This window comes from Pteropus medius, unplaced genomic scaffold, assembly GCF_902729225.1.
Source record: "Pteropus medius unplaced genomic scaffold, Ma_sr-lr_union100, whole genome shotgun sequence".
Taxonomy (NCBI): domain Eukaryota; kingdom Metazoa; phylum Chordata; class Mammalia; order Chiroptera; family Pteropodidae; genus Pteropus; species Pteropus medius.
Genome location: NW_024342473.1, coordinates 277,935 through 338,882, shown reverse-complemented (window position 1 = coordinate 338,882; position 60,948 = coordinate 277,935). Strand labels below are relative to the sequence as shown.

General features: G+C 37.3%; 2 protein-coding genes, 1 non-coding gene and 1 pseudogene across 4 annotated transcripts; 1 reads left to right on the top strand and 3 right to left on the bottom strand.

The window, feature by feature from the left end:
- Positions 1-829: 829 nt before the first annotated feature.
- MYNN (myoneurin) lies at positions 830-16,065 on the bottom strand. Of its 2 annotated transcripts, XM_039864999.1 has the most exons (8): positions 15,897-16,064; positions 14,772-15,068; positions 9,660-10,453; positions 8,753-8,912; positions 6,820-6,998; positions 5,890-5,973; positions 4,752-4,838; positions 830-3,163 (listed from the first exon to the last, which is right to left on the bottom strand). In XM_039864999.1, exons 2-8 carry the CDS (start codon positions 15,035-15,037, stop codon positions 2,901-2,903), a joined length of 1,833 nt encoding a protein of 610 aa, XP_039720933.1. In that variant the 5' UTR covers positions 15,038-15,068; positions 15,897-16,064; the 3' UTR covers positions 830-2,900. The 2 variants fall into 2 exon arrangements, with proteins under 2 accessions (XP_039720933.1, XP_039720934.1); XM_039865000.1 differs by lacking the exon at positions 5,890-5,973 and having other exon boundaries at positions 15,897-16,065.
- LOC120604794 (uncharacterized) lies at positions 12,498-12,616 on the bottom strand (annotated as a pseudogene).
- Positions 16,066-17,221: 1,156 nt separating the features above from the next.
- TRNAV-AAC (transfer RNA valine (anticodon AAC)) lies at positions 17,222-17,294 on the bottom strand. The gene has a single exon. It is a non-coding gene; the product is annotated as a tRNA-Val (tRNA).
- Positions 17,295-18,569: 1,275 nt separating this feature from the next.
- Positions 18,570-20,844, top strand: ACTRT3 (actin related protein T3). Its single transcript, XM_039864998.1, has 2 exons — positions 18,570-18,995; positions 19,713-20,844. The coding sequence occupies exons 1-2, from the start codon at positions 18,796-18,798 to the stop codon at positions 20,629-20,631; spliced, it is 1,119 nt and encodes a 372-aa protein (XP_039720932.1). The 5' UTR covers positions 18,570-18,795; the 3' UTR covers positions 20,632-20,844.
- The last annotated feature ends 40,104 nt before the right edge of the window (positions 20,845-60,948 follow it).

Here is a 60,948-nt window from a genome sequence, read left to right as displayed (position 1 = left end):
AATCTTTTTACTTGATGGTATTTCTAGCTAAAGATGTAAAATCTCTGAGTAAAAGATGTAAAGTTGTATTGACAGCTTCGTTTATAAATGCTTCCCAAAAGAACAACATTAAGAAATGTTTAGGATAATAGTTCTTATGTGTGGTATACATTAAAATCATCCATGGGGCTTTGCCAGTATATATATGTCCCAAAGATTGTCTGATTCAGAAGGCCTAAGGTGGGGGTGGAGCTTGGATGACATTATTCTAGAAATATGTTTCTGATATGCATCAAATGTTAGAACTATTCTCCTTGGATATTTTTTAAAATGAGTACATGTACATTGTCTTTATATAAGTATGTTTCAACTACTCCTTTGCACAATTTCTGTAAGACTGAAACATACAGACAAAAGTGATAAACTACTGTTGCAATAGAACTGATAGAACCTTTTCTTTTGAAAAAATAAAACAATTTTCTAAATTTGTCTATCAAAATCATCCTATGAAATCAAACATAAATACCATTTAAAAACAGCAAAAATTATTTATATATAATCTAAGGTTTCTTTTTAAAAAGTCTAATCTCCACCAATACAGTAGGAAAACTCTAATACAAATATAAAACAAAATTTAGAAAATAATTTGTTTTTCAGTAAGATCTTCGGCATCCTAAACACTTTAAAAAAACTCAGTAATATAAATAAGAATAGACCTGTCTCAAAACACTGCATCGTAACAAATATATTTAGAATTAACTACAATGATAATCATCTGTTAGAATAATACCAGGTACAACTAAAATATATGCATATTATGATAAAGAACAGGATGGCTTTATAAGAAGAATCACAAGACAAGATATTCACTCTTTAATCTTTCTTTACCTGTCATTCTGGAAGAGCACCAAGCCATGCAAATTTAAAATAAAATTATTTTACTTAAGAAGCAGGAAATGTGATGAAGAAAACCACAGTAAATCAACCTTAGGCACACCAAATATACTAAAAATAATAAATTTGAAGGCTAATCTATGCAAAGGCAAGATGTTAATTACCATCATATTAGAGAAAATTTGATAACTACTACCCTCAGAATTAAGACATTACTATAGTGTTTTTAAAAAGAAATTTTGTTCATTAGACGCTTGGATTAATGAAAATGTGAATTAAATTTAACCTCTCCATTTCAGCAGACCTCTTATAGAGGCTAAGTCTTAATTTTCTTTAATTTTTTCATATTCCAATAAATTCCTATTGAATTTAAGCCAGAATAGATTAGTTGAACATTTTATAACTCTATAAATTGTATTTAACCCAGCATATTAATACACATGCATAATTAGATTTCTTAAACATTATAACTGATGGAAATATATTATAAGGCAATATTTCAAACCCTATTCAATTAAGTCAATTCCACTGGTGGCAATTTATTGTGAAAATGCTGAGTGTGCTGTGAAATGGTGACGATTTCTACAATTTACAAGAATTAAGTAGTTTTATTATGTCCTCTAGTTGGTTCCTATGACTAGAGCCCTAGAGAAAATACAATTAAAGAAATCAATACCAATAGAAAATACATTAACTTTATTACAGGTGTAGTTTAAAACTAAAAATAAGCCACAACTAATGCATGGCAGATATAAGATATAATATCACCATGGTATTTGATCAGCAGTATAGGAACTGACTTTGTGGAAATGATAATTTAATATCCAAAGATCAGGCAGTAAAATATATGTGGGAATAGTGCGATGGGGAAGAATTGGTAAATATCAGAATACTGAATTTTTTATGTTCATAAGGAAGGAAGAGGACTATTGTGAAACTATGACAACCAAATGTGGTTTAATTAAAAAAAATTTTAAACTCAAAACTTATAGAAAACACAAATATAAAGTGTTTAATAAACTGGCTTTCTGATAACTCAAATGTTTACTTGTAATTGAAGTTAATTTCTTAAATCTATGTAATGTATCAAATTCAGAAGTCAAGTGATTTATGGTATGCATTTTTATTTTTAGAAAATTTTTTAGAATTTAATATTTAAAAAGTGCATAACAGTATGAGAGGCTTACCAAATTTTCAGAAACTCAGTATATTTTCCTCCTCTTCAGTAAGCTATTTAATAGGTTCAGAAACCTATTAAAACATAACCTGAATCAAATTTTGAAACTGTCTTTTAACAAAATAAAAACACCAACTATTTAAATTCATTTAAATGAATCTGTAGTCATGAAAATGTAGTCTTAGATCAATTGAATCAAAAGTATTGACCACTGGGTTTCTCCAGAATCTGAGTGAACAAAAATTTATAGTTTTTTAGCTTTTAAGAGAAATACTTCTTTTTATTTCATAGAAAAGTTACCTCCAATGGAATATACTAATAGAGAAATAACACAATTCTTATTCAGTACCTGAATTTTCTTAGGCAGATATATGAAATTTTATTTTTTCCCTCACAGTATTAGTCTATGAAACCTAGTAACAGCAACACTCCTGAGCTGATACCATCATGGATTTTGCTTAAATTTTGAGGGGAAGCAAAATTTTAAATCTCACATGTCAAAACTGAATCATATAAACTGACAGACTCCACTTCAATAAATGAAAGGCAATTCTAAAATGCAAAATAAAAATGGAATTAAGGCAGCTCTAAAAGAAAATGAAACTTAACCACCCAAAATAGTGCTAGTATCGTATAATCCATTCCATAAAAAGCTGTATCATCTATATAAAAGCCAAAAATCAAAACAGGCATTGCACAGTTATAATGCACCATCAAGTGCTTTTACTTCAGTGAACGAAAAATAACAGTCACGACTCGAATGGTAATTTAAGATGAACATATGCACCTTACCAGAGATGTTTATGTTTACTACCAGAGAAGTCTTAGCAATTCCATATTCCTCACAAAGTCAGTATAATTGTTGTAAAAAAATCAACTGTGGTTCTGAATACCCATTTACAGTTGACCTCAACAATGTATCTGATGTAGGAGATTGATTATCTGTGACAGGCAGAAGCATGTGCTGGTCCTCAGTCCCAAGTGGAAGAGCTAGTGGTAAAGTCATATCAGAAGGCTTCACATCCAAAGTTTCTGATAAAGGGCTTTTTTGTATAGAATCTTGTTCACTCAAGGGATGATCCTCTATACTAGAATCTAGAATTTTATCTGCCCCTGAAATAAAAGTGGAAAAAATGTATACTATCCTTAAAAACAAAACAAGAATGTTGAGGTAGAATCTTACCATTCCCAGAACTTGCATTCCAACCACCATATCTTTATCCACGCTGTTTCTCTTTTGATGATTTGCCCTCATTATCTATACAAATCCAACATGGGCCTCAAGACTAGGTTCAAGCACCAAATCCAGTAAAAAAAAAGGGACTTATTGATTCTAGACCAGACTGAGCTGTTTCTTATGTATTTTATCACTCATTTGTCAATCTCATATACTGCCTTGTGACATCTCTCTTATTGTTCTTTAACACTTAATTCAGGTATGCCTTGAATGCTCTGTAAATTCCTTGAGTAAATATCAAGTTATTCTTCTCTAATTTCTTCAAAGTACTTAATAATGCTATGCTTAATAAATTACCTATTTGTTCATTGACTGTATTAATGAGTTGTTCATACTATTCTGTAAGCTCAAGTTCAGAGGTATGGCCCCTTCATATATTTTTAGAGGTGAGGAATTCTATTCTACTCAAGGGAATAATTACCATACATTTTGCCTTCAGATTTTCCACTAGCTTTACCATGTTCCTGACACTCCAAAGTAGTGAGGTGATTTCACAATCTCACTATCCTCATCAGACAAAACTGCATATTTGCTTTCAAAAAATTCTAGTCTTGCAGACTACTCTTCAGTTCAACCAGCCAAGAAAATAAACTGTGCTTTCTAGTCCCAGTGACTCTCTTCAGCTATGTTCTTTCTGCCTGGAATGAACACTTCCTTTCTCATCTCCACGCTCTGAACTCTTCTCTGTCCTGCAAGTTCCCTAGGATTAAGCCTGTGTCTCTATTTAGCCTATATTTTGTCTTGTAATCATAGTTATTTATTTAGATTTCTAGTCTCCCACACCAGATTGTAAATTCTTTGAGAATTAGGACAATGCTTTGTTCAACTTTATTACCCTGCAGTATGTGTACTTTAGAGGTATTAAATGTTTGTCGAATTAATGATTTAATGCAGTTTTCGAACGTTACTAAATCCTTATGTTTGTTTACTATTAAGACTATCATCTCTACACACTGAAGAAGCCTTGTATTTTGTTTCTCATCATGACAGAAGAAAATGATAAGCACAGTGAAACTTTTTCGAGGATTCATTTTAAGCAAAAGACTATTTCTATTTTTATATATTAAAACAACTTGGGGCTACCTGTTTCCCCATTTCCTCTTATATATTTCTGGATTAGTGTTCATGATGCCCCTTTCTTCGTATAACTACAGTTAAACTCTAGGCAACCTAGACTCTAGTATGGGGAATAACGATACATAATTTGCTTATATAGTCCATTTTTGAAATTGTTCATAAATCAGATTTTTAAAGGAGAAAATATTTTCAGTACTATTTATTAGGTCAATTTGAAAAGAAATTCAGAGTGAACTCATGTGAAAATTATACAGCTATCATCCTCATATGTGAATATCTAGTTTTTCAACAAATCTAATTTAAACTGCTATAATGTACAACTCAACATTTTAAGAAATAGCACAACTTAGGAGAGTACTAAATTTTTTAAGAAACATAAGCATTTACCAGAATGGACTTTTGTTTTGTGCTTCTTTAAATTTTTAATATCTGTGTAAGAATTTCCACATAATTCGCAGATAAATGGTCTTTCTCCTGAAAAACAAGTTTAAAAGTTTAAAACCTCAATATTTTAAAAGCCAAGACAAAAATATCAATGTTTACGAACACAATGAAAACATTACTATACTGTTTAAATATTGTTTCAAGTTACCACTGTAATTACTTGGTTCTAATACAGTGAAATGAAAACTATTATACATGCAGGCACTCTTTTATATAAAGCAACCCCATTTCAGGGAAAATTGAGCATTTTTCATTAACATAAATATTTTAAACTAAAAAAAAATAACTTATTCCTTTATTTCTATCAGACATTTAGTGAGTGCCAATTATATGTCAGGCCCTGGCTAAGAGATATAGCTAGGTGGGGAAAAAAAAGGATAATTATGGTTTCTGCTCTCAGGTAGCTTACAAATTAGAAAATTCTTAAAAAATACTGACAATAAAATGCTACGAAATTATAATTCTTTTGAGATAAGAACTGTTTGATGCTTTATCATGCAAACTAAAGAGTATGAGAAAACAGAAGTTGCCAATAAATTTCTTAAGTGTCTCCTAGGTGCTCACACTATTCTAGATAGGAATTACGAGGAATAATTTTTAAAAAGAAAAAGTCACAACAGCACATTTTCAAAGTGGCATTTTCCTTTAAGTTTTTTTTACATTTAATAATTTCTTCATACTACTTACATACTATCCTTTATAATAAACTTGCCAATATTAAAATTTATTCCTAAAATTTGCATATTGAACACTGTTTTAATAAGGAAATGTGATATTCTTATTTTCTATTCCTTTTCATTTCTTCATATATCTGTGCAATTTAATCCAAATCATTTAAGAAACTATTATCTGGAATATTTCGTATAAAATACATATAATTCTTGACCAAATTTAATTCATATTCCAAACAACTAAAAAAATGAAAGCAGCAAATAAAAAGTTGATATTTATACTTTAAAATATTGCTAGATAGAGTATGTATGACTAGATACCATATAGCCCATAATGGTTTAAAAATCAAGGTTTACATAAAAAGAAATTAGAGAGAACAAAAAATAATACATTCTCCCTAAACACAGACCTGTATGGGATCGAAAGTGTTTGTTGAGCTCTCCTGAGGAAATAAAACTTTTCCCACAAATACCACATATGTATGGTTTTTCACCTAGATGGAAAATAAAAGATAGCGAAGTGGTGTACTATACCAATATAATATTTATCAATTACAATAACCTAAAGTAAGCTGTTCTAAAATATTACTTAAATTAAAACCTCTTTACATTATATTTTAGAGGTATTTTCAGTGTGACCAACTTAAATGAATAGTAATCATTTTACACTGTTCATGTAACCTGATGCTTTTCATATAATAAAACTTTATTTCTTCAAATGTCCTTGTAATGAATTCAAGTTGGGCAAGAAATTGATTTTTATGATTAAAAACATATAAATTCATGAATCCATATTTCAATTCTTGATATCCACTATATTATTAAAGAGGAATAAAATCATTTAGAAAAGATCTATTAAAAATGTACCCTACAAAAATGAAAATCTTTATAAACAAGAGAATGTTTCAAAACTGATCATTTGCATTTGAAATCTGTTTAATTTGCAAATCTTAGAATATCTGTATGAAAAGTCCTACAAAGTTATAAAATCAATGTTCTACCCAAATCGCCCCCCACCCCTTAATTTTACTCTACAGTTTTACCGAAGGGAAATGAAACTTCAAGAGGCTAAGTTTTTCTAAGGTGATAAACTATGTCTCAAGTTTATATATTGTCAAAATTATCTGATTTTAGTGTATATATTATATGATTAAAAAAGTCACCATGTATTATTCTACATGTTTTTATATCTAATATTTATCTGAAAATCATAAAAAGCTTCAAAAAGCACAAACACAAAACTACAAAGGCCGTAATCTACTTTTTGTAAATTCTCGACTTCCTTTTTTTTATTTACAGCTTTCCTTATTTTAAGCAGTCTCTCCGTGTCAAATTCTTACCTGTGTGTTTTCGAGAATGAGTGATAAGAGAACTAGAGACAGCAAATGCCTTCCCACAAGTATCACACACATAAGGCTTTTCTCCAGTATGCCTACGAACGTGATAGGTCAGTGTGCTGGCTTGGGCAAATCTCTGTCCACACCTATCACAGACATATGGCTTCTCTCCACTATGCTTCCTATTAGTAAAAAAATATAAGGTTAGATGTTGGTAAGTGAAATAATTTGGAGATCTATATAACATTTTTCATACACTATTTTATTTCATTTCACCTTAACAGACAAAGAATACGTATTTGAAACCAAGTTTCAACATATACTGTGAAAAACAAATGTTTTGGTTGTTATCAAAACATTAGTTCTAAGACCATTTCAAAGAGTTTTGCCATCTTTATATGGTTGTCAAGTGTGCCCCTAATACTGCAGGCAATCATTTTTGCTTGTACATTCACTCACTCTTCAAAACTCTTTCCTCAAAACTCCAGCACCTCCCCACCCATCCTCACTCTTAGCTGATGTCCTTGCTTCCTGTTTCACTGAGAAAAATTTAAGCAATCAGAAAATTCCTACCACCACAACTCTCCATTTAAGGACATCTGTACCTGAACATTTACTTTCCTTGTTATAGACTCTAAAGGTGACAGCTGATCTAAAACCAGTTACTCCCATTTGTATACTTAATTTACTATCCCCCTACCCTACTCTATACCACTCCTACAATAACCTCTATCCTACATCATCCATTTTTCCCACCCCACTGGACTGTAGCATATAAATAATTGATACATCTCCATCTAAAAAAAAAGACCCTTGACCTCACTTGTTCTTCCATTTCATTCTTTCTCTAATCTCTTCTCTACTAGCCTATGCTAAACACTGTTTTTGTCAAGAGCAGTGCTGAACTCTCACTTTGCTAAATACAATTCTCAGTCTTCGTCTCTCTATCATCAGAATTTGACACAGCTGATAGTTCCCTTCTGGAATCATTTCCTTTACGTGGATTCCGGGGCAGCCCACTCTTCTGGTTTTTCTCTTATACTGGCTGCTCCTTCCTAATCACCTCTGCTGGTTCTTGCCCACTTCCCAGAACTCTTAGAGTGCTTCATGACTCAAGTCTTTTGATCTCTTTTCTATCCACATTAGTTCTCTTGGTGACATCATCCAGTGTTCTGGTTTTAAATATCATCTACATGTTGATAACTTCCAAATTAATATCTTCAGTACAAAATAGTCCCCTCAACTCCAGACTAAGATAACCAGCTGTCTATTGTATAGCTTCATTCAGATGTCTAATCTCAAATTTAACGCGTACAGAACTCTATTCCAACAACTCCTGTACTTTTACTTAAACTGCTCTATCCATAATTTTTTCCCATTTCAGTCAACGGTAATTCTAACTTTTCAGGTAGTCAGGCTCAAAACTTCAAAATCCTCTTTGATTCTACTTTCTTTTATACCCCACACTTGTTTGTCCTACATTAAAAAAATATGTCCAGAGTCTGACTATTAATCTTTTCTACTGCTACCACTCTGGCTGAACCAACATCACTCTCACTTGGGTTTTATCTAGAGCTTTCTAACTGGTAACTTTGCTTCCATTCTTGCAATCCTATAATCTTTTCCCAATATAGCAGAGTAATCCTCTTAAAAAGCAAACAAGATCACATCACTTATTTCTTAATCTCAAGCATAAAAGCTTTATAATGGCCTATAAAACCTTATACCATCTGGACGCCTCATCACCGCTCTCATCTTACTTGCCTTACATATTCCTCTCTAGCTGCCACAACTTCTTTGTGGTTCCTTGACTGTGCTAAAATATATATTGTATGGTGGAACCATAATAGAATTCTACTGTCCTAAATTCTAATAGTTTATTCATAAGACTGTGGTCAGCGATAGACTCAAAGATCAAACAACTCGTTTTTTTTACCTTGCATGAATCTTGAGATTGCTAGAAGTTGCAAATTGTAAATTGCATACATCACATTTATAGGGCTTTTCCTCACCATGATGCATGCGACTATGGAAGACTAGCTGGCATTTCTGAGCAAATCCTTTATCACATAATTCACATTTGTATGGCTTCTCACCTAAAAGCAGCAAATAAAATTTATGATTAGAAAGAAATATTCTGTTTTAGTTGCCTGAGCTATATGAGATTTCAAGAGTTCTCACAGTACTGGTTTTGGTATTCAGAAAATGTTAATTCCTAGAAGTAAAAATGCAAATAAGTTCTCTTCTTCCAGAATTACTAATTGAAAACACAGGTAGAGTTTAAAAAAAAAAAAAAAAAAATTAGTGTTTCTCAGTTCATAAGAGGGAAGGTGAGTAATGAGAGAAATACATACTGCATCTTAGGAAGTAATAATCTAAGTGTACCAATAAAGGTAAATGTAGAAGTTGAGGAAAGAATACGTGTAACATATTTAGAGGCTGACAAAGTCTAGGAAGCAGGTGGTGAGATGTGTTGGCAAAATCTGAGAATTGGCCTGAGTTGTAATAACTTTTTCTCTTCATCAGTTTTAATATCTTTGTCTCTGTTAAATACTTAACTGGAAACCAGATTTATGCTTATTTGCACTATGAGGGAAAATGATATAAAGAGCTCAGTATTAGGACTTCAGAGTATCAGTTACAATAAAACAGATAGCCATTAAATACTTGGTCACAGTTACAAAGAAATTTTCAATAGTCTAACATGCTAAATATTTTTATAAATTTTTATATACTTTCTATGTCAAATTTTGGTCACAAATAGTCAGTACTGTTTATTAATGTTCTCCATAAAGTATTTCAGTCACAGCATAAAACTTCTGTCTCCCACAAACAAGTCTTACCTGTATGAGTTCTTACATGTGTTTTCAGCTGGTTACACTGGGTAAATGCTTTTCCACACAAGTGGCAAACATAAGGTTTGACTCCTTTATGTATTCTCATGTGCCTTCTCAAGCTGCTGGCTTCTGAAAACACTTTTCCACATGTGTTACACATTGGCTTGGCCTTGGAATACCTCTGATCCAGCTCTTCCCCAGAGCTTTCTAGCTCGTAAGAGTTCTTGACACTGGCTATATTAGACATAGAGTGTTCTTTCAGAGCACAGTTTGGCTGTGATTTTCCACGTTTCCGTTTCACTGTAACAGTTTGCACAATATCTTGTGCTGGAAAAGTATTTTCCACAACTGATGTCAACTCAAGTTCTGAATTATCATTTCTTTGTGCAACCTGGTCTGTTACAGGTGTAGATAACTTATTTGCATCGAGGAATAATTCAACAGATGCATTCTCTAAAATGTCACTGGGATATTGCACTGTTTTATTCTGCCCTGTTTTCTGGGAGTTGAAGGCCTTCTTCTTTTTTTTAGCTTGAGACGACTTCTTTACTAAAGCCCCTTGTTTAGGATTTGCCTGAACTAAATCTGTAGACACTTCAGATTTCTCCCGACTGTTATAATCTCGTAGAGTAAGAAGACAAGTCTGTTGATTCAACTCAATGTTTCCAGTAATACTAGATATCTCTGTAGAGGAGGGATTAGCAATAAAAGCAAAATCTTCCATCTTTATTTTACATTTAGTGACCACCTCTTCCACTTTGAGATAGTCAGCAGCCTGATGAATTTCTTTAACATTCCAACTGTAAGAAAACAAGGCTAAATGACAATATTCTGATCAAAGAAAAACTTTCTGAAACAGAGCTGCAAATTTATTTCAATGTCTTTTAAAGATCTAATGAAGGAGAATGATGAAAAAAGCATAACTAAGAAATTATTCACTCAGAGTAATGTTTAGGCAAATACGTCTAGTTTTACAGAACTTAAAAATATGAAAATTACTGGACAGTTACCTACACAGTACAGAAAAATGAAATGTTAAAACTTCAACCTGTTTTAGGGGACAAAGAATACAGCATAGGGAATACAATCAATAGTACTGTAATGGCTATATGTAAAGCAAGATGGGTTTGATAAGAGTTCTTGGGGGGATTATGTCATAAACTACATAAATGTATAAACAATGTATTGTATACCCGAAACTAATATAAAAAAATAGTATCTAATTTTATCAAAAAAAATTGTTTTAAAAAACACCTGGAACACAAAGTACCTGTTGGCAACTTATTGCCTCCTCTCATTCATCCTGAGGCCTCTTCAGATAACATAGCAATCAGCTTTTCTGGACTGGCAACAAGAATCTAAAAAAATTGTTTCCTATTATCTCCCTCTACGAGGAACTTAAACGGTGCTTCTCAAACCTTCCTATGCATGTGAATCATCAAGGGATCTTGTTAAATGTAGATTCAGTAGGTCTGTGGTGGGGCCTCGGTGTCTGCATTTCTAACACACTCCTTGGTGATGCCAATATTGCTGGTCCATCACCACACTCGGAGTAACAAGGTTTTAGAATGTGCTAAGCTCTCTCTTGCAACTGTCCCACTTTTTTGTGAGTGTGATATCAACCCAAGTTGGAGAGTTTATCATATTAGGATTATATAGAAAAACTTGTCACCTTGTTCAACATTCCAGACAATATTTACTGAGCATTTACTATATGTGGTACTAAGAGGGATATTAAGAAATATCAAACAGTCCCGGTCCTCCAAAAGTTTACAGTGTAATGAAAAGATGTTTGATTACATCTAGCACTGGCTCTGACATTACTAGCTGAATTAATAAGGGGTAAGTTAGTACCTTTGGGTACTTCATTTATCCCAGCTGTAAAATCAGAGTTGAGTGGTAGTTAACACTAAAAATATGACCCTTTTAATTATTTGAGGACACACACATGCACCTCCCTCAAGTAACCTTCCTACTTACCATTTTCCCCAATTATTATTTGATTCTCTAGGCAAAAAAAAATCTTTTCCCTATTTATAATCTATATGAACCAGAGAAGGGTTTTACTCATAGCTACTAATATAAATGTAATATAAATTTAAAAAAGAGTAAAATCTTGACATGAAATTAAAAATAACTAGTGTCATGAACCTCTCAGGTCATTGAAAGTATATGTACTACAGTACCTACATAACTACCCATTTTCTTATCATCTAATTAAACTGCTTTGCCTCAAGTACCACCTGTATGTTTCCTCTTTTTAAATTTAGCATTACAATGGCTTTTAGAAATTTGTCTTTCATTATACATAATCATTTTTCAGCTGATTATAGATTAGATTTATAGGCTAGTTTGGAAACCTAATGATCAGTTTAAGGAACATTTTATTCTCTGAGAAAAACTGTCCTAAGTTCCTAAACATATTACAAATAAACTTTTGGAACATAATCTGTTCCCCTAGATTAAAGAAAAAATTACTTAAGATATTATTTTCTTATGGCTCTTGGCTATAATTTTGGAATATATACATAATGAATGTAATCAAGTTAATTCTCTATTTGCAAAGATATAGCATAAACATCCAAGGTATAATCTTATTCATCTTTTATATAAAATGTTTTTTCCATGTATACAGAACTGTAGTTCTCTAAAAACATTGTTTTTTCTTAAGCATTTTTATTGCTTTTGCTATGTAATCTATTATTAAATCACAATAAATGAGACCACTAGAATGAGAACCAAATTATCACTTTTTATACTTAGGTCTCAAATTATAATTGTGCTTAGTGCTCCATAAAATGAACCATCAGATAACAAGGTCGAGAAGTCTTTTTTTTTTTTAAATGCCTATGGCACCTGGCATTCCTAGGTGGTCTCCCATCCAAGTACTAACCAGGCCCAGCCCTGCTTAGCTTCCGAGATCAGACAAAACTGGGCACGTTCAGGGTGGCATGGCCATAGACTCAAGGAGTCTTTAAGACCAATATAAACTAGCAGAGTCACACACTAATTGTTCAGTACTAAAACAGTAATTCACATAAATTATTTATCTGTTTCATAGCCTATTATCTGAATTACAGTTAAGAAAACCAATCAGCATGTTTGCCAATAACTGATCTGCATTTGTTTACAAGCATGAAGTTACAGTGCCTGAAAACTTGATTTCACCTTTTAAAGTCATTGAAAGTCATTTAATTACAAACGGCAGGTATATGGCTAGATGCTTTATGAGTAGTTCAATTAATGCTTAGGACATGCCTATAATATCTAATATAATCCCCATTTTATATACAAATGAAAAATCAGAGGTCCAAAGAAATTAAGTAACTTTTCCAAGATCATAGTGTTGGGACTAAAAGTCCACTTAATTCTTTATTACTCTGTCTTTGTAATCACTAAATTACACAGACTTTCTATTTTGGTGTAAGTCTTCTCTTACATTTGCCGCTGGACTCAAACAATTGGCTCCCAGGAAAGATATGTTCAAAAAAGACTGAGCAAAACATCTGGCTCTTCTTCACATTGGTTATTTGCATGAAAGCTCAAAGATGCTCTTCAGTGTGTTCAGATCAACTCAGGGTTTTCCCAACAAAGATAATTGAGAAAGGGAAAACATTAAATTGAAGAGCAACCAAAATTCACTGGTTTTGTGGCTTTTATATTAAATATTCTGAATTTTTAATCAGAACTATTCAATAAATGTCAATAATTTATCATGTGAGATTAATCTATAACACTGCTCTGTTCCTTTTTAATGTTCCTTTTTAATCAACTGATTTAAAGATTCCATTACACCATTTAAAAAATAATTCTAAAACTGCATGTTTTCTTTTCAAAAGTATTAAGGAATGTCATGATTCTAGCTTTTTGAAGTATATTTCCATGACAAGCTGCAATGTAAAACAAAAGGGAAGGATGCTGCTTAATGTCATGTGCATGTATCTATAGAAACAATCTGGAAAAGAATGAAAGAATACTTACTTATCAAAATGTTAATAATGGTTATCAGTGGGTAGCAGAATTTCAAATGTTCCCTTTATGTTTTTTTCTAATTTTTCTCCAAGAAATGTGGAATTAATGGGGAGGACAGTAGAGGAAAAAAAGGAAACTAATGTTCATTGGGAAATGGGCCTTTGAGAAAATTCTAATCTTCACACTAACACAAAAGGAGTTATTACCGTCTCATTTTTTTCAGATGCGGAAAGTGAGGCCCAGAGAGGCTGCATTTCGCTCAAAGAGACACAGAGACAAGATTTAATTCTAAAGTCCATAATCTTTCTATGTCAGAAGATTATAATCTATTCTTATTCACGCTTTCATAAGAGAGGAAAGAAAATAAGAGTAATTTGACTGGATTCGCTTTCCTTTTATGTGCTCCACCTTTTCTCCAAAAAACAATAAATGCATTGGTATTAACTCACTTATATAGTTCATTATGTATGAGAGACACAGTGCCTGCATTATCAAATTCCTCACAAGCTATTTCTTATTCGTGCAGTGACAGCAGTAAGCATCTGAGAAAAAACATTCTAGCACCTTGGAGCTGACTTAAGCATTAATATTGATATCTTTACAGAGATATCAGGAGTCATTGCCATTTACACTCCAATGACATTATTTTCCTGAATCATAATCAGGAAGAAGTCCTGAACATTTCTACTTACAGTTGGAAATGGGAGCACTATTAAATGAACACATAGGTTCTTCTTTTTCCATGAACACTCTCTCACCCCAAACACCTTAAGAAGTGGGTAGAAAGTGAGAGACAGAGAAGACCAGAGGAACATAAAGACCAGAAAGCAAGGGGAAACTGAAATTCACTTCAAATTCATTGTTACATAACTGAAATCACAGGCTTTGTTTCAGTAGGTAAATCAAATGTGTCAGAAAGAAGGCTTTAATATAATCTGTGCTTTTTATACTTAAAAATGTAGTCTGCTTATCCCAAATCAGTGATACTGATTTTTCTTTAAACAAACAAAAAAACCCCAGAAAACAATATTGTGCACTTCAAGACTCCAAGTTCAGAAGGGGCTGAATGCAAAAAATGTAAGTCTACTCTTGCTCCAAAGACTACTGATTAGCTTTTTATAAGTGTAAATAAAATAAGTACTTTACCTGTCAAGATTTAAAGTTCCTGTGTATATAAACTCCAACAGTTTCTTAAATCCATCAGCCTTCACCTGACTCTGATCAAGAAAGACATTGTTCTCAGAAGTGCTTCTGTAGATCGCACCAAAATACTCACTAAACGAAGCAAGCACATTCCTATGAGCTTTAAACTGGAATTCACCAATCACTATGGTGCAGTCACAGAGAAAACCTGCTTCCCGTTGTTTGTTCAGTCTCTCTAAAAGGTGCTCACAGTGATGCGAATACTGCATTTTGATATCGGAATGGAATTTTACCCTTGTTCTAAAAACAAACAAACAAAAATAGGTCAGCAATTCTAAGTTTTCACCCAAGCAATTGGTAAAGGGAGAAAGGACACAGGACATCACATAAACAAGAACAAAGTCGGTTCTTATTTTATCGCCCCTCCTCCCAAATTTTTATCAAAAGGATATGTTTAAAAATTCTGAAGGGAAAAGTGTCTATCTTTGTTTCATTTAGGGCAATTAAGACAATCTTTTGGGAACGTCAAGAAATTGCGATGAGTGAAAGCAGTTCCATAAAATGAAAAAAAGCACCGCAAGAATTCACGCCTTTGCACCAGTTGAACCTTCAGACTTTCAAGCTCGGTAGGCATACATATGTTAAAATATTAGCCATTAAGAAATTATTCTTTAGGACAGATGGGGATAAGACACGGTACGAGCTTTTTAAAACTGCTCCAAAATCACCGAAACCTGTTAGCTTCCGCGGTGCACAGTTGCTTCAAAACGCGAGGCAGGTGTCCAGGAGGCGGCGAATGAACGGGGCCAAAGGTGTCAAAGGTTCCATCCCTCGCCCCGAAGAGGCCACACCCCCTCACATCCCACTTCTCCACTCGAGGTGGCATCAGAAAGTGATGACCAAAGCCGGTCTCTCCTGGCTTCCGCCACCCTTCGCCCAGCTCCCACTGCCCGGAATTCCCACAACAGAGGTTGTGCCCAAGGCCAACGACGGGGGCTGCCGCGCCCAGGCTTTCCATGTTAACACCTTCACCCCGACCTGAGAGCGAATTCCGAGGGGCATGCCTCACAATGGCCCAGGGTCTGGAGAGAGCGGGGATAGCGGGCTGGGGGTGAAGACAGAACTCACCTATAGCAACCCAACAGAGAGCACAATTTCTTCACTCTCTCTCCGCCATCTTCGGAGGACGTCACCACGCCACGCTCCGCCTCTCCCTTCTTCCTCCACGGAGACGTCACATCCGCCTCCGGGCGTCCCGTGGCAATACAGGAAGCTCTAGGACCGTGGAGGTCCAACACCGGCATGGGCTGAACTAACTGGCTCACAGAGACTACACTTGCCAGCATTTCAGGGCCCTCCTAAAAAAGCGAGCGTCAAAGATGCGAGACCTGAGGGCTCGCTCACAGTGTCCTGCATATCTTCCTTATTCTCGGCATTCTGGCCGCCCGACAGTCGGCGTCTCGCGCTCGGCCCGCATTCTGGGGCGAGGCCGGGAAAAGCTGCACGTCTTTGCTAGAGGCCTCTTTGCTAGAGCCAAATTGTGCACCGCATGCTGGGGCTTATAGTTGCTTGTCTTTTCCCACATCCTCCCCTTCCTCGGGGCCCCAAGAGTGGGAATAGCTGCTTTGTGTACTAGGGCACTCGGCCGTGGGGAATTTTTGAGTTGAGACTGATCATGCTTTTCAGTTAACCTGCCCGAAAGCCCTTGGGACTCAGTTTTGTTTGCATCAGCCAACTATAACCCAGTTTCCAGGATACCCTTACCTGGTAACAGAAGTCTGATGCACCAAAGCGCGGCAAAGTTGTAGGACACACTGGGCATGCGCAACATTGGAGAAAAGTGGGCGTTATACCAGAAAAGGTTCAGAGTCAGCTAAAAATACAATTATTTATATCGAATTCAGATTTTGTACGTTGAAGGAAAGGGATGCCAGTTTGCGTAATATACAAAAGGCTCAGGAACAGTAAGTTAAGTCATATTATGTTAGGGTGGATTCTTCCCTACTGCGCGCGGACACATCTCAGAAAACCAAAACGTCAACATTTTTTATTGTTGAAAGTTGTGTCAGGACCAAATTTACTTTTTTTAAAGCACAGTCTCAACTTGAATTTATTCATTTCTTTTCTCCTGAGATTTTTTCCCAACCAGCTTCTGCTTGCTCCTTTTATAACTTATTTCTGTATGAAATAAAAAAAAAAAAATTTAAGTCGATCACTTCTTGCACATGGCAAGCCGTCAATAAAAACATTTGGTGGATGAGTAACACTCAAACTTACTTCAATTTCCCAAGGTTCTGCAAGTTATTTTGAAGGTTACGTAGATAACACCCAAACTTAAAGTTTAATTTCGCAAGGGTCTGCAAGTCGTTATAAAGATTTTCTTTTAAAAAGCCAGAATTTTTTCAGGATTTGGGGGAGCTAGGTATAAAAACAAAAACAAAACAAAACCAACCTGTTTCCGCCCGGTTTCGAACCGGGGACCTTTCGCGTGTTAGGCGAACGTGATAACCACTACACTACGGAAACCTAGCTGTCGAGTGCTCTCGACAGATTCATAGATATATATGTTGTAACACGCAATTCACATCCATTTTTTTTTTTTAACGTTAATGTAATTTTTAACGGGGAGAAGAAAAAGCCAGATGAAGGAGAGTAACCACATGTTCAATTGAACGGTACTACTATTTCAAAAGTTGAAATTTGTGTGCGCTTTTTCCCAAAGCCCCTTAGGTACTGCTGTAGAAACCAGGCATCCAGTAGTTGTCCTTCCTTTGAGAATACTTTCTTCAATAAGAAAGAAGTGTTTGATTACGTATCTTTTACCCGCATCGTGCTGCTGAGTCTCAAGCGAGTTCCCGGGCTTCAGAGGCCCTGGAAGGGCTGGCCACTCGCGGTCCCCGGTGTTCCTGCTCCTTTACGGACGCGCAGCACCAAACCTCAGCGCTGTGATTTAGTTAGCGAGAAAGTGACTCTTCCAGCCCCTGGTGGAGGGACGTGTAAATAGCTTTTGAATTTCCTCCCCAGCTTCTGTAGACTAACCAGAGGTTCTAATTTATGTAGTTATTTTAAAATCTTCTACAAGATGCACAAAATTGAGGGGCTGAAAATATTACATTCCAAAATGCACTTTTTGGCAGGCAAGGTAGTTAAATTTTTCTAAGTCTTAACTTACAAGACTTAAGGAATATCACTTTTCCTGCAAAGAGGCAGACACATCCTTAGGTCTAAAAGTCAAGAATTTTGTGGGAATGAGAATGAGCTTCCATATTACCCCAGGAGATAATCTGATGAGATGCTAAAATAAACGAATAGTGAATTCTCCACTTTGGTTTTGAGTACATTTTCTTTAGTAACCACAGAAAAGAAATACAACAAAATATTGCCCAGTACATAGCAACAATAATAAAATTTAAAACCCACTTTAAATCCTAGCATTCTTTTCCGCTTCGCTTTTTCAGAAGTTAACGAGGGTTTCAAAAGCACTGACCGTGTCTCCCTTCCTGAGACAACTTTCCTCTGTCAAATCTCTCCACCTTTTCCCAGTTGGAAGGGCATTGTCGGGAGCTTTCTGCAGGCCCCTGGACATACACCTATTCATCAGAATTCAAGCAATGGCTTTGGGAAATAAATTTGTTTTTATAGCTCATCTAAGTATTAGAGAAAGCCACTTGGGACAAGTTCGTATCTTTGGGGAGTCAAGTCGGGTTTTCCTGATAATGGTATTCCGAGATTCCAGGGGAGGGGGCGGGAGGTGATCCAGGCCGGGTGAGACTCAATGGCAGGACTTTAGAGCGCACTGTGCCTCTCGAGAGTCTATGGGTCCCGCATTGTCCCTCCCCCGGTCCTCAGCAGCCGGCCTTAGGCCAAGGGGCCACACGCGGGCCTTTGTGACGCGGCGTTCCAGCCGTCAGTCCCCGCGCATCACTGGAGCCTTGTAAGACCGCCAGGGGCTGCGCCGCGCACTTTCTGCCCTACTGGCGCGGCTCGCGGCTGCGGGAGCGGCCGGGCGACCGGAGGCAGGGGTGGCATGAGCTACCACCAGCTACCAGTGGTGATCGACAACGGCTCGGGAGTGATCAAGGCGGGCCTGGCTGGGTCCCGGGAGCCTCAGTTTGTCTACCCCCACATTATCGGCCGGGCCAAAGGCAAGAGCTACGCCGCGGAAGGCGCGCTGGAGCTGTGTGTGGGCGACGAAGCACAGCCCCGAAGAAGCTCGCTGTCCATCAGGTACTTCCTACTTGTGACAGGAAGGACTCGAGTGGAGGGGAAGGTGGGAGAGCCCAAATGAGGGGCGCAAGGGTGAGAGAAAGGGTAAGGAAGCCAAGAAAGTCCCAGCCAGCTGGCGTAGTTGCGTTATTGCAAATGCAGGGCCACAATCTCCGAGGGTGCCAAACATCTGAGTGAATATTACTTGCTCTCTGTATCTCTATAAATGTATTCAAATATACAGAGTTATCGTTCAGAAAATACACGTTTAAGGATTACTATGTTACTTAATTTATGGTACCTTTGTCACGGGTAATTTTCTTCAATTAATTGATATTAAAACTATACTATTATTGAAGATTTCCCCCCTCCCAATTTTTTTAAGTCATAAAGGATCTTCTAAAGAAGTGGGGGGTCTGAACACGCTGGATCTCGGAAGCTAAGCAGGGTTGGGCCTGGTTAGTACTTGGATGGGAGACCACCTAGGAAGACCAGGTGCTGTAGGTGAATAAAATAAAAATAAAGAAGTGGGGAGTGTAAGGAGTGGGGGTGAAAAGTAACAAAAATTGCAAAGGAAAGGAGCTGTGCTAACTTTTGGTGGCAGTTACCTTATTTGAGAGGCTTTGGCAGTCACTTCCCATTAAAGGATACTGGTAATAAATGTGAGGATTAAGCTGGTTTGAAGGGTCGAAACTGTAAAAATTAAAGCTGTCATTTATATTATTGCTTTTCCTACAGCTACCCAGTGGAGCGTGGTCTTGTTACTTCCTGGGGGGACACGGAGATCACGTGGAAACATATCTATGACCATAATCTGAAGCTAAAGCCTTGTGATGGCCCAGTCTTGATTACAGAGCCAGCACTGAACCCACTGGCGAACCGACAACAGATCACCGAAGTGTTTTTTGAGCAGCTGGGCGTTCCTGCCTTCTACATGTCCATCCAGGGTGTGCTGGCTCTCTTTGCTGCTGGCTTCACAACTGGCTTTGTGATGAATTCAGGCGCCGGGGTTACCCAGTGTGTGCCCATCTTTGAAGGTTACTGTCTGCCTCATGGTGTTCAGCAGTTAAATCTGGCAGGCCTTGACCTCACCAACTACCTCATGAGGCTTTTGAAAGACCATGGCATCATGCTGCTTAGTGCTGAAGACAGAAAAATTGTCGTCGATATTAAGGAAACTTCTTGTTATGTGGCAATGAACTATGAAGAGGAAAGGGCCAAGAAACCTGCTAGTATAGAGAAAGTTTACCAACTACCCGATGGGAAGATAATCAAGCTCCATAACCAGCTCTTTCAATGTCCAGAGGCCCTCTTCAGTCCATCTCTCATGAACCTTGAGACTCCTGGCATTGATAAGATGTGCTTCAGCAGCATAATGAAATGTGATACGGATCTGAGGAATTCCTTTTTCTCCAATATTGTCCTTGCTGGGGGATCAACCTTGTTCCCTGGTTTAGAAAAGCGGCTAGTTAAAGATATAGCAAAGGTGGTGCCTGCCAATACCTCTGTGCAAGTGATAGCTCCCCCAGAAAGGAAAATATCGGTGTGGATGGGAGGGTCTATTCTTGCATCCCTGTCTGCCTTCCAGGACATGTGGATCACTGCTGCAGAATTTAAAGAAGTTGGACCCAACATAGTACACCAAAGATGCTTCTGAATACAGATAAAATGGTTAGAAAAAAAATGTTTTGAGTATGTGGGACAGAAAACTTTGGATATTATGTTTCTGGGAGAACAAAATGTTTCAATTATTGGACAATTATTGTAATGTCCATGTCCCGTTGCATTTCTATAATGGGGTAAAATAATGGTGATCAGTCAGACAGATGTTTATTGAGTAGGACCAAATTAAATGCTAGAGGAAACATTATTGACTTTGCAGATCTTACATTTTCCTTGGAGAGAGAGCAATTTGTGGTGCAACATAAAATGTGCCAAATGAGTGATACATATTTAAGTTTGATGACATTTAAGGAAAGAAAGTTACTATGAGGAAACATTTCATAGCAGAGGTATGCCATTATGGATGGGGTGCCATTAGGATGGGTAGGGGGAGCAGGAAAAGGGCAGATATCCAGAAAAGCGTAATAGAAATGAACAAGGGGTTAGAGATGAAAATGAACTAAGTGTATTCAATGCATGTTCAATAGAATGGTTTTCTTAAAACGAAGAGCTCATGTGGAGTAGACTAAGAGCAATAAGTAGGGAGGTCAATTAAGGCCAGGGAATGGAAGTGTTTGTGTTAAATGTCCTATTGACAAAGAGGAACAATTAAAGATTTAAAAGCAGGAGCTATAAGAAAATTAAGATGAATGAATATGGTGGTATTTTGGAGGATAAACTGCACTAGGAAGGCCCTGAAAATTTGGTGTTCAGTGACAAAGTTACTAGTTTAGATATAAAGTAGTCAAGTCTTATACTCAAGATTATAGGCAACAGGAATTAAAAAGAAGAAATTATGAAAAACTGACAAGTCTTTGTGCCTACTTAGACGGGTATGAAGGAGAAAGGCCTGAAATGACCTTTGTAGCCAAAAGAATGATGGCAGTGTTGACATAACAAAGTATTTAGTATCTGTTCTATGTAAACGACTGTGATGAGTGCTAAATCAGGAGAAAGATCCTGTCCCAAGGAAGCCAGCAGTCTAGTATAAGAAGTGAAATTTCTTAATTACAATAACAAGGTAGAAAGTGATTTAGCATCCTAAGAGAGGTATAAAATCCTCTGGGGGTTCACAGAAGGGAAAATACCTTGAGGGCTCAAGTTAGACTATCTGGTAGATTTGACTTTGGGGCTGGACTTGAGGGATAGCTGGAATTTAAACATAATGGAATGCCCTTCTCTCTGAATTTAGGGACAGCATATGTGGGTTTAGGTCCAAGCCCTGCCACCTACCAGCTGCATGACTTAAGCAAATTGTTTAAACATCTTCAAGATCGAGTTCTTCAACCATGAAGTGGGGTTGCTAATCCCTGTTTCACAGTCATTGTGAGGTTCAAATGAGATGTCCCTAAAGGCACTCTTTTGCTTATAGAATTTGAGAATTTATGCATCCAGCTCAGCTGCTACTTCTTCCATGGAATCTAAATTGTGTCCTCCAGCACATATTACTTATACTTCTATTGACCATTTAATTTATACAGCCTGATCGTTTAGTTTGCTTGTCTTTCTTCCTCATTAGATATGTCCTTAGAAGACAGTGATTGAGGACTTTCCCTTTCCATCTCTGTTCCCTTCCCTGATGCCATGTGGACTTCTAGTAGGTATTTAGATATAGTGAATTCACCAGAAGTACATTCCTGGCAGAAGGAATGTTAGGGCAAAGGTTCCAAGGTGTAAAAAGGATGGGCATGTACAGGTAGCAGTAAGTAACTCCATTTGGCCCGAGTCAAGTGTTTGTGAAGAAGTTCATTTCATTCCTTGGCATGTGTGTCCCATTTTAGTGATTGTAAGCAAGCCTAGATTAGATAAGGTATAGAAACTGAGGGCAGTTTGAACAACTGATGCTGCACTAAATGGATTCACAAGCACTGTAGAGAGACTGATCATTTTATAATTCTTAAAGTGTTACAGAACTCAAGGGGTTCACCTTTTGGAGTGTTCCATTCAAGAGGTGGACGTTGTCCTAAGGTAGTTTTATTTACTTGCAGCAAGTAAAGGCTCTGTCACCTTAAAGGGAGGCTTAGCCATTGCTTATATATACATCATTTGGTTAATTACATGTATCTTTCTGAGGTTGGATGGTTGAGTTCTTGTCAAGCTCATCCTGTTTACAGCTGCCTTTGCAAAACAGTATGTTACATTTTAACATATTGCAAGAATATCATTTAATAAGAACGCCCTTCCAAAAACAAGAAACCACCCAGATCTTGAGACCCTTGTTCTAAAGAAAGTGTTTTTTTCTTAAAAGAACACAGGGCCAACCATATATTTATCTAATTTAAACTTCAACATCCTAGAAAGATGGACAAGTATTATTCCCATTTTACCAACTGAGATTTAAACAGGTTAACAGATTTAAGTTTAAAGTGATCCCAAAGTAGTTTGCTAGATTAGGTGGGCACACAATCCTTAACCCTGGTCTCAGGTAGATAACCCAACAAACAGCCTGGAATATTCTGTACAGACTCCAGCCTCTAACATGAGGTCATAGATGATCCTTCTCAGGTGATTGTAGGGATAGGGAATAAAATGTGAAAATTCCATTTATATTTTCCCTGCCCTTACAATCATCTGAACACCGCCCCCCGGCCCCCCAACCCCAATAATTCACTTTTCTCTTAGATTGAGGCGCCAGTAGCAACTCCATGGAGTTCGCCCAAATGAACATGAATTCAACAATTAAGATCAGCCAGTTATATGTAAAATATCATTATACCAGCCATTATTTTAAAAAAGAAAGCTATTTATGGTAAGTTGTTCCTTTTTTTATTTTAAGTCAGTTCTGCCTGGAAAACCTATTTTCGTAAAGTTCTCTAACAAATAACGACTATCAGAGTTGCTAATCACTGTTCCGCGTCCCCGGCCTTAAAAGTTTTTCTGTGAACTCCATTTTTTCAAATGTAGTCAAGAGCACCGCGCCTGCGCTATAGCAAATGGAAAACGGGATTCTGGAGCACAAATCGGTTTTCACCTTTAAAGTACTCCAGAAGAAAAGACCCAAAGCTCCTTCTAAAGGAATGTGGGGTAAGGGTGGCGACTGACCTCATTGCCGGAAATAGAACTTAAAAAAAAAAGGTCAGATCTCGCGAGAGTCGGGTAAAGCAAGACTCGGCCAATCCGCGCGGGCAGCGCCCGCTCCTTTATAAGGAGATGCGGCTGGTGCGCGCCGGGTTGCGGAGGATGGGTCTGGGTTGAGTGACGGCCTGTTTCTTTCTAACCCTATTTGAGAATGGCGTAGGCGCCGTGCTTTTGCTCCCCGCTCGCTGTTTTTCTCGCTGGCTTTCAGCGCGCGGAAAAGCCTCGGCCTACCGCCGTCCACCGTCCGATCTAGAACAAACAAAAAATGTCAGCGACTGGTCAAGTCACCCTTCCCAGGAACCTGTGGAATTCGCCCGCCCGGCCCCCGCACCCCGCCTAGAGGCCGCGGTCGGCCCGGGACTTCTCCGGAGGTGCCCAATGCCGCCGCGAAGAGTTGGGCTCTGTCAGCCGCGGGTTCCTTGGGGGCCAAGGGCCAGGCTGTGGCCACAGGGAGAGAAACGGAGCGGGTTCCCGCGCGCGGTGCACTTCCCTGAGCTGTGGGACTTGCATCCGGGACTGGGCTCGGACATACACAGCTTGCTGTGGAGCTGCGGGGAGGTGGGGAGTGGAAGGCGCAGTCTGCATTACCACTGGAAGGGAGGTTCCAGTTTTCTGCGTCTGTCTCCCTTCAACGTCAGTGATTGGCCTGTGGACCTCCAAAGCTGCATATTGGAGCCGGGTGCGTGCACATGGCCGAAGGACACGTGAAGGCACCTGCCCAAATGAATGGGCAGTGGGCCGAGGGCCGAGAAGCCAGCCAGCGGGTCCTGTGTGTGGCTTTTGTCCGAATCTTCTCTGGTTTTGTTGCCCTTTATCACTATGAGTGTAGTTCCTGCCCTGGAGATTCTGTTGAGGTTTTTGCCTCTCCCCAAGTAGATCTTGACCAGTCTCAATCGGATGTGGAAGAGCAGTGGTGGATTGTGTGTGTGTGTGTGTGTGTGTGTGTGTGTGTGTGTGTGTGTGTGTGTGTGTGTGTGTGTGACAAGTTTGCAGAAATACGTGTGTGTGTGTGTGTGTGTGTGTGTGTGAGTGACAAGTTTGCAAGGAAATACATACCCAAACCCCATCCCCCAAAGAATTGGGTCTGGTTTCTTTTAAGAAAAGAAATTGAGCTGATGGCCCACTCAATACAACCCACAGGCCGTTCTGTCTGCTCTTCTCCCAAACGTAGCTCTAGGCCTATGTATAGATTAATCCCAAATCAGTACCTTCACGTCCTTAAGGCAGTTATTCTGGGGGCAGTTGAGAGTAAAAAGAGGGGCTTGCATTATAAAGGCAAATTACTGGGCTAATACCCAGCCTGAATATTGCTGGTAATGTTCTCACTAAGGTAAACGAATTTTCCCCAGTCAGCATGGCTTCGTGGAAAGAACACAGAGTAACTAACTGAAGTTCTAGTTCTGATTTTAAAGTTCTTCATGTAATTCCGCTAGCTTCACTAAGCTTCCTTTTTTTTTTTTTTTATACTCAGAAGGTGATCTTTTGAGTTCTTTTGAAGACTACCATTGTTCTCTGAACTACAAATAGATGTCTTTTGTTCCTGCTCCATCTAGTGGTTCTTTTGCTTCTTCACATTTACAGAGTTTGTGGTCAGGCCGGAGGCAAAGGATGGCCATCTACTTGGAATACTTTTCTCTTACCCATTTTGAAAAAGAAAATAGTGACTAAATAAATGTTATTTAAAAATAAGCCCACAGCTGTTGTCTAGTTCTTATATTTGAAATTTTCCCACTGTCTTATAAACACGACAGGAAAATTCTTAGTGTTATAAACAATTTGAGGTTTTGGCAAAATTATTCCCATTATATAATTTTGGAGTAAGGACTCATCAAGGTCACTCAATGAGAATTTACACAAAAACCTTTTGCAAATAAAGAATTATGGCAAGTGTGACTTATTGCCACGAGATTTAAATCCCTCTAATAGATGACACTGATACTTGGGTTAAATGACTTGGCTATGTTAATTAGCAGAGTTGGGACCAGCAACAAGGCCTCCTAACTTCAAGTCCATTGTTCTGTTTACTGTTTGGCACCTTAATGCTGTTTTGGTTTGAAAGATGACTAACAACACTATTATTTTCTGGTTTAAAATGAAATAACATTCTTAATGGTTACTTGCCTGTGAGCTGAGTTTCAATCCCCCACCCATCCCTTCTTCCTCCTTCTTTGAGGTGCTCTTGTGCTGGAAAGGCCAATTAGTGTTTCACTATTTTACGAGGACAGTTGATCCTTGTAATTTGTGGTAGTTATGTTCTATAAAGTCACGATAAACACTGAATTAGTGAATACTGAACCATTTCTCCTAGGGGAAATATAGAATTAGGTTCCTGTGAGCCTCTGGTCACAAAATTTTCATCAGCTGATCAATGCATAATCTTGTTTTATTTGTGTTCCTGTCTAAAGACACCTTACTTAATATATATTATTGATTCATTAGCATCGAACTCTTGTCCAACAGCACTATGACTCATGCCTGTACAAAGCTTATCTAACAGTATTTTCTCTATAATGCATATCACAGCCTTCTTGCACCAGACATCACTTCAGCACTATGCTCGGAGGTCATTTTAAACAGCAAAATCATCAACAAAAAACACAAAAGTATATACACAAAAAAAGGTCATTAAATAGATGACAAAAAGGCCACTTATTTACAGTGTTCTTTTTGAACAAGAAGGTAGAGTGTTACCTTGTTTGACCTTAGCTGAGAACCTTCGTATCAGGTGACTCAAAATTTTCACTGCTCTGCACATGTCCATAAATGACTATGAAAACATTGCAGGTATTGATTTTGAGGTTACAAATAAATTTTAGTAGGTGAATTCACAAATATGAAACCCATGGATTCTGAAGATCTACTGTACTTCAAGATCTATGTGGCACCTGTACCTGAGAGTCTATAAGTGTCCCCATGGTCCCTGAAGTACTTGGGGCTTCTTTCATACCTTTCATATTATTTAAACAAGTGATTTGCAAGGAACTATAATGGGAGAAGGAGTATATGAAGTTTGAAAATAACAATATTTGTCCCATTTACTTATTTTGCATTATTTATGGTGAATTTCAAATAAAGGAAGATGTGAGAATTTTATGCTCAGGAAGGAGGCTATAGCATTAAAAATATTGAGAAATGTAGGTTTTGTTTTGTCTTTAGAGTGAGAGACTTCTTTTCTAAAGTGCTGAGTTGGCTGTAGTTCTTGACTCTGAAGATGAAGGGAGTTTTAATTCAGCTTGTCCTGGTTCTGCAGTCAAAAAATTTGTTTTAGCCTGGCTCAAAACTTAAGAGACAAATAGATGACGTGGGCATACATATGTGCACACATGCACCCATTCAGACAGTGTAGAGGAAGAGTAGTTTAAACTAAGATGAGAATGACAATGACAAAAGGTAATTGTCATTTTTTCTCCCATTTATTCTTTTAAGGTCATTGTGTGTGATAGAATTAAAAACAACAAAAAATACCCAAGGATTAGACCGGGTTTGCAAATTTAAATGTCTGCAGTGGACATGAGGGAAACAAAGGGGTGAATCGTGCCAAGAATAAGGAAATAGAGACTATGGAGGTGGTGGGGAGAATGAGTGTCCCTTTAAAGGGGGAAGCAGCCTTGTGGGAATAGAGGTCTAAAATGGCCAATGCTTCAGGGGAGGACAAAAACATTTAGATTTTTATGTGAATGCTGATTTTTAAATGTTGGTAGCTAATTTGAATAAAATTTAAATATTGCATGAGTGTAAAATAAAGAATTTGGCTGGCCTTTGTTCCTGAGTCCTGAGAAGCAGCTTTGATACCCTTGGAATTTCCCAAGTGATAGGGGTATCTTTCTTATTCATGGTGGGCCCCTCAAACTACACCTAATAGTTTATGAGATGACTCATGATGAGGCTGGTCACACCAGAAAGACCAAACATGAAATTATCACCTGACCCACTGGGAGGGGAGGGAGGCCAAAGACAGTTACGTGATTCAATGAATGATTCAATCGATCATGTCAATGTAATGAAGCCCCAATAAAAACTCTGGATTCATTGAAGCTTGGATGAGCTGGTTGACAATAATCTGTATTGTCACATATCAGTGTGTTGGTTGGATAAGGTATCCCTGACACAGGAGAGAACAATGGAAGCTTCACATATGGGACCTTCCCAGAGCTCACCCTATGCATCTTTCCCTCTGGCTGGCTCTGATGTGAATCCTTTTGTGATAATAAAACTGTAATCATCAGTATTACTCCTGAGTTCTATGAATCATAGTAAATTATCAAACCTGAGCAGGTAGTGAGAACCTCTGAATTTGTAGCCAGCTGGTCAGAAGCAAGGATGGCCTGGGGACTCCTGAACTTATTGTGGCCAGTGTCTGAAGTGAGGGCAATCTTGTGGAGGACTGTGCCCTCAACCTGTGAAGTTTGATCTAACTTGGGTTGTTGGTGTCAGAAGTCGTTGCAATGGGCCAATCAAAAACATTTTTGAGATAAAATCTGTCCCATTATAGGCTACTAATTTATGACCTTTGGCCTAAGCAAATTCAATGATACCAGAAGTCAGGAATGCCTTACTTAGCAGCGTAGGAGTTTAGGTCATCCTGCCAGTTCAAGGGCTACCCAAGATAATTGTATTTGAGAAGAGGCTATTCTGTTGGCATATAGGCCCCTAGAAATACCACTAAAGACACAAATTTCAAAATTAAATTTTAATGATATTCTGAAATAGTAGTGCTACTCCTTCCCCTCATATAGAGCCTAGGAAATTTATTCCAGTGGTTCTGCATGAGGGTTAGGCCTGTCTTTCAGTGCCCATTCTGTCAGATCCTGATAGGCCTGTGAGGAGTCTTCCACCATTACTTGGGAGAACTGAGGCCACTTCCCCCATATCCTTCCTCTATCCTACTTTAGATCTCCCCTCCTAGAAAGTCATCAAAGTGTGCAGTATCTTTATTTGTGTTGCCTCAATTCTCATTTCTTCCTTGAGAGAAAAAGAAAATAGAGAGAAATGGGAATGAGGGTATCCTTGTGAGAAAGCACTCTTAGCCTGTGTTCTGACTTACCTGGGGACTCGTGTTAAGTCACCCAACTTCAGATTTCACATCCGTCAATTGGATATACTAAGACTTACCTGGAAGGGTGTTATTAAAGAGAGAAGAGGTAGGTCTTATTCTCTTACTCTGTAAGGAATGCTTTTACATTACTCTGATGGGAGTATTGTGACTACTCTAGCAGGAAGTTTTGATTTGTGTTGAGTCTATAGGTGATAAGGATGTTGAGTCTATGGATAAGGATGGAAATGCTAATGGTTTATAAGTTTTTTCTATAACATTAATTATGAACTTGGTGGACATCTGTACTGAGACATGTTATTCTAGATGTTTATTATTTTGTATTTTGTCTTGAGGGCTGTAGGTTTTTGCTTTGGTAATATTTATGTGTGTGTCAGGGTGGTCTATATTAGAAATGTTAAAATGCATAATTATAGCTATTAAAAGCAATTTTAGAAGAAAATCATCAATGAAGAAATTAAAATATTGACTTTTTATATCAATTCTTGAATGAGAGTATTATAGCTAAAATGAAACACATTTATACATATTGTTGATGTAAGAAATATACAAATCTGTAGAGAACTTTACTGGGTTTATTTGAACCAAAATGACGACCATTGTTGGGAAGCAAAATCTCAACGGATTAAGAAAATATTCCACAGCATGACAGTTTTGCAGCTTATTTTATACATTAGAATTAAAGGAGGAGACATGAGGGTTACATGAAATTTATTGGTGGTAGATTAAGGGGGTGAGAGAAAGCAAAGCAGGAAATCTCTGGGATTGGATAAAAAGTAAAATGGAAGGACACATACTTTTTTTTACATTGGTGGGTACAGGAGAGTTAATAATTAACATTTACAGCACATAAAGATGGTATGTGGGGGACAAGATAACCATGAGGGGTTCTGTATTCTTGTACTCTGGTGCAGAGGGGTCTGGAAAAAAGGAATTGCTCTAATATTCCATGGATATGTTATCTTAGATGCAAAAAGACAATAGACAGGCTTACATGAGGTAAAGATTGACCTTAGTCAAGAAAGCTACAGGCCCAGGATGTGACTCCCCATCATGACCTACTTTTAGTTAGGAATCTTTAGGTTCAGACTATCCTGTGTGGTTAATTTCAGTCTCTGAGTTTGTAGACCCCATCATACTAGTCTCCCCTGTGCTTGTCAGGTTTAGTATGTGGCCCATATTTTGTCCATATCATTTGCAGAAAATAGTTAGCTTCACTCGCAATCCTTTTTTTTTTTTTTTTTTTTTTTAGAATGGAAGTAGCTTACTAAAGTGAACCAAGTGACTTATTTTCAACTTTGGAAGAAAAACTCAATTAAAGCTGCAACTGAACTGTAATGGCACCAAGGAGTTCAACTTGACCTCATATGCCAGATGATAATCATCTTTCAAGTGTACAAACAAGGAAGAGTAATTACCAAAGAATGAGAAATACATTTGTTCAAAGACCATTTAATGCTTTGTGAAAGCTCACCAGAAATGTATAAACACCTAACACAGTGCTATTTATAGGCTTAACATGTTCAAAGACTTGGGGGGCAATTAAAAAGTATCTTTGAAGTTGTGGGTATTCATCATCATATCTAATAATGCTGACTTTCTAGAGCCCCTCTCCAAGGAGGGCAAAGCAATTTATCTGACTTATTTTCATGACATCCTTGTGAGATAAGGCAACTACCATTGTCTCCCTTTTGCAAATGGAGAAACTGAAACACTGGGAGGTAAAATCACTTGAGGAAGGACAGAAGCAGGCCCAAGAATTTAAACACACACATTAAAGATTTTAACTTCCATTTTACTTTAACTACAGTAAACTAAAAGAATTAAAAATAAGAATCTCATATTTTTAAGTTAAAGCTTAATTAACGGCTAATGAATTGTTCCTTGTCTGCCTTAGTAAGAAAAACTGTCTAAAATCAGGCTTTTCACAATAACTAGAATCTTATTACACTGAAAGCTGTGACACTCATTTAACAAACATTCACTAAATGCCTAGTCTGTAACACGTTGCATTGTTCAGAATATTGAGACTTCAAAGGTGGAAAACATATTCTTCAGCCTTAAAGGTCTTCCTGGAGAGGATTATATAAGCAGATGATATATTGCAGTTCAGTGTTATTTAAATTTAACTAAATTCTTAATTTAATCCCTCGCATCAATTTCTTCCTCACTTTTTCCATCTCTGTTAATTGCCACTACCATAAACCCAATTGCTCAAACCAGTAATCTGGGCATCATCCTTTATTCACTCTCCACTCACCCCACCATATCTTCAGGTCTATCTTGAAAACATACCCTGAAGCCTTTCAGACTAACTCATCTCCATTGCCACCACCCTATCTCAGTTCTCTGTCTTCTGCAAAGACCTTTTGACTGATCTCTCTGCTTCTTATCTTGTCCTCTACTCACTATCAAATCATTCTTCATAATGTAGCCTGAGTGATCTTATTAAAATGCAAACTGAATAATGTTTCTTCTGCATATAACTCTTCAATGGTTTCACAGTGCACTTAGACTAAAATACAAAATTTTTATCAAGGTTTTGCACGATCTGGTCTCTGCTTACCTCTCCAACCTCATTTTAACCCTTCTTCTCTTGCATCTGTGCTTCAGACACATGGCCTCCTTTCTGTCTCCAGAAAGAGTCTTACCGAACTCTTACCTTAGGTCTTTTGCCTGAATTGCTCTGCCCTGGCACCTGCAGTTTTTGGCACCATCTTATCCACATCTCGACTTAAATACCACCTCCTCAAAATTTTCTCTGATTCCCTTTTAAAGTAGATTTCACCTTCTATTACAATATTGTGTTGGTTACCTTTATACCATGTTTTCCTGATTTGTAATAAATTATTTGCTTATTGTCTGTCTTCACTGGTCTGTAAGGGTAGGGGTAGGGACCTAGTCATTTACCTCACTGATATATCCCTGGTGCCCAGTATATAATAGGTGCTCAATAATTATCTGTTGAATGAATGATGAGTGCCGTTGGGACAGAGGACAGACCACCGAATTGTAATTGTTGTTTTATCAGCACAGAGACAAACTTCCAAATAATAATGCATTCCAATTTTTTCAGTTATAAAATTAATGTAACAGTATTACAAACTAAGTTGAGAGGAGAAAACAATCCCATTTCAGTAAAATTCAAGTATCATTTGATATATTTCTTTCCAGCCTCTTTTTACACATATATTTTACATAATTATATCTGTATGTACATTTTACATAATTATTTTTTAAATTCATTTTTTTCACTTAGGAGTAAATCATAAACATTATTTTGTGATATTACGGAGCTGTCAGAACTATTATTTAATATTGCTGCCTAAAGTTTCATTGAATGGATGTACCATAATCTACATAACACTTTACCTACTGATGGATAGTTAAATTGTTTTCAATTTTTCCCCCCAGCTATTGTGAATAATTATTATGCACAATATTTGCCATATTTTTATTTCTTTACTTTGTTACTAAGAGTTCGGGGGTTCTAAACTCCTCAGAAGCTCAAGTCTCTTGTATAAAATGGTATAGTATTTACATATAACCTATATTTGCATATAACTACAGCAGGGTATACTTATATATCAGTTATATATAACTGGATTCAGGGGCACGTGGCAAATTTAAATTTTGTTTTTTGGAACTTTCTAGGTTTTTGTGTGTGAATATTTTCAATTAGCAGTTAGTTGAAGCCAAAGATGTGAAAGTCATGGATATGGAGGGCCAACTGCAGTTGGTTTGAAGAAATTGTCCAGACTTGTATAGTACTGCTGGGTAATCAACCTATTTTTCTTTTTCTTCTAAAATTTCTTCAAATAAGATTTTTCTTGATCACCTTGTACATCTACTTATCTAGAACACTCGATCTGGCTACAGCAGCAGACCTTGGGTAACTGTGCAGATTGAATCACTAAGTCTTTTCCAGACTCCTTCTAAAATGAAAGGCATGTTGTATGTTCCCTGTCTTATCTTTCCTGATCGTCTTTACCTTGTTTTCACTGCCAATCAGTTTTAGCAAAGCAGGAGGTAAAAATGGCAGGGAGAACGAGAGCGCGAGAGGAAGCAGAGAAAGGGGAAAGGGAGAGAGAAAGAATGGGTAAAAAACACTATGTTGAGTCTATTTCTCAGTTTGTTTGTGGTTCTAAGTTACAGGAATCAAGAAAATTAATGCAGAGGCTGGATATGGTCATAATGGGGCCTCCAGTACATCACACCTTCCTCCTGCATTCAGTTGCGGCAGTGCACTGTAGGTGGGATAGATTGACGCTTGCCTATATTTAGAATGGTTCTAATCTCATCTCCTTTGCCATCATGATCAGTTCTGGGTTATCCAACTGGAACAAGTCTAGCGCTTCAGGTTAATGATTGAGTGAAGTAAGGGTCTCTCTCCTTGGATAGGGATGGCGCAGCAAGAAACTAATGTTGCTGCTTTTAGCAACTAAAGGGGAAGCCAGTCTGAGGACAGAGTCAACACATTAAGAAAGGCAGAATCCAGAAAACACGGAGAAAAAGTGGTAGAGATCTTAATGGACTATACTTAAAAGCTTTCTCTACTTCTGGACTTTTCAAATACATATGCTGATAAATTACCTTGATTGTTTAAGCCAATTGGAGTTGGGTTTTTGTTGCTTCCACTCAAAAGTAGCTTAACTGATACAGGAGGATTGGCATGACTGCACTATGATTGCTATCTTGCCAAGTAATGTATTTTGATGCTGTCCTGGAAGAAGGGTCAAGGTGGCTTCTGTCCTAGAAGGAAATGTTCTGTACAACACAGGAGGCCTGCCTCAGAGACTCCTGGAATCTTCTCTTTTCCCATGTTGTACTCCCGGGCTCTGGATACAATGATAGGTGGCATTGCCATTTCTAAAGAAAGGACTTGCAACTTTTAGATACTATATTTGCAAGTAAATTTTCTCCTAGAGGAGTTTTGTAACTACCAAATACCATGGATGGAGTGTGTGGTTATTTATAATATCAAATAGCAGAGACACAAGGGCTATAATTCTGGGCATAACCAATCTTGACAACAGTGCTATGCTATTCAGGGATATAAGCCCAAAGGCTAGAAGTTGGAACCACACAGTACAATCGAATGTTTACCCTTAGAGGTGAAAGACTCTTTTCTTCTGTGTGTGTTTATGTCAGTATGTAGCTTTTGTGGAGGCTGAAAAAAATTAATACTTTTCCTTTCACCTTCTAAATTCTTCTAGATGGGCTAATAATCAAATTAACAAAGACAGATTAACAGGAGAAAATCAAAGTTTTAATACATGTGCATGGGGAATTCACATAAGCATGAAAATTCCATAGAAGGTGAGGCAACTTTGGGTGTGTAAGATATTTTTGGACAAAGGAGAAAGTGGGGGAAGATGTATTAGATTTCAGAAGTGAGAATGGATGATTTATAGGTACTTGAGGAAGAGTGGAAGATACATGGCAGGCAAATTCTTGCTGGGCAACTCAGAAACAACGGGCCACAGTGGGTATCTAGCTAACAGGTGCCTGCCTGATGTCCTCTTATTTACCATACTTAATTCAAATTAGGCCAAGGCAGCATTCTAAGAGTTCCTTCCTGAAGCAGATTTCTCTGCATTAATCTCTTGGGCAAGAAAAGGGGAGAGGGCCAAAGTTTCTTTCTGAGGCTTATTTCTTAATAAAAAGCTTAAAGTCAATATCTCAAAAAGCAGCTTCAGGGGGGCAAAATCTTGGTTCTCTTCGCTTTTCAATAATGAAAACTCCCAGTCCTCCTGCCCTTCTCCATCTTCCAATCCCATTCCTTCTTTTTCCCAGCACTAGCTTTCATCTTATTTGGTTGTTTATTATGGAGAGATTCATAGGAATGATTGTTATAACTGAAGTGAGAATATCTGTTTAGTTTAATTTTTGTCTTAAAGTAAATGTTTAAAAATAGTTAATATTTTTGGATGTTGGATGACTGTCCAACATATTATTCCTGTTTTAGAATAAGTCTTCCTTTGGTATTTATTGAAACGAACTGACTAGCAAAAAAAGCATTGCTGATGATAATGCTTCTGAATGGTTAACTTCCATATCAACAGGTTCCCCTTCTCCATCAGAAAGAAGGATATACCTGTGGGAGCTGTAAAAAATTAATGCTTTTCCTCCCACATTCTAAATTCTTCTAGCTGAGCTAATAATCAAATTAACAGCCAGATTCACAGGAGAAAGTCAAATTGTAATAAATATGCACGGGGAATTCACATATGCATGAAAATTCCCAAAGACAGTGAGGCAATGTTGGGTATATATGACATTTTGGACAAAGGAGAGAAAGGTGGGTAATGGGGTCTTAGATTTCTGAGGTGAGATGGGTGATTTATAGATAGTTTAGGAAGCACAGAACACATTCTTGCTAGGCAATGCAGAAACAATGGGACACGGGTGGTATCTAGCTAACAGGCCCCTGCCAGAAGCCTTTTTATTTATTATATTTAATTCAAATTAGGCTAAGATGCCATCCTAAAGGTCCATTCCTGGAGTAGACCTTTTCCTTTGAATCTCTTAGGCAGGAAGAAAGAGGGTCAAAGATTCTTTCAGAGTGTTTTGTTTCTTTATAAACAGCTTAAAATCTATATTCCAAAAGGCAGCTTCAGGGTGGCAAAACTTTGGTTCCCTTCATTCCTTAACCAGAAAGATTGTTTTTAACTGTTCATTAATGTTATTTTTTCTATTTGTGCAAGATATAGAATTAAAACAGAGTTATGTAGAGAGCTAAAAAGAGGAATAGAGGGAATACTTTTCTCCACGACTATCTTCGTTCTTGCCTTTTCCCAGAACTAACTCTGACCTTGGTCTTTATCTCTAAGATTCAGATGCTAATTTTTTAATAGGGCCACAAAGACCTAGCTATATTATTCTATTATATCAGTATTTCCCAAAAGTATTCTGTAGGATGTTTGCTTATTTTTTCTATTGATTTATTCATCCAGGGAACACTTATGTGTACCTGCTATGTGTTGGCATTATGCTAGGTGCTAAGAATGTCAGGTACTGGGTGACCAAACCCAGGGTGTACTACCCAGGGTCCCTGGCAGTACACCAGAGAAGACAGACAGTGACAAGTCAACTAGAAAATGCATAATTACTGTCAAAGTAAGAAACATCTAAATCTGTAGAGAATTCTTATGAACTTATTTGAGCCAAACTGACAACAGATGCCTGGGAGGAAGATCTCATTGCTCTGGAGAATAACAGTTTTTCAGTTTGTTTTATGTATTTGAAATTAAAGAAGGAACATAAGGAAGAATACGGGAAGGTGGGAGAAAGCAAGGTAAGGATTGGATTACAGAATAGTTAAGATTATTTGCTCTCCTGATGGTGGTTAGAAGGAGGGATAGGCATTTCAAAGGTGTGTTAATCTAGATGCACAGAAACAATGGACAGAGCTTGCTTAAGGCAAAGATAAACCTAAAAAGTTATATGCCTGGGCGTGACCACCCACCATGACCTGCTCAGTTAGTTGATTTATTATAGCACCCCCTTTTCATCCAATGACAGAGTGTGAAGGAAATGAATTGGGCATTGTGCTAGAGTATAATGGGTAGGAGAGAAGAATTTAGGCAGTAAATGGAGGAGAGAAGTATATATATTTGGATTATACTTTGTAAATAGTTCTATGGTAGAGATTTTATAAAATGGCTGTGAGAGAGGGGAAGGGGGAGTTGGGCATGATCCCCAGGTTTCTGGCTTGAGCAAATTGGATGAATATAGATAGGATTTAATAATATGAGGAAGAACAGGTTTTGTAGGAAAATCAATGACTCAGTGGATGTGAAACATCCAAGTGGTAATATTTTTAGAGTTGCTGTTAAGTCCTAGTTTATATATAGGACAGTCCTTTTTTGTACCTATCGTCCCAGTGTAATTATTAATAATGTTCCCTTTCATTCGCAAAAATCTTGGTTTTATAATATGTTAATATGGTCATCCTGTGTATTGGTAAGAGTAGTTTTGTTGGATTGGGGAGGTGTGATATTGTTATTTATAACAAGAAATATGTATTTGGGGTACCTCCCCATTTCTGGCACAGAGCTCCTAAAACCCTTGGCATTTCCTAAGTGATAAAAGAACAAACCCCTTTCAGCCACACCTGGCTTTATGTTAACAAGGTAACTTGGAAAGCACCTAAGGATAGAGGCTGGCTGCTAGGGGAATCAACCTGGCAGTTAAGGCATTGGAACTTTCAGTACCCCCTTACCCCACCAAGTTAGAGCCTAGGTCATGTGCAAGGATTCCTTCATTATTCTAAGACTCAAATAACCCTTTGTTTTAAACACGATTATCTTATTTTATTAGTATAAAAACACTGTGTTGTAGCTACTATTATTTGAAAGGGATAAAAGTGAGGATGAGGAAGGTCTGTGATCCTCTCCCTTAAGTAATGCTGCCTCTACTTCCAGCTTAACCATGCCTCATGTTACTTATTCAGCTTTTCTCCTTTCCACTCTTTAGTGGGTAGAATGGAGGGGATGAGAGATAGCTGTCACTGTTGGGGCCGAAAGGAGTTCGGGGTCAGCCCAGTGGTAGAGGGAGAGAGAGGGATAACAACGGCACAGAAGTGTAGTTAGCATTTTTCCTCGGTTCTTACTCAAATGATGCAGTGAAGAATCACAGGTCATTGAGATTTAATAGTTTTATTAAAAATATGTTTTAGAAAGACAAAGAATGCCCCAAGGAGGAACATGAAGAAAGACAAAGTATGCTCCAAGGAGACACCTGGTCCCAGAGCTGTAACGAAGGGGCCAAAATGGCTACAAAAGGGCAAAAAGGCCACAAAAGGCCACTAAAGAGAGAGAGAACCCAGAAAGGTAAAAAGGGGAGCAGAGCCCAGAAGGGCAATAAAGGGACCCAGAAGTGGGAATGTGTGCTTTATATTTGGGCTGTGATGGGTGGTTCCAAAGGCATTCCTAGGCGATTGGCAAGTGAGGTTATTTTGACTGACACCTGCTTGACTCTAGGCAATAAACTTTGCCTAGTGTGCATGTGCATACCCAGAACTCAGTCTGTTATAATTAGATTCATGAACTTCCAGGCATAGTCATGATATTATAATGATGGTATAATGAGGCTGAAGTTATGGGTAGTACTTTCTGCGCATGCATTTGTAGCAGTTTAATGATCTTTGTGCTCTAGGATTTGGGGCAATTTATAACTCAAAAAAGGAGGTGTTTCTGGGAGGTCCCTAAGGTCTTTAAGGGAAATTTCTATGATTACAGAGCTGGGCCTCTAATCCTTTGTTCCCCTGTCATTCATGTTTGACTAGCTACCTAACATAACCATCTTTTCAATGCACTGAAATTTAGAGTATTAGCTTGAGTGTCTAACCTGATCCCTCCTTCGGGAGCCCTCTCATAGTTTCGATTTTAGTGATGTGTATTCTTAATTTAAAAACCAACTCTTATGTTTCAACAATTATGAATGTAGCAATGAGAGACTGACTTTACATGTGAAATCTGGACTAGCCCAGAGAAGTCAGACTTATTGTTCTTAAAAGTAGAAAGAGTCCTGAATTGAGAGAATATCTGGGCTTAAATCTCGATTTTGCCATATAGTTTCTCAGTGACCTTGAACAAGTCACATAATCTTGAGCATGTTTCCTCATCTCAAAATAAGGTTATTAATATCTGCTCTTTCTAACTCATGAGGATTTGTAAAGATTAGATTAGGCAAACCATGAGATAGTACATTGCTATGTAGATTTAAGTATACAACTTCCATATTTTGAGTCACCTCTTTGTGTCCTGAGAATGGGAATAAAGGACATTCATCTAAACCCATGAAAAGTGGCCTGATCCTGATGTTACAGAAGAATCTTGGGCAAGGCATAAAGTATACTTTTTAGAATGATCTAAAGAATTTCAATCAGTTGGAATTCAACTAACCAAAGCCTGGAATTAATCAGGATTAGTTTTTAAATTTTCTGATTCTAAACCTCTAAAAGAAATGTCTTGGATTTATTCTGCGATTAATACATTGTTCTCATCCACCTACATTTTGTGGCCACAAGAGGTAAGTGTGAGGCTGACGGCAGAAGGAAATATGGAACAGGTAGAGTCCTTGATGACATAGTTGTGCTGCTACTTTGACCTACTCTGGAATCCCTTGCCCTTCGACTTTGTTATATGAGCTTATAAATTTCTTTTCTGTTTGAGCTTCCTTCCAGTGGGTTTAATTTTTATTTGCAACTAAAAGTACCCTAATACATTCACCTCTGCTAATCTTACATGAAGTAATCTCAATCCTTTCTTCTCATCAAAGATAGGCTTTTAAGGCGGATCTTTGATTTCTTCCTGGCTAGAACTGATGCTCAAAGGCACAAGGTTTCACAGAAGCAGCACACAACAGAAAACAGAAAAAAACAATAATATATGTTCTAGAAGCAGAAATTCACCCACTCGCTTCATCTATTCTGCTAAACTCCTGATAGTTGACTCTAGTTGCCTGGGCCTGTGTATATTTCTGCCTTTTATTGCCTCTGTTGGCCATGCAGGCTAAACCTCTGCTTCTGTTTGACCTTTCCTGCTTGTCTAGACTTCTGCCTAGAGCTGGCCTCTCTTAAAGGACTGTGTCCCTCGCTCAACATGATATACCCGTATTTTTGAGTTTGAAACCACATATGGAGCATGAGTCATAATATTTGTTGAATTGATAATACAAATGTTTTCTCTTTCCCTTGGCTTCTACCCTTGAATTCCTCACAACACCTGTAGCTTAGAAAACCATCAGCAACCAGAACCTTGCTAGACTAAGAGTCTTTTATCAAGTCACACATCTCATTTTTTTTTTTCTCTGTGAGGTTTGAGACTGGCTTATTCTAGATTCTCATTCAGCTGCCCAGTTATAAACCGTAGTCAACTCCCTATTCTCCTCTCCCATTTCAGTCTCCAATATACTCTCTGCCCATCTTCATCTAAATATAAACTGCCCTATCTTCTACATTCTCAATTCTCTTCAGCCCAGCTTATCTTTTCCTTACTCAATAACAAGCATAATTATACATTTCATACCTAGGAATCTTACCTGTCCTGTATTCAAGGAAAGCAGGAAATTATCATATTGGTGCTATTCTGATGTCATTGAAAGTTTACAGAAATTTACATATGAGAAGAAAATGACATAGAAGTGTAGCAGGGTTAATTAATTTACCAAGTCTCAGTTGATGATGACAGTGCCAGATTCAATCTTGTCTATTTGTCTCCGAAGCCTGGGTTGCTAATCACCATGCTTCTCATTTCTTACTTTCAAAACAGGAATAAAATCATACTTAACTTGAAAGATAAGCCTTATTTAAGTTCTTGAAAAAAGAAACATATACTTACTATATGGCCCAGCAATCATACTCCTTGACTTTTAGTCCAGAGAAATGAAAACTTATGTTTATATAAAAACCTGTACGTAAGTGTGTACGTAAGTAGCTTTATTTTTAATAGTCAAAACCTGGAAACAACCAAAATGTCCTTGTGGGTGAATGGTTAAACTAACTGTGGTATACCCATATCATGGAATATTACTCAGCAATAAAAAGGAACAGACTATTGATACATGTAACAACTTGGATGCATCTCCTGTATTATGCTGAGTCAAACAAGCCAATCTCACAAGGTCATATACTATATAATTCCATTTACATAATATTCTGTAAATGAAAAAATTATGAAAGTGAAGAACAGATTAGTGTTTGCCAGTGCAGATGAAAAAGGGGTTCTATGAAAAGTAACTTTACAGGGTGATCTGATCAAAAATTCCAAACTGGGCAGGTCATGGTAGGTGGTCATGCTCTAGGTATATAACTTTTAGTAAAAGATTTAATTTGTCTTAACCAAGCTCTATTCATGGTTTCTATGCATCTAGGTTCACACACCTTTGAAATGATTACCCCTTCTTCTAACCATCCTCAAGAGAGCAAATAATCTTAACTATCCTATAATTCAATCCCGCCTTGCTTTCTCACACCTTCATGTAATCGTCCTTATGTTCTCTCTTAATTCCAAATGCATAAAACCAACTGCAAAACTATTATTCTCCAGAGCAGTGAGATCTTGTTCCCTGGCATCTGTTGTCAGTTTGGCTCAAATAAACTCTTATAAAAATTCTCTACTGGTTTGGACGTTTCTTACTTCGACACCCCAATGGTGGAAGGAAGGAGAGGGTGGATGTATCTGTAAAGGGGTAGCACGGAGAAGATCTTTGTGAAATAGTTTCATGTCTGGATTACATTGGTGGCTGTACAAATCACATTTAATAAAATGACAAAGAACATTGTACCAATGTCATTTTCCCAGTTTTGATGTTGTGCTATAGCCATGTAAGGTGGTCCCATTAAGGAAAACTGAGTGAAGGAGATATCGGACTGATTTGTACTATATTTGCAACTTCTTGTGAATCTATATTTATTTCAAAATAAAAGTTTTTAAAAATAGCCTTATTGCCTCTCATCTCCGTTCATAGTTCCTTTCCCAATCCAGCTCGTCACTCAGCCAGAGACGAGATAATATTAGACTCTTCTTTCTCCCCGCCCACTCTCACAAATCTAACCAGTCTTGCAGTCCTATTCATTCCATTCCTGAGTGAGCATCTCTCTAGTCGGCTTTCCTCTCATGCTCTCTGCTTCTTCCCTGTGTCAGACCCTCTCATCTGATCTGCAATAGCTCCTTGGCTGGTCTCCTATCCCTCGCTTATCTTTACAATGCTGTTGACTTCTTTAAAATACAAATCAGATCCTATTACTTCCTTGCTCAAGAACAATTGGTGGCTCCATGCTGCCAGAGGCTTCAAATCAACTCAGTATGGCCAACAAGAGCCTTTAGTTCCTATTCTCCTCTCCTTGTAGGAGCAATAAATCTGCAAGTCCTGGAGGTTCATCCCCTTCCCATTTTCGGTAGTTCTTAGTAGATAGCTGACTTAGCAAGGCAGAGTTAGCACCCCAGAAGAACAAGCTGATAACCAACCCTTTGGCTTCAGAGGCCCTCCCTTTCTATCAAAGACACTTCTCTGACCAGGGAGCATCCATGGCACAGATGTTCCCTGCTCCTTAGACATTAGCCACAGGGCATGTGGACCACCTACACAGGGCCTAAGCTGTGGGATAATGAAAGTTCTGGGGATTGTAGACACTCCACTACTTCTATGCTTATAAGCTGTTCTCCTATAACCTTTGTTTTCTATCCTCCTATCTATACAACACTGGACATAACTGCCTGGAACTCCTCTGCATGACACTTCCTCACCAGGCTCACCTACTGAGACCGGCTGAGCATGTCACATCCAGCAGTAACCTGTGGTTCTCAGAAGGTGTCCCCTCTGCTGGTTCACATGTTATTCAATTTTCTATCACCTACAACTTCCTGATCCCTGCCACATCACCCAGGCAGAAACAGATCTGCTCTCTTTCCTTTTTACATAGCACCCCTTCATTACTCTGTCAGGGAACTTCTCACACTGTTTTCTAAACCCAGCTGTGAGGCTGCTTCTTTCTCACCCCACCTAGACCAAGTTCTTTGAAAGCTGGGTTATTTTCTTTTTTAGCTTTGTATTTCTGATGCTTGTGAGAGCCTTGCACATGGCTGGCGTTCAGTATACATTTGCTAAATGAGCAAATAAATTGTGACATGTGTAGGGGTGCCTTATAAACAGTAAATGCTATACCAGTGTTAGTTATGATGAAAGCACCATAACGAAGCCAGCAAAATAAGCCATAATGGTTGGAACCAGAATTGTTGATATAGAAAAATCAGTTACCAGTTTTTGAAAACACTTTCTTCTCTACACATACACATACACATATGTACACAATGTACAGAGTGTATACTGTATAATCAGCTTTCGTACTTAGACTGATGACCTGCGAGATTAAAGGTCTTTTCTTTCTCTTCATAGATATTCATGTTGGGGGTTTTGCTCTGCACTGTCCATATGTTCCACTTCACATCTACGTCTGTCTATCGACTGTGAGATAGCTGACACAAGACATGATGTGGTGTTTGGCTGTCGACAGAGTTAAATAAATATCCTTTAAAAGGGGAAATGCTTTTTTATGTGTGAAAACAACTGAATTTTGACCACCAAATCATTTCCTCCAGCTCAACACCAGCCACCAGAATAAAGACAGGTCATTTCTCACATTGATGGATATGGAGGCACAGAACTCTACCTCCCCTTACTAGTAGGAGGGTTTATATGTGGCTGGATTCTCTGACCCAGATGCACTGCTTTTGGTATGGTAGCTTTCTTCCCTAAAGGAGCTTTTGCTAAATTTGAGCTTAAATAGGTATTATTAGAAGCCTAAAGAAAGCTAAGTGGTATCTACCCTATTTTTTCTAAAGAAAATTTATTTATAACCAAATCTAAAGTTAAAAACTGACTTTGTCTTATGCACTTCTAGTGACTTTATGAGAAAACAAAAAAAATAAATTAATCTATATCTTGTTAAATTTTGAAATGAAAGTAATAATTAAAAAGGGATAACATGCTTATATTTCTTCTTCATTGTAGTATGTAAAATGGTGGGCCCATAAAATATAAAACAATGATTTGTTTTTAACCTTTCATCAAAAGTCAGAATAATTACGCACAGCAATTTTTCTGATTTTAGGGAAGAAAGTTTTCTAGTTTGTTATATTTTCTGTTTTGTTTTCAAACTATTTTATGAATACTAAATAGCTGATCTGAATAAATGAGGAGAAATTGATTACTTTCATAAAGCCATTCTTTTCCATTTTGAATTTATGATCTGTCAAAAGCTTAATAAGGCTGAAAACTTTTGGCTTAACCATTTTTATTTTCTGAACAGTAGATGGCAATATATGTTCATCTGTAGCAAAAACCGCAATCACATTAATAACTATAGACTTAGATTTTTTTTTTCTCCCACCCTGTAGAAAATCAGTCTATTTAAAATTTAAAATTGAAGACAGAAACAGTTTCATGTCACTACAATCTTAGTTTTAAAATGTTGGTTGAAGAGGGACGAAAGTACATAAGTAGATGAAAACTATGCCTTCCTTCACTCCAGGGCCCTAGGAAAGGCTGCCAGGAACAAAGAACCTAGAGGTAGACAGTCTGAGGCAAGAATGAGAGAGGTTAAACTAACAATTTTTAGCTAGTTCTGTTAAAATTTATGCTCAGATCTTGTTACATACCCATAGAGGTTTTTGCTTATTTTTTAAAATTCCAAACTGTGGTTTTGCCTGGAAACTTTAAACTTCACACGTTTTTATTTTTGAGAAATAAAATAAGAAATAAAGAAATAAAGCAATGCCAGTTTTGTACCCAAGGCTTATGTTTATTCTTTCCTTCTCAAAGAAGTAAGGGGAACGGGGTTCATACTCGGATCCGACTCTCCTTCTGATCCCCCCAACCAGAGCAGTCACTCTTCTTATAAAGTGGATTGCTAGTACTTGTTTGAAGAAATGTCTCCATGGCTACAAAAATTTCAAAAATCACAGCTGATGGCCTAACAAGGTAGCTGCTGTACAGGTTAAATAGCTTTGTGTCTATGATAAAACAATAAATGAGATTTTTAAAAAAGGATTAGCATGTAGTGGTAAACCCCTTAACACCTAACATGATCTATACCTTTGAAAACGGTAATGTATAGTATTAGGCACTATGATGAGAGAAACAATGACACCATGTAACCCTCTAGCTTTTACTTTAAGAATTTTCATAATGAGTGTCATCTTAATTAAAATCTGTCTTTAAGATGTAACTTTTGGTACTAATTTGGTTGCTTATTGGATATAATGGTTTCTTTTGTATTTTAAACAAGTCATCTTTTTGTCAAAATAGTTCTATTGATAATTTGTTCTTTGAAGGACTGGGTGGGAAAACAGCTGTTTTCAGACAAAACTGCTGGGAAGCAGGGCAAGAGTTTGCTACTGCATTGCCAAGCATCAAGTCACATATAAAATATGAAGAAAAAGAAAAGGTGTTGGTATCAAATAGGTCTAGCTGCCATGACATCACACTGATCAAACTTCAAATATTTTCATGGCCCACATTAACAATGGGCCAATATTTCATTAAAAATATCACTGTTTCCTTGTTTCTATAGCTGATGATCAGCTTCTCAGAATTAATATATCTGATTATAGTCCTCTTGGATTCTTTTTTAAAGTAGTTCAATTTAAGTAGCTAGATTTTAAAAATAGGACATGGTTCCATAGCGTAGCGGTTAGCATGCCTGCTTTACATGCAGAAGGTCCTGGATTTGCACCCCAGTGGAGCCACGGTCCATGGTCTATGGCCATGCCACCCTGAACAAGCCCAATGTCTGATCTCAGAAGCTAAGCAGGGTCTGGCCTGGTTAGTACTTGGATGGCATAAATAATAATAAATAATTTAAAAAATAAATTTTAAAAATAAATGTTTAGAGATGCCAAGGAGGAATAAGCTATAATCTATTTCTAGGTCAGTCTGTGTTGGAGACTGAGTTCAGTAGAAAATTCCTTAGGATTCCGGAGATTTACATTGATACTTGAAGTCTTATTAAAGAACAAGTCCCATGGCAGTCTATATGTCACTCTCTTTATTTAAGAAGGCTATGGTATGTGTGGTTAACTAAACACAGTCACTGCATAAATAAAATAACCATTCCATGAAGTTTTGATGGGTTTATGGTCAAATGAAGGTAATTATCTTGGCAATTTCTTGGTGGATCTTTTCCATAGAGTGTGGCTGTGTTTCTCTCATTATTCCCTATGAGGTGATGGGTTTCACAGTGGAAGCTTACCTATTTTTTGGATCACTAGACATTTGGCCAGTTTTACTATTTAGAACCAAATTTCATCATTTCTTTTATCATATTGATATGCCTTTAAACTAATGCACTATAGATTCTACTATCTTTAGCTGAGGCATATCTACAGAGTATATATATATCAATGTCTTTTCATCATAAGAAGCAGCTTGAATTTCTTTATAACAAATGGAACTCTCATTTATCTTGTTTCACAATAGCCTTTTGCTGTTTACCTGGTTTTATAGTCCTTACTATGCACAAAGGTAAGTGTGAACCTAAGAGCAGGCCTTTTGATTGTAAGCTCCCCTACATCAGAATACATTAAAGGTTCAATTTAATGTTATGAATCTGTAGGCATCTTTAAACAAGCAGAGCTTGATGGTTTTGAGTGTGGACTGGTAAAGCCTACTAATTTCTTTCTTTCCATTTACTCTTATCTTAAATTCTCCAAGGTGGGACTTTTATCTGCATGTTTCCAAGAAGGTGATCAATTAGTAACAGAGAGGAATTAAGGCTGATATGATCGCTTTGCATCTTAATTTAACTCTTTTGAACAGGCTGCCGGGAAGAAAAAGTACCATTTTCATGTTTTTGGTCTTTTTTTTTTTTTTTTATTCCAGATTTTTTCCCATTGTATTTGTCATGTTATAGATTTAATGTTTTCTTTTCAGTAAGTTATCACAGGTAAACTGGTATTTGATCACTTACTCACATAGCATATACCAAGTTGAATTTTAGGTGAATAATACTTAAAAAATGTTAATTTATAATCTGCTCAGGGCTTGCTCAAGCCACGGGCACCCTTCTCCATTCAGAACAACTATTTCCTGTTAAGGTGTCCCAATCTGATGCCCGTTATGTATCATCCCTCTCAAACTTCCTCCTCTAAGTTGTGTTACTCTTCTCCTGTTAGCCCTGGATTCTAAGCCTTTTGGGTCCTGCTTTTAGCTTTCCCCCAGCTGTTAGAGAGCTGGGATGAAAAAGAGCTAGTGCAACCAACATGCAGCCAAATCACTCCATTCTTCGAGACTTAATTCAATGGATTCAAGTCTTCATCCCATATGTGGTGAGACAGGAGACATCCCTTGCTCCCACCCCCATCCCCATCATGTCTGAGGATTCTTGGGGGAGCCTATGCTCCAGACCAAGGCATTTTGATTCTGTGTTTCCACTTACAGGTGTCTTTCCCATTGCGTTTATCCTAGTCTCTGTGTTTTCTGTCTGCTTTGGGATGTGTCTTCCTCTTGTACATCACTCCAATCCCTTTGCTGCCCAAAGTCCTGACTGACATGTGTGAGATCTTACAAAAGGCTTGGGTCCATGAAACCATGCACACCAGATACAACTGAATTTCAGATATTTCTGTTCTCAAAAGCCTTTGGTCATTCCTGCCACTGGGCAGGTGCAGTCTCCTGAGCTGGGGAGGAGAACCCAGAGTTCTCTTTCTCCCAACTTCAAGGTCTGTTCTTTTTCTCTGACTAGGTATGCTCCTAACTCCAACAAATCTCTGTTCTTTCCTTATGCGGAACAATTTTGCTCTCTTTGTCTTATTCCTTCCTCTTCCAAACTGTGCCCCAAGAACTCTTTTCGCATTTGAAATGGCACATGAGGATTCTGTATTTCCCCTGAGACTGTTCTCTAAGAGGAATTCTGCTGCTAGCTATTAAAGTAACATTTGTTTAATGTGCTATGCTAAATATTAATAGTTAATGGATTAATCTCCTTCTAGAGATAATTCACATGTTCTAAGGGGATTAGCCTGAGGGCTGACTTCTCAAATAGAGTTTCCTACGACCTGTGGGCCCTTTTGGTGAAATGTGTCTGACTAGTAGGAGAGCCGTTGGCAAACCCCACAAATTGTATCATACAGGCCACTGATTTCTCCACTTTTCTACCTATTTTGTATTCTTTTTTTTTCTCCGCAAGCATATATATATATCTACAGGAATATGAAGACATTTAAAGAATAGAGGGTTCGTAGTGAAGATAGTTTCGGTAGATGTCTGTGCTAAACCATTTATATGCATTATTTTATTTAATAAACAACTCTATGAAGAATTTACTGTGTGGTAGGAAATAGTCCCCTATGAAGTAACTCACCCAAGGTCACATAGGCAGTGAATTCAATCTAGATGGGTCTTACTCCAAAATCCTGTGCCTTTCACCACTAAGCACCATGGAACTTTTCTCCATAAACAAGTTCATTACATTTCTTCAAGGGCAGATGTCCATTGACTTCAATGTCCTATATATTTTTTTCTAGTCAGTAAATATGGCATTGTTTAAACATACACTATTTCTTTATATGTGATCAAGAATCAATTTGTTGTGGGATATGTTGGTTGTTTGACAAGTTTAAACCAACGTCAAGGGATTGAGATAGGGCAATATTGTCTAAAAATTAACTTCAGTTTTTTATATGTGTATGTATACATATAATATAATAAATATATTATATATAAATATATATTTAAGTAAATAGAAATACATTACAATAAATATAACATAAAATTTATTTTTCCCTTTATCTTCTAGTACCTACCTCAATATTAAGAGATATTGATATGTTCAAAATATTTGGAAATTTTTTGTTTGTTAAATTATAATAATGTGATAAACTTTATGTTGAAATTAAATATTAGAAAACAATTAATATTTCTAATTGAAATATAATTGCCTTTATCATGGTTCTACTAAAAGATAGGGATTGTCACAAATACATTTACAAAAATCATTTCGTGATGTAAAAAGGTTTATTTCCAAATAATTCATAGAAAAAAGGTCCAATTAAAATCTAGTTTAAATTTTTTTAGCAGGTAATAGAATCACACTGTTCAAAAATCCAGTTATTAAATGTTATATAGTTAAAATTCTCTTTCCTACCTCCGCTCTTTCCTTGTATTTCTGCAACCTGCCCTTCCTTTTTCTAAGTAACCATTGTTATATTCATATGCATTTTAATGTATATTAATATTTTCCCCTTGTACATAAGTATTTGCATATTTGAACACTCTCATGTACTTTGCTATCTTTACTTAATAATATATCATCGAACTTTTTAAATATCAGTACCTAAAGATTTTTCCTTTTTAGCTGAATAATATTCAGTTGCATAGATGTACCATACTTTATTTAATCAGTCCTCAATCAAAACATATTTGATTATTTTTAATCTTTTACTATTTTAAACAGTGTTTCAAACATTAGCTTTTGTCATTTTGCATGTATGTAAATATATATGAAGGAAGTGGAATTGTTGGATGGAAGAATGCATGCATTTATAATTTCAATAGGTATTATACAATGGCCCTCTATAGAAATGTAATTTATACTATATAAGTAATATAATAATATTCAATCAATGTACAAGAGTTCCTATTTACCCATGACCATGCTAACAGGGTGCCATTAAACTTTGTTTTTTGCCAACTTGGTAAGTAAAAAATGATATTTTAGATTTGTACTATTTTATATTTTTTCTATTATGAATGAAGCTAAGCTTCTTTCCGGATATTTAAAAACAACTTGTATTTCTTCCTTTGTGATCTGTTTGTCACATATTTTGTCCATATTTTTCTATTAAGTTATTGTTTTTTTTTAATCAATTGATATTTGGGAGATTTGTCTGTCATATGTATTGCAAATATTTTCCTCAGCCCCACTCCTCAGAGGTAACCACTATTAACAGTTTGAGAATGGAATGAGCATAAAGATTAGTTTGGTGTCATTTAAACATTTTTCAGAATTGCTTTTTCCTAGCTAGGAATAAGGTCTGTCCCAGGTTTCTCAAATTTCATTTACTGTTTTATTGTTGTGTTTGCAGTAGTCTTGAACATTCTCATTATGTTTGTTTCTAGGTATTTTATGGGTTTTTGTTATGACTATTTTCTTTTTGGTTCAGAAATATCCTGTCACCTTTCTCTAGTTCAATGTCCTAGTGTTCTGGTATATAGGTCCATCGCTTTGTGTTCTGAACCTTTTTGAGGGAGGACTGTCCTGATGTCCCACATAGCCATTGGTGACTGAAGAAGAACAAAAGAGAAAGGCCAGCCCAGATCTTATTTATTACTGTCAAGTTGAGGAGTTCCATTTCCTTGTGACATTCTGTGATTAGGAAGGAAAGTTTCCAATTCTCAAAGTATTCTTACTATAAAAGGTGAATCAAGGCTTAAAATGAAAACACAGTACAAATATTGCCATTTACTTCAAACAGGTGAAAATGTAGATAGTGGTTTTAAAGCTTGTCCTTGGATTAATATAGACTGTAAAGTAGAATGATTTTAATGAAATCAAGATTTTTCTCCAATGATCACACTTCTAAAAAGTCTACCTTTTATTCAAAAAAATGTGAACCTTACTTTTATTTAAAATATCAGCTGTTTTGGGTAGCAAACAACTATACTAAGTTAGTTCTGTGCACTGGGACATTCTTCATTCTCAGAACTAGTAAAAAACCCATGAAATTAAGATTTTTAATTGATCAGATGATTACAGTTAAGGCAATTTCTTATTCCCTGGAAATTCCTATGCATTAAAAACAAATAAAAACAACAACACACCATGAGGGAACATCTCAACTCCTTTGGATAGGGCAAATTCTTATATTTGTCAATACCTAATCACCCTAATTCATCAATTCGTAATATATAACATCTATATTTCTATAACAGCTGTGGATTTTTAAGGTTATGCTATACCTTTTAGTTTATATTAAATAGTAGTCTCCAAAAACCTATTACTTCTTTTACCTGTGATAATGTGAATTATGAGTAAGTTGTCCTTTTATCATTGCCTTTTACTTCTTTTGAAATTCTTTATACTGGAGATTTGAGATCAACTTCAGATTTTTGTGTGGACTTTAGATGTTCACTGTGGCTCACTATGTTGAGACTGTGTTTTTCTGCAAGTGAATGATCAGGTGGCAAGGATGTGGTGTCTGTGCTTCAGAACATGGTAGCTGATTTAGTGATTTACCTGATGGGAAATTTTTCTGGAGGAGCAATGTTGATGATGTCCCCCTAATTCAGCTAACTCTGCTTCATTGAACATAGCTAAACCAAAAAGCAAATGGGAGACAATGTGGTAAACCACAGGCAGCAAGACAGAGCTCCTGAGTATTCCTGACCAAATAAAGGCCTGACAAAGAAGAAGATGTGTTGACAGCATTGCTTAGGACATGCTTCAAGGATCACATTAAAACATTTCCACAGGGTACAAACTTCAATCAGCAGAAGATGTTCTTGGATCCCAAGTACCACAGGGTCGAGTTTTCTAATGACCCCAGCATGGCAGCCAATATAGGGGCTGCTGGAGTAATTAAAGAGATTTCATTAGGCATCAGCAAAAGCTTGTGGCCAGCTATTAGACAAACTTTTATGCATTATTATAGTCAGGTCCTTCAAAAAACATCCAGGCTAATCTAGTGGAATTAGATATTGAAGTTAGGATACATTTATTAATAGAGAAGATTTGTTCTGCTTTAGGTGACATTTTAAGAAATCCTTCTGCTTTTTTCAATTTATAAAATATATAAGTGGCTGGAATAAATTTTTCCAAAGACATTTTTTAGACACATGCATATATTCTCTTCCAGAGTGACTTTGGATTTTTATTTACCTAGTGTTGATTAGTTACCATGTTAGGCATTGAATTCTAACAAACTACAACATAGCTATTGTTCTCTCAATTTTATAGGTGAAGAAAGGAAGACTCAGAGAGGTTAAATAATTTATCCAAGATCACACAGCCAATAAATGGGAATAAACCCAGGTTGAATCATGCAAGCTAATTATATTCCCTTCTTACATCACTTTTACTAAATATTTAAAAAACCAGTTGGTATTACATCAGATGTATAGTATTCTCATCTCATTAGTGAAGCCTCATTCTACTTGATGTGAAATATGTTTATGCTAATCACACTTACTAGGAATTTGTTAACGGAATGATGAAATTATTTTTCTATCCCAGTTTGTTCACTGTATATTCTCCCATTGACTTTACCAGTGTAGAAAAGATGGGAACAATTCAAATATGAAACATTTCCTCAAAGACAACCAGATGGGATATTTGGACCATGACCATTAGCTTACAGTACTTCTCAGGGGCTTTTATTGTCCCTTCAAAACTCGTGAGGTTCTGGGGAGAAGCATAAGTAGGAACATGTATAATTGCAATGATGTGGAAAGGCTAAAATTTGAGAGATAATAACTTAAAATTTGGTTTCTCTTAGAGATGTTTTGGGTTTGTTTGATGGAATCTCCTTGTTATTTCAGTCTTGAGAGTTCACTGAACTCGGAACACTGAGAGGAGACTGTCTTTTCTCTAACTTAAGCCATCCTCCAGTTAATAATCTTGAATAGACAAGCGATTATCTTAAAAACTCAAGAGAAATAAATTCTCCAATATCTCTGGTAGCCTATGCATCCAGTGTCAGAAAGTTATTTTTAAAATTGAGCAGTGTCTAGAACAGTATCTAGCACATGATAGGCCCTTGGTAAATACTTGGTGAATGAAAGAGTCGGAGATAAATCCATTTGTTACCCTTAGAAGAGATGGAAAGGCAAGAAGTCTCTTTGTAAAAGTTAGATAAATTGAGACTAAGGGGGGAAATTGGATTAAAATCAGACAAAAGTGTGGAAAGTATGCCCTTCATCTGTATTGGCTTTTGGTATTAAAAAAAGAAAAATTTAAAACAAAATTCTTATAACAACAGTGAGAAGAAAATTAATTTTAGTAGATTTGTGGTTCAAATAAAGTTGACAAGGTAGGAGAGTAATGACTAACAACAAATGGCATGAGGAACAGTAATGGAAAAAAATACTTTATGATTATATTATAACATCCATATAATTCTTAGACTTGATGGAAGAAAATGCCATTTTGGCATCTTATGCCTCAAGCCTGAGCTTTGTATGCACAAAAAAGGTCCAAAGCTGCATAACAAAAGTATTGAAAAGTGATCTATGGCATAAATTAGTACACAATTTAGACAGTAATCCCTGAGAAGCAATGAGTGGTATAGAATGAGGCAGCATAGCAAAAGATTTGAAAACAGAACTGGCAATGAAATTAATTGACTGAAGAGAGACAGAACTTATAGTCTGAATCTAACTTGTTATTTTAAAGTCAATATTCTACAGAGGATTTTCATAGAACTTGGAGTTTCATAATATAATAAATATTCAAAATGTCCAGAATACAATTTAAAATCACTCAACATACAAAAGAGCAAGAAAATGTGACTAATTCTCAAATGAAAATCTAATCAACAAATGACAACCCCAAGATAATCCAGATGTTGGAATTATTAGGCAGACTTAAAAGCAGCTATTATAATCATCTCTTACAAAGTGAAAGTGAACACATTTGAAATGAATGAAAGAAAATTTGAAGAGAGAAATAGAAATTATAAATGAAAAAGCATGGAGATTTTAGAACTGAAAAATATAATGTGTGAAAAAAATAAAATTCACTGGATGTGCTTAATAGCAGAATTGAAATGATAGAGAAAGGGGTTAGTGAATTTGGAGATTAGTGAATAGAAATCATTCATTTTATAGAACTGAAAGAGAAAAGATTAAAAAAAAATGAACAGATCATTAGGTACCCACAGGACAATATTTTAAGACATAACATATATGTTACTGCGGTCCCAGAAAGAGAAGGAAAGAGATTGGTGCAGGAAAAATATTTGAAGAAATCATGGCTGAAAACTTTTTAATTTAATGAAACATATAAGGTTACAAAATAAACTCAAAGAAAACCACACCAGACACATTATAATCAAACTGCTGAAAATCAAAGGTAAAGAAAAAAATCTTAAAAGCAGCCAGAGAAAAATAACATATTATATATAGCCTAGAAGACAGTGGAACAACATCTTTAAAGTGTTTCAAGAAAAGAACTATTAACTGAGAATTCTACATCTAGTAAAAATATACTGCTGGAATGATGGGGAAATAAAGATATCCTCAAATAAAGAAAACTAAGAAAATTCATTGCTAGCTACCTGCTCTAAAATAAATGATAAAGGAAATTTTTCAAGCTAAGGGAAAATGATACAAGAGGGAAAATGAGAACACTAGGACTGAAGGAAGAACAAACGCCTGTTTGGGTAAATATAATAGAATATTTTTTCCTCATAAATTTTAAAAAAATATATAACTGTTGACAGCAAAATACAAGATTGGTGAGGGTTTCAATGTATGCGTACATAGTAAAAATGGCAATATAAATGCGAGAAGGCTAAAGAGGGGTAATTGTAAGGCTTCTAGATTTTATCTGAAATGCTAATAATAATTCTAAAGAGATGATTAAGGGTATTTTGTACTCCCAAAGACTGTACACCAAAAAGAATGAATGTTATTATATGTAAATTTGAAACCCAGAGTACTTTAAGAGCATTTATAAATAATTGAACTTGAAAGGAAAAAAATATAAGAGATTAAGATTTTGAAGTTTTGTAGCATTTGTTGAAAAGGGAAGCTTCATCAACTCATGCATAAGAAGTACACAAATTCTTGTTCTGAAATCAATGATTTATCCTCATATTCTCACCACAGTTTACATGGTTTCATGTTCTTCAAGTTCAGCTCAATAAAAGTGTCTAGCATTTGGCATTGCTGCATACCTTGACAGATAATTAAGCAGTGTTACTTTCCATTATCACAGCCTTGAGAAAGCCTGCAATTAAGCATTTTAGAATAGTTTTTTTTCTTTTTGACCTTAGTTTCTGGTGATTTTCATTCCTCAGTTTTCCTGAGGGTTGAAAAATTACTGCTTGGAGAGACATTTGAAAATAATGATGCTGGATTAACAACTTAAACCACATAATAAGAAATTCCAAGTGGATCAAAGATTTAAATGTAAAAAACAAAACTGTGCTAGTACTTGAAAAACAAAACTATAATAGGTTTCTTTAAATATCGAATGAAGAAAACTTTTCTCTCTATGATTCGAAATTCAGAAGCCATAAAAGAAAGGATTTGACAAATACAACTACATATATGAAAAATTTCCTTGTAGCAAAAACAAAATGGTGACAAACTGGGGGAAAAAAAATACATATATATATTGTTGCTCATGTCATAGAAAAAAGGCTAAACTACCTAAGAACTTTTAGAAATTGAGAGAAGTCAAACAGCTCAAGCGAAAAATAGGCAAAGGACATGAACAGACATTTCACAGAAAAAGAAATACAAATTTTCCTTCAACTTATGTTAAATTGCTTATCCTCACTCACAAAAAGAAAATCACAAATTAAATCTGTACGGGGATATCTTGAAGGAAGGGGAGCAAAACGATATCATCTCTTTTAGGAAAATTTGGCCATATCTAGCAAAACTTCTTTGACCACCACCACCACCAACAACAAAAGACTAGGCAAAGCTATTTGTTGCAGCACTCTGTAAGAGTGAAAGAAATACTGGAAACAACACAAATGGCCATCAGAGAATGGTTGAATAAAATATGGTATACACACAAATGAAGTACTAAACTGTTGAAAAAGAATAAGGACTATCTTTATACACTGTTTTGAAATGAGCTCCAGATATACTATTAAGTGAAAATAGCTAAATAGAGAAAAGTGTTTATTATATGCCATTATTTATCTAAGACGATGTGTGTGTGCATGTGCATGCGCATGCATTTTTGCTTTGCTTATATAAAAAACAAACCTCAACAACAATGGAAGCTGTGGTAGGGAAAATTCTAGAATGGCTCCCTATATTCTGTCCTCCTAGTATATATGCCTTGTATTATCTCCTCCTCTTGAGTGTAGATGGGGTCTGTCAATAGGATGATTTCCTGCTGGCCTGGAAAAAAAGAAAAGAGCCAGGTTGTGAACTGCATATGAGGGAGCCATGTTCCTAAGACCTGAAGGAGGCCTCTAGTTGCTGAGAGCAACCCCAGGCCAACAGCCTGCAAGATAATGAGACCTCAGTGCTATAGCCCTGAGGAACTGAATGAGCTTAAGAGATGATCCTGAGCTCTAGATGAGATGACAGTCCTGGCTGACCCTTGATTTTAGCTTTGTGAGGCCTTCAACAGAAAAGTCTGTCACACCCTATCAGACTTCTGAGCCACAGAAACTATGAGATAATAAATATGCTTTGTTTGAGGTTACTAAGTTTGTGGTAATTTGTTACACAGAAATAGAAAATGAATACAGAAGAATAACCTCAAAACTTCATGAATCTTGATGGAAAAGATGGAGGGGGTGGGGAAATAAAACTTTTATATCTATATTTATCTTTTTATTTAAGTTCAAATTATAAATCCTGTAAGTATATTTATCTAAGATAAAATTAAATAAAAAAGAAAACAAACAGAAAAACAACTCAACATCTGAGCACTGAAGAGTTTCTGAGCACAGTTAAGGGCTGTCAATGTACACAGTTCTGCTCCCTCCTCTTAACTTCTCTGAACTCTTGAAGAATTGTTACACAGAATATAATACCACTTATGTTCTGCTCACCTTTGTGTGGCACAAAATAATTTCTCAGGAAGAACAGGGTGTACCTACTGCCAGAGAAAGGGTTAGATGCTGAAGGTTTAGCATCCTTGAGGAACACGCAAAAGAAGATGGGGAGGAATAGAGATTACGTCATTGAGGAAGTTGCTTCTTTTGTCTTTTGGAATAGCCCTAGCCTGCCTACTTGCAGAATAGGTTTCTCCCAAAGAGCCCTGTTCTTATACCTTCAGAAATGCCTTTTGACATAGTTTGGTAATATTTGTTCAGTGAACATCAGTTATGAATAAGGGCAATGGGAAAGAAGTCAATAGAGAAAGGGAAATTGATAAAACAAAGTCTCAAAGAAAAATAAGGCATAGCAGGAAAACTATGTAAGAAAGCATGGTAATTCTGTAATAGATAAAGTCAGAACAGGTAAAGATATAAATAAATCTGGAGATAGAGATTATAGGCCAGGTTTGTTGGTTTCAAGCACAGAAATATGATTCAAACTGGCTTACGTAAAAAAGGAGAATTTATTGGATAATATAATTGAAAAATCCTGTGGTATGATGATGTCGAGATAGGTGAGTCTCGGTTCTCTTGGGTGCCCTCAGGACCAGATCTGGTTTCCTCGGCTTTTTTCAGGCAGGATCTTCCTTTGTGGGGGCATGATGAGAGTTTACAGACCAGGCTTATTTCTTTACAGATTAGCAATCTCTACAGCAAAAGAGAGTTATTTCCCTCTAGAATAGTTTAGACAAGGGTTTCGTTGGTCTGGCTTGGTTCTCATGCCCATCCTTGATTGGTTTACTGTGCACTGATTGAGTCACACACACAGCTTTGGAGGAGATAGGAGCCAGCCCACTGGAGCTGCCTGGACTGGGGATGAGAGGGAGGCTGTTTTTTCAAAGAAAATCAGAGTGTGATGGATCTGGGGAGGTAAAAGCAACAGATGCCCACTCTAAGGGGAAAGTTCAGGGACTACGAACTTGCTCAACATAAAAAGAAAGTTAACAACTTATCCTCAAGGTTTAAGGAGAAACTAAGAGGAAGGAACGTTAGGAAGTAGAGAGAGAGGAAAACATTGGGCCTTGATGCAGTGGGGGTCTACAGCGATTAGTAAAATATTCACTGAGTAGCCTTGAGGGCTCAGTTAAAGTTAGATAATGTGGATTTGTCGTTAAGACATTAAACCTAGTTCTCAGGACATTTTACTGTAGCTTTCCTAGGACTGGAGATTGGCATAAGGGTGGAGAGAAATCAGGTGCTAGCAAAGTCATGGTTAAGATGAAGTCTAGGCTGAGGTGTGATGAAAGGGAATCTAGATGGTGACTGGCGGGCCGAAAATGGAGGAATGTCAAAAGACTCAAGGTCATAAAGCAGATAAAAAGCAGTTTTAGCAGAAGTGGTGGAGTGTAGATGATGAAGGACCGGTTTCCCAGAGATACAAGGTATGTGAATAGAGTAGAGACAGAAGGTATAGAGTCAGAGTTAGCTATCAGGGTACAGTTGCAGGTTGTGTTCTCTGGAGAGCAGGTGATGACAAGGAATTAGAAGTGCAAAAGCTTATTGAGGGCTAACACTAGTGAAAAAGAAAGGAGGAAGGAGCAGGATTGACCAGGGGGCTCCATCAGACATGATGCAGTCCTGACAAACTCTTTTGTCTTAAGCTCCAGGACATGAATGCCCATCAGAGCTGACCTTCGACCTTCCAGTGGGAATGACTAGGCCTTGGCACCACCATCTTGATTAGTAATTGGCTTGGGGACATGCAGAAAAGAGTAGTAACTCCTCTTGAAAGCTGAGGCAGACTCTGAAGGACCTAACGGCTGGAGGCTGTCAGCTAATTGCACTCCTCACAGCTAGACAGCTTGTCTTTTCTTGAAGGGGACTCTGAGCATGCCCACCACAGATACCTTTGTGCAAATTAGAAAAAGGCACCTCCTCTAAGAGTTTTCAGCCCTGTGGGTTTATGGCTGGTGAACATATGGTGACTCTGACTCTATTTGGAGGTGAAAGGAGGCACTCCCGACTCTGGGCAAACATGGCTCTGCACCAACATGGACAGCATAGCAAACAGAGCAGCCCTCATTTACTCCTTCATCAAGGTGCCTTGGACAATGCACAAACTACAAGACTATGTGTGGTGACTTTGATGGACAAACTGTGAAATCAGGGTTTGTTGCAACCATCCCTCTTTCCTCCTCAGTGGAACCTAGAAGATGTCCTCCTTCTCTCCATGCAGGGGAAAGTGATTTCCTCCCAGATCCTGAATAATCTAATTCAGTCATGGTAATCTTATCCTCTTTGCTAGAGATTAGTTCAGGAATTTGAGCTTAAACCAATCACTTTGTGCATTCCCCTATTATTGTCCCAGGGATGGGCATGTGACTTGTATTCGTTTAATCAGACATGATTGGAGGAGAGTGCCCACCCCGACCCTTGCGACAACAGCAAGGGGAAATGTGGTGCCAGTTGCTCCTAGCAGCCACCCTCAACTCTTGAGGGGAGCCAGCCTTTGGATTAGGTTTACAGAGTGGAGAGATGGAAAGAGCCTCAATCCCTGGATCCTTGATGGCATTGTTAAGCTGCTCAATCACAGAGTGCTGAAGTCTGATCTAAACAATTCCTGTTATGTAAGATCAATATCCCTATTTGTCAAGCTGGCTTCTGTTGGGTGTTTAGATTCTTGCAGCCCAAAGTAACCTAAAATTGACACAGGATATCAGAGGAGTTATCTGAGCAATTAGCCTGGGAGGAGACCCAGCGTGATGGCAGAGGAAAAGGTGGAGAGGTGGTTTTTGCTTAACATCATGGAATTAAATGGCAAACTTTCCTTGAAGTTGGTAGATAACAGTAATCTGGGCAAGGGGTAGTATAAAGAGTGGATAAGAAATTTTAAAAGCGGGGTGCTGCTAGGGTTTGGGAAATAATACACAGTGTGATTAAAAACATGGGCTCTAGGCTCAGAATGCTTAAGTTCAAATTCTGGCTCTACCATTGAATAGCTATATCACCTTGGCAGCTGATTCTCTCTGGGCCAAAATTTGTTCGTCCTCAGTAGGATGGTTTGTAAGGATTAAATAGGATAATATTTATCAGACACCAAGTCATTCAGGACAGGGTGAATTCCTCAAGTTAAAGGGAGCTCAAGCCCTGCACCGAGAGAGAGTGAGAATTCTTAGCTGAGTGCAAGAAAGAATTTAAACGTACATCAGAGCTAGAGTCAAAAGGAAGATTTATTAGAGAAGGGTTAACACTCCATAGACAGAGCATGATCTCCTCTCAGAGTCCGAGAGTGAGAGAGCCTAAGAGACTCAGAAGGACAGGTAGAGAGATACGGAGACAGTGACAGTAAGAAGGACAGAGTAAAAACACTGAGAGGGTCTGAGAAAAAGACACTGAGAGGGATCCCGAGTGTTTGGGGAATTCAATTTATGTTATCATTCTTAGTTTCCATGAAGTACAGTCTAAAGACTTTGTTTACCCATTTTCCTTTGATGGTATGGACATACAGTGTGAAAGGATAAGAGTATGTAGCGTGAAAAGGTAAAAGTGTGCAGGTGAAAGGCCTGCTGGTAATTCCCAGACTTTGATCCGTAGGTTCCCCATGTTTTTAGCTATAGGGAATGAATGATTTTATTTTGTGTAGGGCATACTTACAGACTCTGTTTTTCTGTTTTCCCTTTACGGGATGGGTAAATGGTTTGTTAGCAATCCCAGGAGAAACCTTCCTTTGTTCTGCAGGTGTCTTCGTGGTCTGGCTGCAGGCCTGATCAGCATATGGCAGTCTCTGATTTAACATTTTAGTTCTCTTGCTTCCTTTCTACATTACGTACACAATAAGGCTCAATAATTATTACTTTAAAACATTATATCAGGTGAATGGAGACCATTTCTCAACTAAAATCACATTGTTGACCAAAAACTCTGTTTTGTATCCAGGAAAAAGGCCGATGAATTGGGACAGAAGAGCTAAAAATGTTGTTCCTGTGGCTGTAAGAACTGAGAAAGAGTGAATTTATGGGGTTAGATTTTCTTAATGTGTGAATTGAAAGTTGAGAAACATGGGCTCTGAGCAGCACTTGGTGAAGGAGGAGCTGTGTCATTCCTGTGAGTACAGGAGAGGGTGAGACTGAGGTGAGGTGTGAGAGTATGGGAGGGGCCACTGCAGCCCGGGGAAGAGGTAACCTTGCAGAAAGTGGGCTGGAGGGTCATGCAAATAGGAAGTAGAAGGAGGGCTGATATAATGAAAGCCTGAGTCTTGGAAGACTTTATAGACTTACCAGATCCAGAGTTCCACAGGGATTTAAATGACAGCCTGGGCCTTGGCTCAGGCAATGGTAGAGAACACCCACCCTAATGCTAGGGACCAGCAGTAGCTTAAAGAAGGGGATCACATCTCCCATTTGAGGAGAAGATATTTTGTTTTTCTAACTTTTTTAGCCTGTGCTAATTTGGATGGCAGAAACAAGTAGACTGATCTAGGGCATCCACCTCGGGAGTCTGCGAGGCCCTGTGGTCAGCTACCAGGGAAGGAATGCTCATCTCCTTTCTCTTCACTGGGCCTGTGGTTAATGCTCTGCCAGGTCACTAGCAGTTTGTAATCTTGTTTGTGTCCACTGTGGTGAATTCCCGAGGGAGATACAGGGAATTAATTCAGAGACAATAGTGCTGCGGAGCTGTGTGTGTCCAGAGGTCACCCTGTTGCTCTGCTTGAGGTTGGAGAAATAGGGAGAAGAGTCAGGGGGACACAGAGTGCCGGCATGAGAGCATTTGCCAAGATCAAAATGTTCCCCATTGCTGCGAGCAGATGAGATCTTGGAACCTGGAATCACATAGTCCCAGCTCCAGCAGGGCCTCTGGCAACAGCCCCAGTGTCTTCAGCTACAGACACCACCTCTGTGAGTGCCAAGAAAAGCAAACACAGGCCCCAGATCTCCTGTTGCACCAACTG

Coding starts and splice junctions, on each gene's coding strand:
- MYNN (XM_039864999.1), bottom strand. CDS start 15,037: ATGCAGTATTCGCATCACTGTGAGCACCTTTTAGAGAGACTGAACAAA. Junction 8,913..9,659: donor ACATGTAAGAACTCATACAG/GTAAGACTTGTT, acceptor TGCTGCTTTTAG/GTGAGAAGCCATACAAATGT. Junction 5,974..6,819: donor TCATTCTCGAAAACACACAG/GTAAGAATTTGA, acceptor TTTTCCATCTAG/GTGAAAAACCATACATATGT.
- ACTRT3 (XM_039864998.1), top strand. CDS start 18,796: ATGAGCTACCACCAGCTACCAGTGGTGATCGACAACGGCTCGGGAGTG. Junction 18,996..19,712: donor AGAAGCTCGCTGTCCATCAG/GTACTTCCTACT, acceptor CTTTTCCTACAG/CTACCCAGTGGAGCGTGGTC.